The sequence below is a fragment of the Arachis ipaensis genome, chromosome B1 (genome assembly GCF_059453495.1).
Source record: "Arachis ipaensis isolate K30076 ecotype BB chromosome B1, ASM5945349v1, whole genome shotgun sequence".
Classification (NCBI taxonomy): Eukaryota; Viridiplantae; Streptophyta; class Magnoliopsida; order Fabales; family Fabaceae; genus Arachis; species Arachis ipaensis.
The window spans coordinates 84,176,086-84,248,174 of record NC_142436.1 but is presented as its reverse complement, the minus strand read 5'-3'; positions in this window follow the sequence as shown (position 1 = coordinate 84,248,174).

The following is a 72,089-nucleotide window of genomic DNA, read 5'->3' as shown; positions in this document are numbered from 1 at the left end:
TTTGCTAAATTTTCCGAACCATCGTGATCCTCCCTATCAGTGTTCCTCCTTGAGGATGCATCGAAGCCGAAGAGATTTGAGCTCATGACCGTCCAACTTAAGGACGTTAAAGAAAAGTGCTAGGTGGGAGACACCCCACCATGGTATGATCTACCTTTGTGTATAGTTTCTTGCTAATAGCTCTTTTGAATATTTGTGACTTTTATGATTGCTTGATTTGTGAGTTTGTTCATAATAGGGTTAATTTTGCTCGATTTTTGTGCTAAATTGCTCATGAGGAGTCCATTGATAATGGTTTGATTGAATTAAGATGTTGAAGAAATGTTTAAGGTTGAGTGTTACATGAGGTTTTTGATGTTTCTGACCCCTTTAGCATGAATTACTACCAAATTGTGCTATAATTGCCCCTCCTCGTGTGTAGGGGAAAAAAAGAAAGGGCATCCACGTGCAAGCGTGCCATATGCATACGCGTGGACGCGTTTTTGCAGCACCTAGTACTAAAACCCGAGAGTTGTGCCCCCTGTGTGCGCATTTTGTGCCTGGGGCACAACCGTGACCCACGCGTGAGCGTGTGTGACGCCTATGCATCCCTCTGTGAATTCGCACACCCACGCATAAGCATGGGTGACGCGTACGCGTTGGCTGCGAATTTTGGACACTCTGGTACAAAAACCAGAGAGTTATGCCCCTTTATGCAAAAACTGTGCCAGGCGACCCACGTGTAAGCGTGGCCGACGCTTACTCGTCGTTCGCCAATTTTGCAATCCACACGTAAGCGTGATAGACGCGTACGCGTCGATTGTGCTGCACGACACTTCTGGTACAAAAACCAGAGAGTTATGCCTGCTTTGTGCCCACTTTGTGCCCAAGGCACAACTCGACCCATGCGTGCGCATCTCCTGACGCGTACACGTCCCCTCTCTTTCCTGTAAACCACGCGTACGCGTGGGAGACGCTTACGCGTCCCCTCTCTTTTCTATCCCTCTACGCGTATGCGTGGAGTGCGCACACGCGTCGCATCCCGGACGCAGGTACTGAATAATGCGCGCCCTGTTATGTTTTTATTCCAATTTCCATCCTCCAATCTTATTCTTCCGTCCTTTCTCTTTTTCTTTCTCCTCCCATCACCCTCCCCAATCACCACCACCGCCACCGGCGACCATCACTGCCGACGGTCCCACACTTTCTCTCTCCCCTCTTTTCTATCTCCTCTCTTTTCCTTTTCTCCATCTCAAGTTTCTACTCCTACTCCCTCTTCTCTTTTATCTTCTTTTATATTTTTTCTCCTACTAGTGCATTTGATTGATCTCTAGATTTCCTTTTTTCCTTTCCTCTTAGTTGTATTTTTTCTTAATTGTTTCTTGCTTATTTGCCTTCTTTCATTTCTTATTTCCCATGGGTGTTGAACTTGGAACTTTCTCTTGCTTTGATGGGTCAATTTGACATCTCTTGATTCCTTTATGACTATGTGGTGTTGTGTTGTTGTTTGGTATTTCATTTGAGGTTTTACATGTTTGAATTTCTCTTATTTTCTCACTATTTTAATAGTGCACACCAAGTGTTTGATGGAATGTACCTACAACATTTTAGTTCAATTTTGACTTTATGCTCTTAACTTGGTTCTTCTTCTTCTTACACTTGCCTCTCTATGTGCATTGAGCTTATTTTGCTTCATCTTCACCATTCTTATACCTTACCCATGACTTGCTTCATCATTATTATAGATGCTTGAGTTTATCCTTCTCATCCCTTATTACATGCTTTACTCACTCTTGCATCCCATGCTAAGTGTTATGCCCCATGATGTTATAATTGTCTTGTTCACATGTTGCAGCTGTCGTGTCCTCAAGATGCAATATTCCCTTTGGGCATTATCTTTCACTTGCATGTTATTCTCCTAGTGTTGATTATTTGGGCTTTCATATTTCCTCTTTCCCTTCCTTTTTCAGAATGGCCACCCGAAAAGGTAAGGAGAAGGCGTTGAGGAAACCGGCCACGAAAAGGGCACCCCCAAAATCAATCTCAAAGGCGCGCCCTACATTAGGGCTGAACCCCTTTCCAAGAAAGCAAAGACAATTGTTCATATTGATGAACACGAGAGGGGCAATCCGGCAAGGGACACCACAAGGTTTCCTAACCGCTTCTGTGAGCTCATGTTCCCTAACATAGTTTAGAGGAACTATCACTCTGAGCATCTACTCACTCCGCCGGACCACATTGCTCCGTATGTACTACCCTGCATTGAGTAGCGAGGATGGGGGTTTCTATTGCGAAGACCACAAGAGACCAACCTCTCGTGGGTGGTAGAGTTTTACTCCAATTTCCACTCTCCGTCTCTTTAGTCAGTTTACGTGCGCCGAAGGCAAGTCTAAGTTTCAGAGGAGGCTATTCAATGAGTGCTCAATGTCTTACTTGTACCGGAAGAAATGGATGGTTACCAAAAGGAGCTACGTCAACGGGAGGAATTTGGTTTTGATTGGGACTCGATCCTTCGAGTCATTGCCGAACCCGAGAATCATTGGACCCAGGGGAGACTAAGGATGCGGCCCAAGTGCCTTGATGCATGGTGCACGAAATTGCGACATCAACAATGGCACCAAAGACTTGGTGCTCTCAAACGTGAATCACACTTTGTCACAACTTTGCACAACTAACCAGCAAGTGCACAGCTATTGATTCTCCTAGTTTAGTATAGTTGATTCTTGAACACAGCTACTTTATGAGTCTTGGCCGTGGCCCTAAGCACTTTGTTTTCCAGTATTACCACCAGATACATAAATGCCACAGACACATAACTGGGTGAACCTTTTCAGATTGTGACTCAGCTTTGCTAAAGTCCCCAATTAGAGGTGTCCAGGGTTCTTAAGCACACTCTTCTTTTTTTGATTTGGACCTTGACCTTAACCGCTCAGTCTCAAGTTTTCACTTGACACCTTCACGCCACATGCACATGGTTAGGGACAGCTTGGTTTAGCCGCTTAGGCCAGGATTTTATTCCTTTAGGCCCTCCTATCCACTGATGCTTAAAGCCTTGGATCCTTTTTATTACCCTTGCCTTTTAGTTTTAAGGGCTATTGGCTTTTTTCTCTTGCCTTTTGGTTTAAAGAGCTTTTGGCTTTTTCTGCTTGCTTTTTCTTTTTCTCTCTTTTTTTTCGCCATTTTTCTTTTCTTTTCTTTTTCGCAAGCTTTTGTATTCACTGCTTTTTCTTGCTTCAAGAATCATTTTTATGATTTTTCAGATCTTCAAATAACATTTCTCCTTTTTCCTTATTCTTCAAGAGCCAAAATATTTAGCATTCGTAAACCACAATATCAAAAGATATATGCACTGTTCAAGCATTCATTCAGAAAACAAAAAGTATTATCACCACATCAAAATAATTAAACTAGTTTCAAGGATGAATTCGAAACCATGTACTTCTTGTTCTTTTGTTTTTAGAACATTTTTTCATTTAAGAGAGGTGATGGATTCATAGGACATTCATAACTTTAAGGCATAGACACTTAGACACTAGTGATCATATAGTAAAGACACAAACATAAATAAAACATAAAGCTCAAAAAATTGAAAAACAGTAAAATAAATAGACAAGGAGATTAAGGAATGAGTCCACCTTAGTAAAGGTGGCGTCTTCCTCTTCTTGAAGAACCAATAGTGCTTTTGAGCTCCTCTATGTCTCTTCCTTGTCTTTGTTGCTCCCCCCTCATAGCTCTTTGATCTTCTCTAATCTCATGGAGAATGATGGAGTGCTCTTGATATTCCACCTTTAGTTGTCCCATGTTGGAACTTAATTCTCCTAGGGAGGTGTTGATTTGCTCCCAATAGTTTTGTAGAGGAAAGTGCATTCCTTGAGGCATCTCAGGGATTTCATCGAGGGGAACTTCCTCATGCTCTTGTTGAGGTCCATGATATCTTGTTTTCTCCATCCTTTTCTTAATGATGGGTTTGTCCTCTTCAATGAGGATGTCTCCCTCTATGTCAATTCCAGCTGAATTGCAGAGGTGGCAGATGAGGTGAGGAAAGGCTAACCTTGCCAAAGTAGAGGACTTGTCAGCCACCTTGTAGAGTTCTTGAGGTATAATCTTATGAACTTCCACTTCCTCCCCAATCATGATACTATGGATCATGATGGCCCGGTCTACAGTAACTTCAGACCGGTTGCTAGTAGGAATGATTGAGCGTTGAATAAACTCTAACCATCCTCTAACTACAGGCTTAAGGTCCAATCTTCTTAATTGAACCGGCTTGCCTCTTGAGTCAACCTTCCATTGAGCTCTTTCTACACATATGTCCATGAAGACTTGGTCTAACCTTTGATCAAAGTTGATCCTTCTAGTGTAGGGGCGTGCGTTTTCTTCCATCATTGGCAAGTTGAACGCCAGCCTAACATTTTTCGGACTGAAATCTAAGTATTTCCCCCAAACCATGGTGAGCCAATGCTTTGGATTCGGGTTCACACTTTGATCATGGTTCCTAGTGATCCATGCATTTGCATAGAACTCTTGAGCCATTAAGATCCCGACTTGTTGAATGGGGTTGGTGAGAACTTCCCAACCTCTTCTTTGGATCTCAAGTCGGATCTCTGGATACTCATTCTTTTTGAGCTTGAAAGGAACCTCAGGGATCACTTTCTTCTTGGCCATAACTTCATAGAAGTGGTCTTAATGGACCTTTGAGATGAATCTCTCCATTTCTCATGACTCAGAGGTGGAAGCAATTGCCTTCCCTTTCCTCTTTCTTGAGGATTCTCTGGCCTTAGGTGCCATTGATGGTTATGGAAAAACAAAAAGAAATGCTTTTTACCACACCAAACTTAAAATGTTTGCTCGTCCCTGAGCAAAAGAAGAAAGAAAGAAGGAAAAAAAGAGAAAGAATGGAGGAGAGGGAGAGAGGTGTGTATTCGGCCAAGGGTAAGAAGAAAGGGATGTGTTGTATGAAAATGAAGAAGGAATGAGGGGTTTATATAAGGGTGGGGGAAGGTTTAGGGTTCGGCCATTAGGGTTGGGTTTGGGAGGGAAAAGAATTTGAATTTTAGAGGTAGGTGGGATTTATGGGGAAGAGAAGATGGATGTGAATGGTGAGGGGTGATGGAAAAGAGTGATTGAGGTGATTGGTGAAGGGTATTTGGGGAAAAGGGTTATGAAAAGGTGTGAAGAGGAGAGAAGAAAAGGTAGGGATCCTGTGGGGTCCACAGATCCTGAGGGGATCCTGTGGGGTCAAGGACTTAACATCTCTGCTCCAATTAGGCGTGTAAAACTGATGACAAGTCATCTTAGCCTATTTTAACTAGTCTTTTTCTTTTGTTTTCATTAGAATTATGCACTTTCTTGAGCTACAAGCAAGCTAATTGAGTAGATTTTCATGTTTCCCTTGATTGAATCAACCATATATGAATTCATGCCATTTCATGAGGTTTTATGCTATATTTGTTGCATATTATGAAAGAATGAATATCTCATGATTTTGAGCATAGCTTTGATGAGTTTGGTTGATTAATTATAGGTGAAGAAAGCTTGGAGAAGGGTTGAAGCAAGAAGGAATAGCTAGGAGTAAAGAGAAGACAATGGAATAAGTGAAATTGAACCAGGAAGCAAGAAGCTGGACCTAAAGTTAGCATCAAACTTTTGCACAAACTTTTGGTTGAAAAGTTAGCCCCAACGTTAGCCCCCTAACTTGGAGGCTAACGTTGGAACTTGAAAATTCTCCCCTGTGCACCAAAAGTTTGCGCCAACGTTAGCCCCCTAACTTTGAGGCTAACGTTGGCACATGAATTTCTCCCCTGGGCACCAACGTTTGCGCCAACGTTAGACCCCTAACTTGGAGGCTAACGTTGGCGCATGAAAATTCAAGGAAGAGGAGCAAAAGTTTGCGCCAACGTTAGCCCCCAAATTGGTGGCTAACGTTGGCGCCACTAGCACACAAGGCAAGGCCAACGTTAGGGTCAAAGTTAGACCCCTAACGTTGGCACCAACGTTCATACCAGCAAGTTTTGTGGGCTGCTATGAAAAGTTGGAGCCAAAGTTAGACCCCTAACTTTAGCTCCAACTTTTGGTCCAACTTTTGCTAACCTCAAAACCGGTTCAATTGGTTCACTTTGGTTCTTCTCCAAACTTCAAGAGCAATCAACCAAGGCCTCTTTCAACCCAATTCCACCGAGAGCAAAGGCCCAACTCAAGGCTTGAAGATCATTTGAAGAAAGTGTATAAATAGGATAGAATTCAAGTTCTTCGGAGAGCTTTCCTTTTGGAATTTTCATAATAGATTTCGGAGAGCTTTTGTTATTGAGTGAACTTTAATTTCTTTGTCTTGGGGAAGGAGAATTCACTTCTCTTCCTCTTAGTTTTATTGCTTTCAAATTCAATTACACTTGTCTTAGATCTTGGATTGGAGAATTGAAGAAATTCTGTTTCAATCTCAATCTTGGATCTCTCTATTTCTTTACTGCTAATTGAATTTTATTTCCGGTTAATTGCTCTTCATCTATTTTCCTTGCAATTTACAATTTCCTTGCAATTGTTCTTGTTGGATCTAGGAAGGCATTGAGATCTAGACTTGGTTTTCTAGTCTCTGGGTCCTGAGATCTGAATTTCCCATTTCACTTCTCTGTTTACTGCTTTCTATGTTCATTTACTTTTCTGCTTCATATCCGGTTCAATCCCAATTCCCTTTCCCTCTTCTGTTTAATGCAATTCAACTTTTCCTTGTTTAATTACTGCAAATCCACGTCCCAATCCCCTTTACATTCCGAGTCATTTACATTTCTTGCACTTTAAGATTTTGCAATTTATATTTCTTGCACTCTAAGTTTTTGCCATTTAATTTCTTGTCCTTTACGTTTCAGCAATTTATTTCTTATTCTCTTTACTTCAATGCAATTTAATTCTGCAAGTCACAAAACCATCAACCAAATCTTGATTCGCTTGACTAAATCAACCACTAAGCTAAAATTGCTCAATCCTTCAATCCCTGTGGGATCGACCTCACTCCCGTGAGTTTTTATTACTTGATACGACCCGGTACACTTGCCGGTTAGATTTGTGTGTTTTGGGAGAAATTTATTTTTCCTCCAAAATACTCATCAAGTTTTTGGCGCCGTTTCCGGGGATTGAATAGATTGACAATGATTAAGTGAGGTGGTGATCTAGATCAAGCGCTTTTTCTTTAATTTTTGACTAACCCACTAACTGTTTGAAGTTTTGCCTGAGCTAATAGAAACCTCATTCTAGCAATAGAGTGAAATTTCCTTGGTTTATCTTGCTGAATATGATTCTCATAGCTTGATAAATAAATGAGAGAAGTGATTTTCGTTCATTAATCTCTCAAGTTTACCAACTGTTTGACACATGGTGTCAACTAATCCTCTAACTACATTCTGGCATGAGAATATCCAATTTTCATTTGGATTGTTTGTGATTGTGCAGGTCATGGAGGAAAGGAATCCTACAGCAAGAGGAGAAAAACTGAGGCATTATGATTTCCAGCCTCCATAATCAAAGAGCAAGATGTCAAGCTAGTGACAATAAAAGAGCGCTTGTTGGGAGGCAACCCAACCTGAGGTAGTTTTCTTTCCATAGTTATTTTAATAAAAAGGTTAAGTAGTTTTATCTATAATGCAAGAAGCTAAGTTTGGTGTTGCACACCAAAACAATCTAAAGGAGAATGCAGGATTCTAAGTTTGGTGTTTCACCAAAATCCCATTATAAAACACATTCTCACTCTCTGCATAGTGCTGGCTTCAAGCATGTTGGATGAACTAGTTAACTATTCTGCTGTTTCCTAGTTTTCAGTTTTATTGCTTTTGAAAAAGAAGAAGAAAAGAAAAAAAAAGTTATTACACATGGTTAATTTGATGCATGAACCCCATTGGCAAGGTACTAAGTTTGGTGTTCTCACACCAAAGTAAGTTCAAAAGCCCATAAATAAATCAGCCAGACTAACCATTGTTTCTAAGTGCTTGGGGAACAAGCAACTTTCAATATCATTGCAGAATATCATACAAGCCTTTGGAGAGATTGAGCATCATTAACCAAAGAAGCAAAAGATGAACATAAAGGACAGCAATGATGATGATGAGAAGAAGGAAAGCAAGTGAACTCCAACAGGTTGTATTGTTAAGTGATTGTTTTACATCAAATATTGCTGTGATTGAAAGTTGGATTGTATCCTGATCTACCCTGCCTGTCTGCATAGCATAGTTTTTTTTATTTACCCCTGCCTGCCTGCATAGCATAGTCTTTCTTTATAATTCAATAAGCAAGGTGTCTGATCATTCACAACATTCTTATCTTCAAAACTTGTTTGCACTCAATTTCCAAGAAATGCATCACATGAAAGTTCTTTGAGAAGAAAGATTGAGGAATTAAACAATTTTGAGGCAAGCAAAAGATTAGGAGAAGTGGTGGTTCTAGTTGTATGATTTTGTATTGATGCTGCATGCTTGTGAAAACTTGCATGGGAGCTGATAGGCAGGACATGAAGTTCAAAGAAATATTGTGGAGATTCTCAAAAATCTATTGATCCAAGAAGCAGCAAACAAAACAAAAGAAAGAAAAGAAAATACAAAAACAAAAGGAATATGGCCCAAGGCTCTGAGCATCAATTACTAGGCAGAAAAAGAAAGAAAGAAACAAAAACTCAAAGAGTTGTTATCCTAGTAAATGCTTGTGGTTGAGATGTGTCAAGGAAAGAGGCTTGAGCAAGTAAATCCTTAGGGGTGCTTCAACACCTAATACCTTAAAACCAACTGGTTTAGGAGTATTGATTGAAAGCTTATCTAAAGAGCCGCTTTGAGACATGATACTTAGAGTCGAGGCCAAAGCACAGAAACTATAAGCTGCTTCAAGGTGATTACATATAAAGAGATCTCCATGATACCATTTGGATGAAAATCCTAAGACCTACGACTCCCAATATGTAAGGACTAGTGAGCACTGAAGCCCTTGCATGAGCATATGATTTAGAGTTCACCCCATTGATACTTGATCACTTCACTCACTGTACTTTACAAGTGTTTCTCAATCCATCTTAATTGAAAGAATCTCTGAGCATAATTCATTTCTTGCTTGAGGACAAGCAAGCTTTAAGTTTGGTATTGTGATGACAAGTCATCTTAGCCTATTTTAACTAGTCTTTTTCTTTTGTTTTCATTAGAATTATGCACTTTCTTGAGCTACAAGCAAGCTAATTGAGTAGATTTTCATGTTTCCCTTGATTGAATCAACCATATATGAATTCATGCCATTTCATGAGGTTTTATGCTATATTTGTTGCATATTATGAAAGAATGAATATCTCATGATTTTGAGCATAGCTTTGATGAGTTTGGTTAATTAATTATAGGTGAAGAAAGCTTGGAGAAGGGTTGAAGCAAGAAGGAATAGCTAGGAGTAAAGAGAAGACAATGGAATAAGTGAAATTGAACCAGGAAGCAAGAAGCTGGACCTAAAGTTAGCATCAAACTTTTGGTTGAAAAGTTAGCCCCAACGTTAGCCCCCTAACTTGGAGGCTAACGTTGGAACTTGAAAATTCTCCCCTGTGCACCAAAAGTTTGCGCCAATGTTAGCCCCCTAACTTTGAGGCTAACGTTGGCACATGAATTTCTCCCCTGGGCACCAACGTTTGCGCCAACGTTAGACCCCTAACTTGGAGGCTAACGTTGGCGCATGAAAATTCAAGGAAGAGGAGCAAAAGTTTGCGCCAACGTTAGCCCCCTAACTTGGTGGCTAACGTTGGCGCCACTAGCACACAAGGCAAGGCCAACGTTAGGGTCAAAGTTAGACCCCTAACGTTGGCACCAACGTTCATACCAGCAAGTTTTGTGGGCTGCTATGAAAAGTTGGAGCCAAAGTTAGACCCCTAACTTTAGCTCCAACTTTTGGTCCAACTTTTGCTAACCTCAAAACCGGTTCAATTGGTTCACTTTGGTTCTTCTCCAAACTTCAAGAGCAATCAACCAAGGCCTCTTTCAACCCAATTCCACCAAGAGCAAAGGCCCAACTCAAGGCTTGAAGATCATTTGAAGAAAGTGTATAAATAGGATAGAATTCAAGTTCTTCGGAGAGCTTTCCTTTTGGAATTTTCATAATAGTTTTCGGAGAGCTTTTGTTATTGAGTGAACTTTAATTTCTTTGTCTTGGGGAAGGAGAATTCACTTCTCTTCCTCTTAGTTTTATTGCTTTCAAATTCAATTACACTTGTCTTAGATCTTGGATTGGAGAATTGAAGAAGTTCTGTTTCAATCTCAATCTTGGATCTCTCTGTTTCTTTACTGCTAATTGAATTTTATTTCCAGTTAATTGCTCTTCATCTATTTTCCTTGCAATTTACAATTTCCTTGCAATTGTTCTTGTTGGATCTAGGAAGGCATTGAGATCTAGACTTGGTTTTCTAGTCTCTGGGTCCTGAGATCTGAATTTCCCATTTCACTTCTCTGTTTACTGCTTTCTATGTTCATTTACTTTTCTGCTTCATATCCGGTTCAAACCCAATTCCCTTTCCCTCTTCTGTTTAATGCAATTCAACTTTTCCTTGTTTAATTACTGCAAATCCACGTCCCAATCCCCTTTACATTCCGAGTCATTTACATTTCTTGCACTTTAAGATTCCGCAATTTATATTTCTTGCACTCTAAGTTTCTGCCATTTAATTTCTTGTCCTTTACGTTTCAGCAATTTATTTCTTATTCTCTTTACTTCAATGCAATTTAATTCTGCAAGTCACAAAACCATCAACCAAATCTTGATTCGCTTGACTAAATCAACCACTAAGCTAAAATTGCTCAATCCTTCAATCCCTGTGGGATCGACCTCACTCCCGTGAGTTTTTATTACTTGATACGACCCGGTACACTTGCCGGTTAGATTTGTGTGTTTTGGGAGAAATTTATTTTTCCTCCAAAATACTCATCAAAAACATCCTTGCTGTGCAATCCTGGCGTTTAACGCCAGACTGCTGCTTGTTTCTGGCGTTAAACGCCCAAATGTAGCCTTTTTCTGGCGTTTAACGCCAGGCAAATGCTTGTTTCTGGCGTTAAACGCCAGTTTGGTGCTTGTTTCTGGCGTTAAACGCCAAACAGATGCTTGTTTCTGGCGTTTACGCCAGACTACTCTTCCTCCAGGGTGTGCTAATTTTAATTCTATTTTTCATTCTGTTTTTGATTTTTTAGTAGTTTTTGTGACTTCACATGATTATCAACTTAAAGAAAACATAAAATAACAATCGAAAATAAATAAATATAATTAGATAACATTGGGTTGCCTCCCAACAAGCACTTCTTTAATGTCAATAGCTTGACAGTGAGCTCTCATGGAGCCTCACAGATGTGCAGAGCATTGTTGGGACCTCCCAACACTAAACTTAGAGTTTGAATATGGGGGTTCAACACCAAACTTAGAGTTTGGTTGTGGCCTCCCAACACCAAACTTAGAGTTTGACTGTGGGGGCTTTGGTTGACTCTACAGTGAGAGAAGCTTTTCATGCTTCCTCTCCATGGTTACAGAAGGAGATCCTTGAGTTTTAACCACAAGGTTGTCCTTATTCAGTTGAAGGACCAACTCTCCTCTGTCAACATCAATCATAGCTCTTGCTGTGGCTAGGAAGGGTCTTCCAAGGATGATGGATTCATCCTCATCCTTCCCAGTGTCTAGGATTATGAAATCAGCAGGGATGTAAAGGACTTTAACCTTTACTAGCACATCCTCTACTAGTCCATAAGCCTCTATTCTTGAGTTGTCTGCCATCTCTAGTGAGATTATGGCAGCTTGCACCTCAAAGATCCCAAGTTTCTCCATTACAGAGAGTGACATTAAGTTTATTCCTGACCCCAGGTCACACAGAGCCTTCTCAAAGGTCATGGTGCCTATGGTATAGGGTATTAAGAATTTACCAGGATCATGTTTCTTTTGAGGTAGAGTTTGCTGATCCAAGGCATTTAGTTCCTTGATGAGCAATGGAGGTTCATCCTCCCAAGTCTCATTGTCAAATAATTTGGCATTCAGCTTCATGATTGCTCCTAAATATTGAGCAACTTGCTCTTCAGCAATGTCTTCATCTTCTTCAGAAGATGAATAGTCATCAGAGCTCATGAATGGTAAAAGGAGGTTTAATAGAATCTCTATGGTCTTTGGATGAGCCTCAGATTTCTTTGGTTCCTCAAAGGGAAACTCCTTATAGGTTAATGGACGTCCCAGGAGGTCTTCCTCACTAGGATTCACATCCTTCTCCTCCTCTCTTGGTTTGGCCACACCAAGTAAGGTTATGGCCTTGCACTCTCTTTTTTGATTATCTTCTGTATTGCTTGGGAGAGTACTAGGAGGAGTTTTAGTGACTCTTTTACTCAGCTGGCCCACTTGTGCCTCTAAATTTCTAATAGAGGACCTTGTTTCATTCATGAAACTCAGTGTGGCCTTAGATAGATCAGAGACTATATTTGCTAAGCTAGATGGATTCTGCTCAGAATTCTCTGTCTGTTGCTGAGTGAATAATGGAAAAGGCTTGCTATTGCTAAACCTGTTTCTTCCACCATTATTAAAGCCTTGTTGAGGCTTTTATTGATCCTTCCATGAGAAATTTGGATGATTTCTCCATGAGGGATTATAGGTGTTTCCATAGGGTTCACCCATGTAATTCACCTCTGCTATTGCAGGGTTCTCAGGATCATAAGCTTCTTCTTCAGAAGAGGCCTCTTTAGTACCACTGGATGATTCCTTCAATCCATTCAGACTCTGAGAGATCATATTGACTTGCTGAGTCAATATTTTATTCTGAGCCAATATGGCATTCAGAGTATCAACTTCAAAAACTCCCTTCCTTTGAGACATCCCATTATTCACAGGATTCCTTTTAGAAGTGTACATTAACTGGTTATTTGCAACCATGTCAATGAGTTCTTGAGCTTCTGCAGGCATTTTCTTTAGGTGAATGGATCCACCTGCAGAATGGTCCAATGACATCTTAGATAATTCAGACAGACCATCATAGAATATATCCAGGATGGTCCATTCTGAAAGCATGTCAGAAGGACACTTTTTGGTCAGTTCCTTGTATCTCTCCCAAGATTCATAGAGGATTGACCTTCCTTCTGGTTGAAGGTTTGAACATCCACTCTAAGCTTGCTAAGCTTTTGAGGAGGAAATAACTTGGCTAAGAAAGCCGTGACCAGCTTATCCCAAGAGTTCAGGCTATCCTTAGGTTGAGAGTCCAACCATACTCTAGCTCTATCTCTTACAGCAAACGGGAAAAGCATAAGCCTGTAGACCTCGGGATCAACCCCATTGGTCTTAACAGTATCACATATATGCAAGAATTTAGTTAAGAACTGAAAAGGATCTTCTGATGGAAGTCCATGGAACTTGCAGTTCTGTTGCATCAGAGAAACTAATTGAGATTTTAGCTCAAAGTTGTTTGCTCCAATGGCAGGTATTGAGATGCTTCTTGCATGTAAATTGGAATTTGGTGCAGTGAAGTCACCAAGCATCTTCCTTGCATTGTTATTATTTTCGGCCATGTCTCCTTCTTTTTCGAAAATTTCTGTCAGATTTTCTCCAGAGAGTTATGCTTTAGCTTCCCTTAGCTTCCTCTTCAGAGTCCTTTCAGGTTCAGGATCATCTTCAACAAGAATGTTCTTATCCTTGTTTCTGCTCATATGAAAAAGAAGAGAATAGAAAATATGGAATCCTCTATGTCACAGTATAGAGATTCCTTATGTAAGTATAAGAAGAGAATAATGGAGGAAGGAAAAGATAAGAATCCAAACACAAGGGAGAAGAATGAGGTCGAATTCTTGGGTGAAAGAAGGGTGTTAGTAGATGAATAAATAAACAGAAGGGGATGAGAGATGAGAGAATTCAAAAATTAAATAAATTAAAATAAAAGTATTTTTGTTTTTAAATTGAATTGAAAATAAAAATTCGAAAATTTAAAAAGAAAAATTAAATTAAATAAATTAAAATTTAAAACAAATAGTTAATTAAAAAGAAATTTTGAAAAAGAGGGAAGGTGATTTTTGAAAATTAGAGAGAGAGTTAGTTAGGTAGTTTTGAAAAAGATATGATTGAAACAAAAAGATAGGATTAGTTGGAAAGGATTTGAAATTTAATTTTGAAAAGATAAGAAGTTAGAAAATATTTTGAAATTAATTTTGAAAAAGATATGATTGAAACTTAATTTGAAAAAGATTTGAAAAAGAAATTTAAAAAGATTTGATTTTTGAAATCAAAGTTGATTACTTGACTAACAAAAAAAATAAAAAGATATGCTTCTAGAGTTTAAAGATTGAACCTTTCTTACTAGACAAGTAACAAACTTAAAATTTTTTGAGTCAATCACATTAATTGTCAGCATTAATTTCGAAAATATGAAACAAAAATAAGAAAAAGATTTTTGAAAATCATTTTGAAATCTTCGAAAATCATAAAAGAAAAATGAGAAAGATTTGAATTTTTTTGAAAAGATTTGAAAAAGATAGAATTTTTAAATTGAAAATTTGATTTGACTCATAAGAAACAACTAAATTTTAAAAAGTTTTGAAAAAGTCAACTCAAATTTTCGAAAATTTATGAGAGAAAGAGGGAAAGATATTTTTTTTATTTTTGAATTCTTAATAATGAAAGAGAAAAACACAAAATTGACACAAAACATAGAAATTATGAATCAAAACAACTAATGCATGCAAGAACACTTTGAATGTTAAGATGAACACTAAGAACACTTTGAAGATCATGATGAACATCAAGAACTTATTTTGAAAAATTTTCAAGAAAAGAAAACATGCAAGACACCAAACTTAGAAATTCTTAAACTTTAGACACTAACAAATTGAAAATGCATATGAAAAACAAGAAAAGATACAAAACAAGAAAAATTAAAGATCAAACATAGAAAATTATCAAGAACAACTTGAAGATCATGAAGAACACATGCATGAATTTTCGAAAATTTTAAGAAAAATTAAAAAGATGCAATTGACACCAAACTTAAAAATTGACACAAGACTCAAACAAGAAACACAAATTATTTTTGATTTTATGATTTTATAAATTTTTTTTTGGATTTTTGAAAATTTATTTTTAGAAAAACGAAAACAAAGAAAAAATTTTTTGAAAAATTTTTGAAAACAAAATAAAAGTTGAAACAAGAAGAAAATTACCTAATCTGAGCAACAAGATGAACCGTCAGTTGTCCAAACTCGAACAATTCCCGGCAACGGCGCCAAAAACTTGGTGCACGAAATTGCGATCATCAACAATGGCGCCAAAGACTTGGTGCTCTCAAACGTGAATCACACTTTGTCACAACCTCGCATAAATAACTAGCAAGTGCACTGGGTCGTCCAAGTAATAAACCTTACGTGAGTAAGGGTCGATCCCACGGAGATTGTCGGCTTGAAGCAAGCTATGGTCACCTTGCAAATCTCAGTCAGGCAGATTCAAATGGTTATGGTGAATTGATAATAAAAATATGAATAAAATATAAACTACGATAGAGATACTTATGTAATTCATTGGTGAGAATTTCAGATAAGCGTATAGAGATGCTTTCGTTCCTCCTGAACCTCTGCTTTCCTGCTGTCTTCATCCAATCATTCCTACTCCCTTCCATGGCAAGCTGTATGTTGGGCATCACCGTTGTCAATGGCTACATCCTGACCTCTCTGTGAAAATGGTCCAATGCGCTGTCACTGCATGGCTAATCATCTTTCGGTTCTCGATCATACTGGAATAGGATTTACTATCCTTTTGCGTCTGTCACTACGCCCAGTGATGAGCGGATATTTTATACGCTTTTTGGGGATAATTTCATATAGTTTAGAGTATGTTTTAGTTAGTTTTTAGTCTATTTCTAGTAGTTTTTAGGAAAAATTCATATTTCTGGACTTTACTATGAGTTGTGTGTTTTTCTGTAATTTCAGGTATTTTTCTGGCTGAAATTGAAGGAGCTGAGCAAAAATCTGATTCAGGCTGAAAAAGGACTGCTAATGCTGTTGGATTTTGACCTCCCTGCACTCAAATTGGATTTTCTGGAGCTACAGAACTCGAAATGGCATGCTTCCAATTGCATTGGAAAGTAGACATCCAGGGCTTTCCAGCAATATATAATAGTCCATACTTTGCACAAGGATAGACGACGTAAACTGGCGTTCAACGCCAGTTCTCTGCCCAATTCTGGCGTCCAGCGCCAGAAAAGGATCAAAAACTGGAGTTGAACGCCCAAACTGGCATAAAAACTGGCGTTCAACTCCACAAATGGCCTCTGCACGTGACTCACTCAAATCTCAGCCCCAGCACACACCAAGTGGGCCCCAGAAGTGGACCTCTGCATCATCCATCATAGTCCACTCATATTTTGTAACCCTAGGCTACTAGTTTAGTATTTAAACAACTTTTAGAGACTTATTTTGTATCTCATGACATTTCAGATCTAAACTTTGTATTCTCTGACGGCATGAGTCTCTAAACCCCATTGTTGGGGGTGAGGAGCTCTGCTGTGTCTCAATGAATTAATGCAAGTATTTCTGTTTTCCATTCAAACACGCTTGTTCCTATCTAAGATGTTCATTCGCGCTTAACTGTGATGAAGGTGATGACCCATGACATTCATCACCTTCCTTAAACCATGAACGTGTGCCTGACAACCACCTCCGTTCTATATCCGACTGAATGAGTATCTCTTAGATTCCTTAGTCAGAATCTCCTTGGTATAAGCTAGAACTGATGGCGGCATTCATGAGAATCCGGAAAGTCTAAACCTTGTCTGTGGTATTCCAAGTAGGATTCAATGATTGAATGACTGTGATGAGCTTCAAACTCCTGAAGGCTGGGCGTTAGTGACAGACGCAAAAGGATAGTAAATCCTATTCCAACCGAATCGAGAACCAACCGGTGATTAGCCATGCTATGACAGAGCACGTGAGCGTAGTTTTCACTGGAAGGATGGAAGGTAGCCATTGACAACGGTGATCCACCAACACACAGCTTGCCATAGGGGGACGTGCGTGCGTGAACAAGAAGACAGAGGAAAGCAGAGATTCAGAAGACAAAGCATCTCCAAAACTCCAACATATTCTCCATTACTGCACAACAAGTAACTTTTAATTTATGCTCTACTGGTTACTCACAATTCAATTGATAAACATAATTGACTTCCTGACTAAGATTTACAAGATAACCATAGATTGCTTCAAACCAACAATCTCCGTGGGATTCGACCCTTACTCACGTAAGGTATTACTTGGACGACCCAGTGCACTTGCTGGTTAGTGGTACGAGTTGTGAAAAGTGTGATTCACAATTTCGTGCACCAAGTTTTTGGCGCCGTTGCCGGGGATTGTTCGTGTTTGAACAACTGACGGATTATTTTGTTGCTTAGATTAGGAAAAATCTTTCTTTTTTTTGGTTTAGAGTCTTTTATTATTTATCCCTTGTTAAAATACTTTAAACTTATAGCTCAGTTATTTAGAACGTGGTGTTTATGTTCATGATAATTGGCTATCATATTTTTTAAAACCTTTTTCAAAAATAATTTTTCTATTAAATCCTGTGCCAAACTTTAAGTTTGGTGTTTTCAAAAATAATCTTTCTTAAAATTTTTCAAGGTCCCATAACTCATTTGGCTAGAGCGTTAATCTGTGTTCTTGGTAATTGGGTTAGAATCTTTTATACTCTTTTCAAAACCTTCTTTTTCAAAAATATTTTTTCTATTAAATCTTGTGCCAAACTTTAAGTTTGGTGTTTTCTTGTTGATTTCCCTTTGATTTTCGAAAATTTTGGTTTGATTTTCTAAAAATTTTAAGTTTGGTGTTCTTCCTTCATGTTCTTGTGTTCTTGTGAGTCTTCAAAGGGTTCTTGAGTTTCCTTGTGTCTTGATCTTAAAATTTTTAAGTTTGGTGTTCCTTGGTGTTTTCCCTCCAAAATTTTCAAAAACAAGGAGCATTAGATCTAAAAATTTTAAATCTTGTACTATCTTATTGTTTTTCTCTCTCCTCACTAAATTCAAAAATATCTTTTCAAAATATCTCTTCTAACTTCCTAACTTCTTATCTTTTCAAAATTTGTTTCAACTAACTAACTAACTTTTTGTTTGTTTCTTAACTTTTTCAAAACTACCTAACTAACTCTCTCTCTCTCTAATTTTCGAAAATATCTTCCCTCTTTTTCAAAAATTTCCTTTTTTTTTAACTAATTATTTTTAATTTTTTTTACGAAAAAAAAAATTTATTCTTTCAAAATTCAAATTCTTTTTAGTTATTTTATTTTATTTAAGTATTTACTTCTTATAAAATAAAATAAATAAAAAGATAAATCAGTCCAAGTTATATCCATATATCCATCATGGACATGAGTGGAGATGGACAGTCCAGGAGGACTTTGGGGTCATATTCTAACCCCTCTACTGCTTCGTATGGGAGTAGCATATGCATACCCTCCATTGGAGTTAGTAGCTTTGAGTTGAATCCTCAGCTCATTATCATGGTGCAGCAAAGTTGCCAGTATTCCGGTCTTCCACAGGAAGAACCTACAGAGTTTCTGGCACAATTTTTACAAATTGCTGACACAGTACATGATAAGGAAATAGATCAGGATGTCTACAGACTATTACTGTTTCCATTTGCTGTAAAAGATCAAGCTAAGAGGTGGTTAAATAACCAACCTAAGGCCAGCATAAGAACATGGAAACAGCTGACAGAAAAATTCCTGAATCAATATTTCCCTCCAAAAAGGATGACACAGCTAAGGCTGGACATCCAAGGCTTTAAACAAGGAGATAATGAATCTCTTTATGATGCCTGGGAGAGATACAGAGAGATGCTACGAAAATGCCCCTCTGAAATGTTTTCAGAGTGGGTTCAGTTAGACATCTTCTACTATGGGCTTGCAGAAGGAGCTCAGATGTCTTTAGATTACTCAGCTGGTGGATCTATCCATATGAGAAAGACAATTGAAGAAGCTCAAGAGCTCATTGATACAGTTGCCAGGAATCAGCATCTGTATCTAAGCAGCAACCCTTCCATGAATGAAGAGGTTAAAACAGTAACTGCTGAATTCAGTACTGTAAAACAAGCTGCTGAATTCAATCAGCAATTAGATTTTCTAACAAAGCAGCTAGCTGAATTCAAAGACAGGTTACAGGAGACAAGGATAGCTAATATACATATGGAGGAACAGTTTAAGCAAACAAAGCAGCAGCTATCAAAGCAAATAGCAGAAGAATGCCAAGCAGTTCAATTAAGAAGTGGGAAAACATTAAATACCCCACCTCAAGGCATCAAAAATTCAAGAAATGAGCAACCCACCAAAGATTCCCCTGAGGACAGTAAGAGCCCAGGGAAAAATAATTCTGGCACTAAAACGCCAGAAAATGGGTGGAAGGCTGGCGCTGAACGCCCAGACCATGCCCAAAACTGGCGTTCAGCGCCAGAAACAAGGCAGGATTGGCGTTGAACGCCAGAAATGGGCAAGAATCTGGCGTTGAACGCCCAAAGGGGGCATAATCCAGCGTTGAACGCCCAAAATGGGCACATTTCTGGCGTTCAGGCGCCAGGAACAGACAGTGAGTTGGCGTCTAACGTCACTCCAGCTTCTGGCTCTGGTACTCAATTGCCAGTGAGGGATCAGACACACACAAGTGCTGATAACAACCCCTCTAAAAAGGCTTCTTTAACCACTAAGGTTGAGGAATATAAAGCCAAGATACCTTATCCTCAAAAACTTCGGAAAGAGGAGCAGGATAAGCAATTTGCTCGCTTTGCAGATTATCTAAGGACTCTTGAAATAAAGATTCCTTTTGCAGAGGCACTTGAGCAAATACCTTCTTATGCCAAGTTCATGAAAGAGATCTTGAGTCATAAAAAGGAGTGGAGAGAAACAAAAAGAGTTCTCCTCACTGAAGAATGCAGTGCAGTCATTCTGAAAAGCTTTCCTGAAAAGCTTAAAGACCCTGGGAGTTTTCTGGTACCATGCATATTAGAAGGTGATTGCACCAAGACAGCTTTATGCGATCTTGGGGCAAGCATCAACCTAATACCTGCATCCACTATCAGGAAGCTTGGCTTAACTGAAGAAGTTAAACCAACCCGGATATGTCTCCAACTTCCTGATGGTTCCACTAAATACCCATCAGGCGTGATTGAGGACATGATTGTCAGAGTTGGGCCATTCGCCTTTCCCACTGACTTTGTTGTGCTGGAAATGGAGGAGCACAAGAGTGCCACTCTCATTCTAGGAAGACCCTTCCTAGCAACTGGACGATCCCTCATTGACGTCCAACAGGGGGAAATAACCCTGAGAGTCAACGATGACGAGTTCAAGTTGAACGCTGTCAAAGCCATGCAGCATCTAGACACATCAACAGACTGCATGAAAGTTGACCTCATTGACTCTTTGGTAGAAGAGATCAACATGGCTGAGAGTCTCGAATCAGAGTTGGAAGACATCTTTAAAGATGTTCAGCCTGATTTGGAGGATTCAGGGGACATGAAAGAGCCTCTGAACTTTCTTCTGAAAGAGGAAAAACCTCCTAAACCAGAGCTCAAGCCACTGCCACCATCCTTGAAATATGCATTTCTAGGAGAAGGTGACACCTTTCCAGTGATCATAAGCTCTGCTTTAAATTCACAGGAAGAGGAAGCACTTATTCAAGTGCTAAGGACACACAAGACAGCTCTTGGGTGGTCCATAGGTGACCTTAAGGGCATAAGCCCAGCTAGATGCATGCACAAAATCCTACTGGAGGATAATGCCAAACCAGTGGTTCAACCACAGAGGCGGCTAAATCCAGCCATGAAGGAAGTGGTGCAGAAAGAGGTCACCAAATTACTAGAGGCTGGGATTATTTATCCCATTTCTGATAGCCCCTGGGTGAGCCCTGTTCAAGTCGTCCCAAAAAAGGGAGGCATGACAGTGATTCATAATGAAAAAAATGAACTGGTTCCTACAAGAACAGTTACAGGGTGGCGCATGTGTATTGACTACAGAAGGCTCAATACAGCCACCAGAAAGGATCATTTTCCTTTACCATTCATAGACCAGATGCTAGAGAGACTAGCAGGTCATGATTATTACTGCTTTTTGGATGGCTACTCAGGCTATAACCAGATTGCAGTAGATCCCCAGGATCAAGAGAAAACAGCATTCACATGTCCATCCGGAGTGTTTGCTTATAGAAGGATGCCCTTTGGGCTATGCAATGCACCTGCAACCTTCCAGAGATGCATGCTCTCTATTTTCTCTGATATGGTGGAAAAATTTCTGGAAGTCTTCATGGATGACTTCTCAGTATATGGAGACTCATTCAGCTCCTGTCTTGATCACCTAAAACTTGTTTTGAAAAGATGCCAAGAAACCAACCTAGTTTTAAACTGGGAAAAGTGTCACTTCATGGTGACTGAAGGAATTGTTCTTGGGCATAAAATCTCAAACAAGGGAATAGAGGTGGATCAAGCAAAAATAGAGGTAATTGAAAAATTACCACCACCTGCCAATGTTAAGGCAATCAGAAGCTTTCTAGGGCATGCAGGATTCTATAGGAGGTTTATAAAGGATTTTTCAAAAATCACAAAACCTCTAAGCAATCTGCTAGCTGCTGACATGCCATTTGTGTTTGACACAGCATGCCTGCAGGCGTTTGAAACGCTGAAAGCTAAGCTGGTCACAGCACCAGTCATTTCTGCACCAGACTGGACATTGCTATTTGAGTTAATGTGTGATGCCAGTGATCATGCCATTGGTGCAGTATTGGGACAGAGGCATGACAAGCTTCTGCATGTCATTTATTATGCCAGTCGCGTTCTAAATGATGCCCAGAAAAATTACACAACCACAGAAAAAGAACTACTTGCAGTGGTTTACGCCATTGACAAGTTCAGATCATACTTAGTAGGATCAAAAGTGATTATGTATACTGACCATGCTGCTCTTAAATATCTACTCACAAAGCAGGATTCAAAACCCAGGCTCATCAGATGGGTATTGCTTCTGCAAGAGTTTGATATAGAAATAAGAGACAGAAAAGGGACAGAGAACCAAGTGGCTGATCATCTGTCCCGGATAGAGCCAGTGGAAGGGACGTCCCTCCCCTTCCTTGAGATCTCTGAGACGTTCCCTGATGAGCATCTATTTGCCATTCAGGAAGCACCATGGTTTGCCGATATTGCAAACTATAAAGCTGCAAGGTTCATACCCAAGGAGTACAATAGAATACAAAAAAAGAAACTAATTACTGATGCAAAGTACTACTTGTGGGATGAGCCCTATCTCTTTAAGAGATGTGCAGACGGAATTATCCGTAGGTGTGTCCCCAGAGAGGAAGCACAGAGAATCCTATGGCATTGCCATGGATCTAAATATGGAGGCCATTTCGGAGGTGAGCGAACAGCCACCAAGGTCCTCCAATGTGGCTTCTATTGGCCCACACTCTATAAAGATTCCCGAGAGTTTGTACGTAATTGTGACAGTTGCCAAAGAGCTGGTAATCTGCCTCATGGTTACGCCATGCCTCAACAAGGAATCTTGGAAATAGAGTTGTTTGACGTATGGGGAATTGACTTCATGGGACCTTTCCCACCATCATACTCAAACACTTATATTCTGGTGGCAGTTGACTATGTATCAAAATGGGTTGAGGCTATTGCCACACCCACCAATGATACTAAAACAGTGCTGAAGTTCCTCCAGAAACATATCTTTAGCAGGTTTGGTGTCCCTAGAGTGTTAATCAGTGATGGGGGCACTCACTTCTGCAATAAACAGCTTTACTCTGCCATGGTTCGGTATGGAATTCGCCACAAAGTGGCCACACCATATCATCCACAAACCAATGGGCAAGCTGAAGTCTCTAACAGAGAATTAAAGAGAATCCTGGAACGGATAGTAAATACCCGTAGAAAGGATTGGGCAAGGAGCTTGGATGATGCTCTGTGGGCTTACAGAACAGCATTCAAGACCCCTATAGGGACCTCTCCATACCAACTCGTATATGGTAAGGCATGCCACTTGCCCGTGGAACTGGAACATAAGGCCTACTGGGCAACCAGATTCCTAAACTTTGATGCCAAATTAGCAGGAGAAAAAAGATTGCTCCAGCTAAATGAGCTAGAGGAGTTCAGATTCACAGCTTTCGAAAATGCCAAGCTATATAAAGAAAAATCAAAAAAGTGGCATGACAGAAAGCTGTCATCTAGAATCTTTGAACCAGGACAGAAGGTTCTGTTGTTCAACTCTAGACTCAGGCTATTCCCCGGGAAACTGAAATCCCGGTGGAGGGGACCATACGTGATTACAAGTGTATCACCATATGGTTATGTGGAGCTTCAAGATATTGATTCTGATAAGAAGTTCATTGTCAATGGACAGAGAATCAAGCATTATCTTGAAGGCAACACTGAGCAAGAATGCTCAAGGCTGAAGCTAGATTAAAAGCTCAGCAAAGTCCAGCTAAGGACAGTAAAGAAGCGCTTGTTGGGAGGCAACCCAATTTTTATTTATTCTCATGATTTTTCATGTTTTATTAGGTTCATGATCATGTGGAGTCACAAAATAAATATTAAAAATTGAAAACGGAATCAAAAACAGCAGAAGAAAAATCACACCCTGGAGGAAGCACCTGTCTGGCGTTCAACGCCAGAACAGAGCATGGTTCTGGCGCTCAACGCCAGAAATGGCTAGTAAATGGGCGTTGAACGCCCAAAATGGGCACCAACCTGGCGCTGAACGCCCAGAGTTGTGTGCAATTCCCTCTTCTTTTGCTCGAGGGCGAGCAACATTCTAAGTTTGGTGTGGTAAAACAATTATGTAAAGGATCTATAGCTCAGTGGTAGAACATGTGGCTGCAAATCAAGAGATACCTCAGGGGATGCACTTCCCTCCACATAATTAGTGGAAGCAACTGAGGATAGAAATACCAAAAATCACTAGGAATCAAGCCACAAAGGCAAGGAAGAGACATAAAAGAGCTCAAGAACATCATTGGTGCCTCAAGAAGGAAATGTCATCATCACTAAGGTGGACTCATTCCTTGTTCTTGCTTTCTCTGTTTTTCGTTTTCTCTATGATAAGTGCTTATCTATGTCTGTGTCTTCATTACATGATCATTAGTAGTAATTAGTGTCTAGTTTGATTTTATCCCCAATTAAGTTATAGTCTATTTTTCTCATCATCAGCAAACATGAATAAAATAGTAGATCTTTTGAATAAGAGGCAATAAAATTTCGAGTTTAATAAGAGAAATTCTAATTAGTTAAATGTGGTGGCAATGCTTTCTGTCTTCTGAATGAATGCTTGAACAGTGCATATGTCTTTTGAATTTGTTGTTTAAGACTGTTAAATATGTTGGCTCTTGAAAGAATAGTGAACATGAGACATGTTATTGATAATCTGAAAATCATAAAAATGATTCTTGAAGCAAGAAAAAGCAGCAAAGAACAAAGCTTGCAGAAAAAAAAAAAAAAAGAGAGAAGCAAGCAGAAAAAGCCAAAAGCTCTTAAAACCAAAAGGCAAGGGCAAATAAAAAGGATCCCAAGGCTTTGAGCATCAGTGGATAGGAGGGCCTAAAGGACTAAAATCCCGGTCTAAGCGGCTAAACCAAGCTGTCCCTAACCATGTGCTTGTGGCGTGCAGGTGTCAAGTGAAAACTTGAGACTGAGCGGTTAAAGTCAAGGTCCAAAGCAAAAAGAAGAGTGTGCTTAAGAACTCTGGACACCTCTAATTGGGGACTTTAGCAAAGCTGAGTCACAATCTGAAAAGGTTCACCCAGTTATGTGTCTGTGGCATTTATGTATCCGGTAGTAATACTGGAAAACAAAGTGCTTAGGGCCACGGCCAAGACTCATAAAGAAGCTGTGATCAAGAATCATCACACTGAACTAAGAGAATCAATAACACTATCTGAATTCTGAGTTCCTATAGATGCCAATCACTCTGAGCTTCAATGGATAAAGTGAGATGCCAAAACTGTTCAGAAGCAAAAAGCTACTAGTCCCGCTCATCTAATTAGAATCTGAGCTTCAATCAAAAACTCTGAGATATTATTGCTTCTCAACCTATTAGTCTTCTATTTTATTTGTCTAGCTGCTTGAGGACAAGCAACAGTTTAAGTTTGGTGTTGTGATGAGCGGATATTTTATACGCTTTTTGGGGATAATTTCATATAGTTTAGAGTATGTTTTAGTTAGTTTTTAGTCTATTTCTAGTAGTTTTTAGGAAAAATTCATATTTCTGGACTTTACTATGAGTTGTGTGTTTTTCTGTAATTTCAGGTATTTTTCTGGCTGAAATTGAAGGAGCTGAGCAAAAATCTGATTCAGGCTGAAAAAGGACTGCTAATGCTGTTGGATTTTGACCTCCCTGCACTCAAATTGGATTTTCTGGAGCTACAGAACTTGAAATGGCATGCTTCCAATTGCATTGGAAAGTAGACATCCAGGGCTTTCCAGCAATATATAATAGTTCATACTTTGCACAAGGATAGACGACGTAAACTGGCGTTCAACGCCAGTTCTCTGCCCAATTCTGGCGTCCAGCGCCAGAAAAGGATCAAAAACTGGAGTTGAACGCCCAAACTGGCATAAAAACTGGTGTTCAACTCCACAAATGGCCTCTGCACGTGACTCACTCAAATCTCAGCCCCAGCACACACCAAGTGGGCCCCAGAAGTGGACCTCTGCATCATCCATCATAGTCCACTCATATTTTGTAACCCTAGGCTACTAGTTTAGTATTTAAACAACTTTTAGAGACTTATTTTGTATCTCATGACATTTCAGATCTAAACTTTGTATTCTCTGACAGCATGAGTCTCTAAACCCCATTGTTGGGGGTGAGGAGCTCTGCTGTGTCTCAATGAATTAATGCAAGTATTTCTGTTTTCCATTCAAACACGCTTGTTCCTATCTAAGATGTTCATTCGCGCTTAACTGTGATGAAGGTGATGACCCGTGACATTCATCACCTTCCTCAAACCATGAACGTGTGCCTGACAACCACCTTCGTTCTATATCCGACTGAATGAGTATCTCTTAGATTCCTTAGTCAGAATCTCCGTGGTATAAGCTAGAACTGATGGCGGCATTCATGAGAATCCGGAAAGTCTAAACCTTGTCTGTGGTATTCCAAGTAGGATTCAATGATTGAATGACTGTGACGAGCTTCAAACTCCTGAAGGCTGGGCGTTAGTGACAGACGCAAAAGGATAGTAAATCCTATTCCAACCGGATCGAGAACCAACCGGTGATTAGCCGTGCTGTGACAGAGCACGTGAGCGTAGTTTTCACTGGAAGGATGGAAGGTAGCCATTGACAACGGTGATCCACCAACACACAGCTTGCCATAGGGGGACGTGCGTGCGTGAACAAGAAGACAGAGGAAAGCAGAGATTCAGAAGACAAAGCATCTCCAAAATTCCAACATATTCTCCATTACTGCACAACAAGTAACTTTTAATTTATGCTCTACTGGTTACTCACAATTCAATTGATAAACATAATTGACTTCCTGACTAAGATTTACAAGATAACCATAGATTGCTTCAAACCAACAATCTCCGTGGGATTCGACCCTTACTCACGTAAGGTATTACTTGGACGACCCAGTGCACTTGCTGGTTAGTGGTACGAGTTGTGAAAAGTGTGATTCACAATTTCGTGCACCACCCAGCACTCGCGAGTTTGAAGCTCGTCACAGCCATCCCTTCCCAGATCCTACTCGGAATACCACAAACAAGGTTTAGACTTTTCGGATATCGGAAATGGCCATCCATGGGTTCTAACTTATACCACGAAGATTCTAATATCTCGGACTTGGTCCCCTGTATTAGATATCTAAGAGATACTCATTCTGTCTCGTCTTCATGTAGAATGGAAGTGGTCGTCAGGCACGCGTTCATAGGTGAGAATAGTGATGAGCGTCACATAATCATCACATTCATCATGTTCTTGGGTGCGAATGAATATCTTAGAATAGGAATAAGCTTGAATTGAATAGAAAAACAGTAGTACTTTGCATTAATACTCAAGGAACAGTAGAGCTCCACACCTTAATCTATGGTGTGTAGAAACTCTACCGTTGAAAATACATAAGAACAAGGTCTAGGCATAGCCGAGAGGCCAGCCCCCTAAACATGATCAAAGGATCAAAAGATAATCCAAAGATTTAAATACAATTGTAAAAAGTTCTATTTATACTAAACTAGTTACTAGGGTTTACAGAAATAAGTAAATGATGCAAAAATCCACTTTCGGGGCCCACTTGGTGTGTGCTTGGGCTGGGCATTGAAGCTTTCACGTGTAGAGGCTTCTCATGGAGTTGAACGCCAGTTTGTAACCTGTTTCTGGCGTTTAACTCCACTTTGCAACCTGTTTCTGGCGTTTAACTCCAGAATGCAACATGGAACTGGCGTTGAACGCCAGTTTGCGTCATCTAAACTCAGAAAAAGTATGGACTATTATATATTTCTGGAAAGCCCTGGATGTCTACTTTCCAACGCAATTGAGAGCGTGCCATTTGGAGTTCTGTAGCTCCAGAAAATCCACTGAGTGCAGGGAGGTCAGAATCCAACAGCATCTGCAGTCCTTCCTCAACCTCTGAATCTGATTTTTGCTCAAGTCCCTCAATTTCAGCCAGAAAATACCTGAAATCACAGAAAAACACATAAACTCATAGTAAAGTCCAGAAATGTGATTTTTATTTAAAAAATAATAAAAATATACTAAAAACTAACTAAATCATACTGAAAACCATGTAAAAACAATGCCAAAAAGCGTATAAATTATCCACTCATCAATGCACGTGCGCTTATAGTGGAGGCCCGAGCATGGGCCCATATATTATCTCACTATGTGCTTTCTAGCACCCACAAGTCGTCCATCACGGCGGATCTATCCCTCCTTGTTTGGTGCGTACTCATGGAGAGGTCGGTCAACATTCTTCTCCTCATCCAGCAAGCGATGGGTCGAGTCCAGGCCAAGGGTAATCTACCATTTCTCACCTTGGTATCCGATTTGGTCGCCGCCTCTGGTGTTCCTTGCGACGCTAAGGACATGAAGGCTACAATTCCGGCAAAGGGCGATACCGTCCCAAGCAGGAAATATCTTCAGCCTCCCATGGACAGCACGGGCCTTGATATCGCCCCTCCTTCCACCACTCCTACTACTTCATCCGCACCACCCAAGTCAATCCATCAGTTGCTTGTAGAGCTCCATGAGAAGATGGATCTGATGACAAGACATCTTAGCCTAGTTTTACTAGTCTTTTTCTTTGTTTTTATTAGGTTTTATGCACTTTCTTGCATTGTAAGTAAGTAATTTGGAATGGAATTGCATGGTTTCTTTGAATCAATCAACCACCATTTAATTGATACTAAATCATGAGGTTTAAGCTAAATTTAATTGATTTTTAGATGATTTATAAACCATGTGAATTTGGTGATACTTTGATAGGTTGTTTTGATTACTTGTAGGTGAAGAAAAGAAGAAAACAAGAAAGCGTGGCCCAAGGAAGAGAAGAGAGTTGCATAGGAAACAAGGACGCATGGCACATGGAAGGAGGAAGCACAGCGCTCTCTTCAAGAGCGGAGCACTCTCTAAGGGAGCATAACAATGAACCAAGGAAGCAAGGCTTGGATGCTACGCTCCCTTTGAGAGCGGAGCACAATTTTGAACCAAGAGAGAAAGGGGAGAAGAATGACGCTCCGCTCTTGTCAAGAGCATTATCGGACTTCAATCAAAAATAAATTCAAGGAAGAAGTTTGCTAGTGAAGGCTACAAGGCTCGAACTCATGAGCAAGGGGGAGTGGGGGAGCGCTACTCACAAAGGAAATAAGCCAAAAATTAGCCAAAGGCATCCCCCAAGTTTCGAACCCAAGACACTCCCACTCAATGCATGCGCCACATTTGTTTCCTTCACAAAGAAAAAGAGCCAGCATGCCTCCCCAAGGTTTCGAACTTGGAACCTCACCCAAGCAAAAGGAGTGCTACGCTCTTGCTGAGAGGAGAGCGCTACTCTCCTTAGTCCTTGCACGAGCTTGACACGGCCAGGAGGAATTGGAGCGTGCAAGACACACCAAGGTAGCATGATGCTGCGCTCTCCACAAGAGCGGAGCGCTATCCTGATTGCTACCCAACCTTGGCACGCAACAAAGAGCTCCAAGATAAGGCAATGCTCCGCTCCTCACAAGAGCAGAGCACTCCACTGGGAGCCACACTCTTGGGCTAAAATTGGATCAAAATTCAATTTAAAATTTAATTCTTCACCAAATTTAAAAAGCCCACTCCAAATTCTAAAATCCAAAAATAGAAAGTGTACAAATAGAAGCTAGTTTGATTTAGTGAGAACGTTTTGCTTCTTTGAGAATTTTCATTTTGTAATTTTTAGAGTTTTTACTTTGAATTTGGATCTTGGAGAATTGGGAAGGAGAATTGATCTCTCTTCTTCCTTGTTCTTGCTTGAGTACTCTTTACTTCTTGTCTTGGATCTTGGGTGAAGAATTGAAGAAATTCTGTTTCAATCTCACCTTGAGATCTCTTGTTTTATCTTTCTGCATAATTCTAATAACTGTGATTTGAATGCAAATTCTGTTTACTGCTTTCACTCTTCTACTTCTTCTGCAATTTACTTTTCCATTTTCTTTTGTAATTGTTCTTGTTGGATCAAAGAAGGATTTGAGATCTAGACTTATTTTCTAGTCTCTTCCACTCCTGAGATCTTCAATTTCTCTTTTAACTTCTGCAATTAACTACATTTAATTTCTATTTTAATTCTTCAAGCATTTTTACTTTTCTGTTTGAGATCTACTTCAATTTAATTCATCTTTTGCTCTTCTGTTTGTTGCAATTCACTTGGGATTGTTTAATTTCTGCAATCCTATCTCTCTGAACCCTTTTACAATTCAAGCAATCTATATTCCTTGCACTTTAAGATTCAGTCATTTACATTTCTTGCAATCTAAGCTTCTGCAATTTAATTTACTTGTTCTTTAAGATTCAGCACTTTTACTTTCTGTTCTCTTTAATTTACTGCAATTCTTCCCTCTCCCTTTACATTTCATGTAATTTAGCTTCTGTCAATTACAAACCACTCAAACCAACACTTGATTTGCTTGACTAGATCAACCACCAAACTAAAATTGCTCAATCCTTCAATCCCTGTGGGATCGACCTCACTCATGTGAGTTATTATTACTTGATGCGACCCGGTGCACTTGCCGGTTAGATTTGTGTGCTTGGAATTCATTTTCCAAAAATACACCATCAGGATCGATCTGAATGGCTAAACAAACGCCGATTTGCTTACAAGAAGAAGCTTTGGAGTTGTGTCAACCCACCTATGGAAGAGCCAATAATTTCCACATTCGATTCAGACGGCAGTGAAGCAAGCACTCAAGGCACGGATGATGGAAGCGACGACCCGAACCCACCTTTGCATATCACCATTGGCACAGAGGACCATGCAAACTCTTAAGTGTGGGGAGATCGGTTACCGACTTCCGTAGGTACCCTTTTCTTTTTAACATCCATGATTTTGATCTTTCTTCCTTTAGTTAGAATAGATTGCATGGTTAGTTTTTGTATTTGAACACCTTTTGCATGTTAGGACTACTTGGTTAGGGTCATAACTTCTTTTCCAAGAAATCATTATTAGGGCACCCTACCAATTTGAAAATGTTTGTGTTAATCTTGCCTGAGGAATGTATTTTAGAACTTGGTTTTTGAGCTAAGAACACAAGCTTGTGAGACTTGAGCCTAATTGCGTGGTTACATCTTATAACCACTTATTTCATTCTTGTGCGCATTGTTCTCTTTCTATGATTGTGATCCTTGATTTGTTCGTTTTTTATGTCCATTATTCCATATAGACATGCATTTCATATGATTGAGGCCATCATTTCATTTAGCTCACATACCCAAATAGCCTACCATTCATCAACCATTGTTAGCTAACTTTGAGCCTATGATGAACTCCTTTTTTCTAATATTAGCACATTACAAGCCTTTAAGTGAAAAATAATAATTGTCCTTATTTGGATCTTTGATTAGCTTAGGCTAGTGTGTGTATGTCATTCAAGTGTGGAAAAACTTGGGACATTGGTTGAGGTAAATGGGTGTTTAGAATTTTCATTGAAGATCTTGGGAATTGGGTACATATTTATGTATTAAATACAAAGCCATGGGAATTGATGTTCTTATGTATGTTTGAAGTTCAAAAAGAAAGAAAAGAAGAAAAAAATATATGTACAAAAAAAAGACGAATGAAAAGAAAAAAGAAAAAGAAAGAAAAAAGGGGGGGGGGGACAAAATGCCCCAAAGTAAGGTTCAATAATAATCAATGCACATGGGAAATGATAAAGAAAAGAAATTGCATGAATGCGTGAAGAATAAAAGAATGGGTAGTTAGGTTTATATTAGATTTCTATAGGTTGTTATATAGATTAGGTGGGAAGCTTATGTTAATCAAGGATTCAAATTTTGAGCTCACTTAGCCATATATAACCTTACCTTGACCCTAACCCCATTACAACCTGTGAAAAGACCTCGTGATGGGTGTATGCATGCATTGGATAATTGTTGATTGTTAGATGACAAACAAATCGGGAAAAGAATGATTAGAAGAGAATTGAGTGGTCAACCCTAAACATTAGAGTGAATAGAGTGCAAACACTTCCGGTGAGGGTTTGACGCTCAATTCCTTGTTCCCGGCTTTCGCGAGCTTTCTTCTTGCAAGTTATGCATACTCCACTTTGATGTTTGAATTGGTAGAGTCACAGATTGTTGTGTCATTTTGGCCCTATGTGCTCATATATATTCTTAGAAGTTGATTTACCTTTGACCAAGTAGGTAGATACATTTGCATTAGTTGCATCCATATAGATAATTTGCATTCAATAAATTCCCTTTCTCCTATGATTCTTTGGTCTTTCAATCCCTTTAAGCATGAGGACATGCTTGGTTTAAGTGTGGGGAGATTTGATGAGCCCCAATCTTAGGGTATATTTTGTGTAAAATTTAGAGGGTTTTATCAACATTCTATCATACTTATCCATATAAAATGCATGGTTTTTGTCTCTTTACTACCATTCGAAAACATGCTTTTTAGGCCCTAAATGAGCTATATTTTTATCTCTCTCTACTACCATTCGATGTCGTGATCTATTTGTTGAGTGATTTTAGAGTTATAAGGGCAGGAATGATCTAGAAGAGAGAGGAAGAAAGCATCCATAAGTGGAAGGAGCATGGAAAATGGAGCTTTGGAGTATTGGCATCGACGTGCACGCGTAGCCAACGCGCACGCGTGGAGGCTGAATTCTGGAATTGGCGTGCAAGCATGGACGCATACGCGTGGCTGGGTGTAATCTTCATCGACGTGTACGCACGCATGACTCGTACGCGTATGCGTGACCCACGCACGTGACCTCTTTAATGAAAACGTACCTAGCGATTTCAGAGGATTTCTGGCCCAATTCTAAGTGGAATTCTGGCGGGAAAAGATTAAAAGAACCAAAGATTGAAGGAGGACACATCTTTTAGACACTTTTCTAGTTAGTTACTTTTGGTAGTTACATTTTTAGAAAGAGAAACTCCAACTTCTCTCTAGGGTTTTTTGGCTTTCTCAATCCCAATTATACTTGGATACTTTGGTGAGATCTAGATTTGATTCAAGTTTACATTGCTCTAGATTGTAGATACTCTTCTTCTATTCTCAATTTAGTGTTTTTGATGCTCTTGTATTGTAGATCTTGGATCTAGACCTTGTTACTTTTATTTCCATTAATGCATTGAGGAATTTCTTTTTCATTGTTGCTAATTGTTTGCTTGTTGTTAATGGTTTGTAATAGATAGCTTTAATTCAATTCCTTTCTCCAATTTCATGATGTCTTCCATTATTGCTCACCAAATGCTTGATAAAATGTCAACTTTAGCTATGGAGTAGTTATTCACTCTTGGCTTAGGGGATGGGTAATTGGAAACACTTGAATTATTAAGGTCTTTTGTTGATTGACAATTGGAAATTGCTAATTGATTTGAATGACACTAACTCTAGTCTCTCCCTAGGATTAGACTAGGACTTGTGGACTCAGATTGATTATCTTCACTTGCCTTTCCTTCATAGTTAAAGGTTAACTAAGTGGAGAAACAACCAATTGATGTCACAATTGATGGAGATAATGATGATAGGACTTCTAATTCTCAACCATAGCCAAGGCTTTTATATTGGTTGATTGTCATTCTCTCTTGCTTGATTTCAAATTCTTGTGTCCCTTAGTTTCATTATCAATTGTTCGTTACTTTTATGCAAGCTAGTTTACACTTCTCGTATTCAACCTCAAACACCAATAGATTCCTAACCAATGATGTGCATCCTAAGGCAACTCCTAGGGAGAACGACTCGAGACTAATACTCTCGGTTATTGATTTAAATTGTGGACACACACTTTCTTTGTTTGATGCGTTATAGTTTGTTAGTTTAGAGCTATACTCACGACATAATTCCATTGGACAATTCTATACCGACAAAATAGCTCATCAGTGACGTTAAAGAAGCGCTCCATGGGAGGCAGCCCATGCTTTAGTTAATTGCTTTTACTACTTTGATTTGAATAATCACTGGTTTACTAATATGAATTCAAAGCTCTCAGAGACAGATTGAGCATTTGCATATAACAACTTGAAGTATATGATCCATCCCTAAGTTTGGTGTGCCTAAAGGCACCCTAAGATGGTTTTCAAAACATGATGATCATATAGCCATCTTGGAACATATACTACAACACTTTCTTGAAGTATATGGCCAAACATTGAGCTGGTGTCACATATATACCATGTAGAGAGTCAATTGTCTTAAGTCTTGAATTTCACAAAGTACAACCATGCTTTGCAATTTTGATTTCATGATTCAAAATCAGAAAAATGAAGTGTTTCTTATGACGGTTTAATCAAAGGTGACAGGAATGTTGTTAAGCTTCTAAAAACATCACTTGGTGGAAAACAAATTTTTAGTGAAGACTTATTTAGTATGATTCACAAAATCTATGAGATTTGCACTTTAGAAAGTGAATTAATCTTTTGAACTACATTGCCAAACACTAAGTTTGGTGTCCACCAAGGGTGCACACATGCTTAACAAATTCACGGCTAGCATTGCTTTATAAGAAACACTTAACCAAATTTTCAATTTTTCAAATTTTACTTACCACCTTCATTACTTTTGCCGCCAAGTTTAGTGTAGAGTTTTGATATTTTTGTCTTGTTATGATGAATAGGTACATGGAAAAGGAGATTAACGGATAGGACACATAAAGGAAGTGGCACGGCTACCTTCATGCTAAAAAGGAGGTCACATGTCCTTGAAAAAGCTTCTTGGGAAGAAAAATTCTGCACATTGGGTGGATAGGAGTGTCCCCTTTAATAACCGAACCTACCCACGCCCCCCCCCCCCATTGAAGAGGCAATTTTTGTCCTTACTCCAGAGTACATGCAAGCCATCCATTTCCACCACCACAAGTGCATCCTCACCCTTCATTTCTCACTAACCCTTGCTATAAGAAGGACTCCTATGATGACCGAGCTTCACACCCTTAATTCACATAATTCACTTCTTGTAACTTCTCCTTAAATGCAAGTCATACACATGCTCTGTTCTTAGTCATACCACCTCTTACTCTATTAAGCCATATACTTTGCTCACTTCCCAAATAAACTCTAATTCCACATAGTAAGACTAGACGTGCCTTTTCACCATTCTTTTACTATTACTCGGCCAATTACTAAGATAACCATAGAATCTTCACCAAGCCACAAGAGAAGGAAAGAGAAAGAGCCTGCTGTTGAAGAAGAAAGTACTGAATATGATTAATAGAAGTTCAAATCATCATTTCATAAAATAAAATATATATGGATGAGCTCCAAGGGGATATTGCAAGAAATCCATTTCTAGCTGCCTGAAGGAGAATGCCCAGAGATAAGAGAGAAAATAAGAAAAAGGAAATGGGAGGCCCTCACTACTCCGATCACCAGAATCAATGCCAGCATTATAAGGGAGTTTTATGCTAAGACCACGAGGCTGAATACAACTATTCCCACTACCTACAAGAGCTATGTAAGGGGTGTGGAGGTTAACTTCAGCCCGAAGAGCATCATGAAGGTCTTAGGCCTGAGGGCAGCACACTTTAATGAGCCTGGTTACTATGAGAGGATAAATGGCATTCTGAATCATGATGAAATTGCTAGTGACATTTGTGTAGTCAATACTGACTAGGTAAGGGACTCTGTTGGAAGGCCAAAGCATATAAAGAGAGGGGGATCTCAGCCCAGAGGCAAAAGGGTGGTATGAGTTGGTGAGGAGATCAATGTTAGGCACTTCGAACACCTCAGAAGTTAATGTCAAAAGAGCCACCATATTGCACTGCATTATGGTAGGAGGAGAGGTAAAAATCCACGAGCTCATTACCAATGATATCCAAAAGATCTATGAAAAAAGTTCTGCTGAAGCTTGGCTCCACTACCCAAGCACCATCATTCGCTTATGCATAAAGGCTAGGGTGCCATTAGAGGATGCAAATCCTATTTGGCTGAACCTGACCATGCCAATGACCATGGAAAGAATGATGAATGTCACAATTACCCAGCCAAGAAGAAGACCATAGAGGAGACAAAGGAGGGAAGAACCACAAAGAGAGGAGCCACAACGAGAAGAACAACAAGAAGAAGAGCAACAAAAAGAACAACCGGCTCAAACCTCAACATATGCCTCAATGGATATGAGTGAAATGTAAGAAGCTATTGAAAGGTTATCCCAATAGCATATAAGAGCTCAAGAAAAGCAAGAAGAGTTTTACTCATAATACATAAAAGATCAAGAAAGACAGGAGGAGCTCCAGCTGAGGATGATCGACCAGCAAAAAGATTTCCAAGCAAGATTTTTGGATGCACAAAGAGAGCAATCTGCCTAGTTTCAAGAATCTTTCAACCAGCTGTCCCAATAAAAAGATGAGCAACAAGGTTACATCTTGAACCTGTTCAACTGGAAGAATATATACCATACAGTTGGAGAAGCCAGGCATAGGAATAGGATGGAGTATGACATAGATACTCAAGCACAGCTTGACTTTCTAGTGGGCAGCCTACCTTTTCTGAATCAAAAAATCCCTCCATTTGAAAAGCTCAATCGACCAATCGAGGCACAAGTGGAAAGATGCAAGAGAAATGAAGAAAGGATGCAACAAAAGTTGAAGGATGCTGGACTGTGGGATGAGGAGTTGTTTGGAACTGAAAAGAAAATAGAAGAAAGAAGGAGCAAAAAGAAACAAGACCCCAAGAAGAAAGGAGAATCGAGCGAAGGAAAGCAACCAAAGGAATTAAAGGTGGTGTTGCTCTTTGTTCATCAATAAGAAAGAACATGTCTCTATGTTTAGTTTACTTTAAGTTGAAATCATTTAAATTCTGTTTGTTTGTTTTCTTTAAATTTCAAATAAGTGTTTTAGTCTAAGTATCTGGGTTAATTTCACCTGCTTGAATGTATGCTTGCCTTACTTGTTTTAATTAAATAAAAGAGAATTGTTTGAACAGAAGTGAATTAGTTCCATTTGGTAAGGAATAAAATAAAGATTGAGTGGTGCTTTGTATGTCTGATTATGTAGCTAGCTCACAAATAACTAATAAAAGGGTAGAGTGTCCCTATTTAGTGTGAACTTGGCCGCTGTCTATGCATCTTAGCAAATAAAAATCCTTGGAAGAAAGAAAACAAATAAAAAGAAAGAAAAAAAAAAGCCAAAAGTGGCAACAAAAATGGAAGAAACAAAGAACAAGGCTAAACATCAATAGCTTAGACCTTAAGACATATGCCTATGGTATCTTTGTACTAGGATCTGCATGGATGATTAGGTACTATGGAGTGCCTTAACACTTGGTAACTTGGGTTAACTAACCCGGGATTATCAATCGAAAGTCCATTATCAAGAGCAACCTAGTTACAAGGCACTTAGTAACCCAAAGAGGTGTTGGGCACCAATGTCTTAAGAAGAATTGTGAGCCAAGTGTCTGTGGTGAATATGTGTTGAGTGAGAATAAGCTAAAAAGCTGCTACAACACATGACACTAAGCTACAAGTGAAAAATAAGTTCTAAAACAAAGAAATCAAAAACCAAGGATGAATAATAAGAGGTCATAGCAGTATGTTGGTTGATGCTTAAAGGGACACTTCTCACCTAAGAGTCAATAAAAGCGAGCTGCAACATTCTCTACATAAAACACCATGAATCAATTTCAATCACTTGCTAATATGGATATGTACTACCTTGTGTTTCATTCAGTCTTCTCATAATTCAGTGCTTACTTGGGGACAAGCAAGATTTAAGTTTGGTGTTGTGATGCCAAGGCATCTGAGGCTAGTTTCACTAGCCTTTTTCTTTTGTTTTTAGTAGATTTTATACACTTTCTTATGCTATAAGTAAGCATTTGGATTAAAAGTTCATGTGCACCTTGATTCATTCAAACATGGTTAATTTGTGCATTTTCATGACATTTTGGCTATAATTACTTGTGTGCTAAGAATGATGCAATTTCTCATGACTTTAGCAAAGCTTTGATGCATATATGTGTTGATGATAGGTGAAGAGAAGCATGGAAATTCAAGGAATAATGGCCATGGAATGAAGAAAAGGAAGCAACGTTAGCGGCCAAGTTGGCTTACCAACGTTGCCTCAAATGTGGGGAGAAGGACTACAACATCTAAACTTGCTGGTGCCAACGTTGGACGGAGCGTTGGATCACCAACGTTACCTCCAATGTCTTCAAGGGTGCTCAATTCTGGACTTGTGAAAATCACCTTGTGTGCGTACGCACGGCATAGTGTGAGTACGTAAACCAAGCATGTCCTCATGCTTAAAAATAAAAAGACCAAAGATCATGGTAAGAAAGGGTTTATGAAATGCAAATTTCCTAAATAAATGCATGCAACTAATGTAGAATCATCTATCTACTTTGTCAAGGGTAAATCTATCCTCCAAGAACACATTTGAGCATACGGGGTGAAAATGATATGTAGTTCATAAATCCTACCAAATTGAACATTACTATGAAGTGCATATAACTTGCTAGATGAACTCTTGTGAAAGCCGGGAACAAGGAGTTGAGCATCGAACCCTCACCGGAAGTGTATCCGCTCTATTTGCTCGAGTGTATAGGGTTCGTCACTCAATCCTCTTCTAATCATACTTTCCAAGATTTGTCTTTTATCTAACAATCAACAATTACTTAATGCATGCTTACAAGTATCATGAGAACTTATTCATGGGTTGTAATGGGGTAGGGTAAAGGTAAGGATGTATATGGTCAAGTGAGTTTAAAATTTGAGTCCTTGATTAACCTAAGATCCCGCTAGACACACAGAATAACCTATACAACTATAATACAATACCTAGCTACCCATGGGTTTTACTTTTCGCATACTCATGCATTCTTTTCAATTCACATCCCATATGCATTGTTATTACTACTTTGTCTTGGGGCATTTTTGTCCCCTTTCATTGCTTTCTCTTTTTTTTTCATATCTTTGTTTCTTCTATATATATTTTTTTTCTATTTCTTTTTCTTACATTCTCATATATACACATATAAATTTTTTTCTTTTTGGTCTCCTTTTTCTTGGGGTCTCATATACAAAAGTTTCAATGAATATGGTTCAATCATTCAAAGCATTAGTATGTTCCCAAATCCTAGACTTTTCAATTATAACTACAATACACCTCTTTACATCTACCCAAATTCCCAAGTACACCCTCCCATTTGAATGATACACACCTTCACTTACCTAAGCTAATCAAGGATCCAAATTTAGGGACATTCATTGTTTTTTGCCTGGGGTGTTGATGTGCTCTTTTTAAGAACAAATAGGGTTTATCATAGGCTCAAAATTGGTTAGCATTGGTTGATAAAAGGGTTAAGGCCGTTTGGGAAAAGTGACTATTGAAATGATGGCCTCAATCATGTTAATGCATTCATACACAAAGTAATAGACATATAGAATCAGACAAAGCAAGGATTACAATCATAGAGAGAGAATAATACACACAAGAATGGGAATTAATGGTTAGAAGATATAACCACACAATAGGCTCAAAACTTACATGCTTGTGTTCTTAGCTCAATCACTATGTTCCAAAATACATTCTTGAAGCAAGTTTATCGCAAAAAAAAAATTTTCAAAATTGGTAGGGTACCCTAAAACACAATTTCTTAGGGAAGAAGTCATTATTTTGACCAAGCAACTCTATAGAGACTAACTATCATGCAAGGAGTATTTACAAGCAAGACTAACTACACATGCAATGTACTAACTATTAAGCAAAAGATAAATCCATGGGTATTGAAAGGAAGAGATTATACCCATGGAGATCGGTCGGACGACCTCCCCACACTTAGAATTTAGCACGGTCCTCCGTGCTACCAACAATGCGCAAAGGACAGTCGGGACCGGAACCTTCACTATCCCCCTCATCAGAGCTCCTATCACTTGGATTTGAGGTGGATGTGAATATTTCGGGTTCCTCCATGTTAGGGGTAATACAACGCAGAAGCTTCTTGATGTAAGTGTATCGGCATTGGTTGCGCCGCTCATATCTATCAATCTTCCAGTGTAGATCTTCTATCCTTTGATGGGTGGATCTTTGCCGTGGTGGTGACGATGAGGTCGAAGGATTAGTAGATAGGAGGGCTATGTCAAGGCTTGGGTTGTTCATAGGAAGATGTAAGTATTTTCTGCTTGGGACCACATCGCCCTTAAATTATAGCCTTCGTGTCCATGTCTTCCCAAGGAACACCCGCAGCAGCAACTAAATCAGATACCAATGCTAGAAATGGCAAATTGCCCCAGTCGCTTGCCTGACAAGAAGCGGAATGTTCACCGGTCTCTCCGTCAGAACACACCAAACAAGCAAGGCGAGATCCACCGTGAAGGACGACTTGTGGGTGCTAGGTAGCACATAGTGGGATAGGATCTGGGCCCAAGCTCTAGCTTCTACAGTGAGGAAACGTCCGTCAATGCACTTGGGCCTCATCCTGAGTCGACCATGGGTCCAAAATGTCTCTGGCTCAGCAATGACTCGGAGGATCGTGTCCTAATCAAATCCAAATTTTTCTCGCTGACGTAAGACTTCTTGGTAGCCATCCATATCACTTGGTACCTGTAAGACATTAAGCACTTGCAAGCCTCTTCTAAAACTGAAACTTGCTTCCGGTGCACGTATATCGATTGAAGAGGGGGAAGATGGTAGTTAGTGTAGAATTCTACCACCCATGAGAGGTTGACCTCTTGTGGTTTTCTTAGAAGAAACTCCCATCCTCGTCGTTCAATGCGGGGTAAAATACAAGGAACAACCTTGTCCGGCGGAGCGACTAGATTCTCGGCACGATAGTTCCTCTCAACCATGGCGGGGAACACAAGTTCACAGAAGCGGTTGGGGAATCTTGAAGAATCCTTTGCCGGTTTGCTCTTCTCGTTTTCATCAATAGGAGCGGGTCCCTTCGCCTTCTTAGAGAGGGGTTTGACTCCCAATGAAGAGTACGCCTTAGAGTTTGGCCTTTGGGGTGCCCTCTTTGCGGTTGGTTTCCTTGAAGCTTTCTCCTTGCCTTTCTTAGTGGCCATCCTGAAAAAGGAAGGGAAAAAGGAAAGCATTAAACCCAAAGAATCATTTCAACAAAAACATGCAAGTGAAAGGTAGTGCCCAAAAGAAGTAGTATAACAAAGTGATCATATAGGTATGGGTCACAACACTTCTCATGGGATGCAAGAGGGAGTAAAGCATGCAATATGGCATGAGAAGAATAATCTCAAGCATCCATAACAAAGAGAAAGTCATGTTCAATGCGTATCTAATTGGCAAGCATACACTCTAAGCAAGCAAAGTGGATTCAATGCACTTAGAAAAAAGCAAGTGAGTGAGGAGAAAGCACCAAATTGAGAGTAAATGATTAAAATAAACCAAAATGGCATTCGTGCATTTTCTCGAACACTTGGTGTGCAATTATCAAGCAATGAGCAATAATGAGATATTCAACCAATTAGAAGCCCAAAATGAAATATCAATCATCACACAACATCACTTACTGACAAAGACAATGGAAGACAACAAGAAGATCTATTAAAGCAAATTAAAACTCAAATTCAACATCCATGGAGAAGCAAGAAAAAGGAAAAGTAAACAAACAAAAAATAAGTAGTATAATCATACAACTAAAAGAGAAAATAAGTAAATCAACAAGAAAAAATCTAACTAGAAGAAGAGATTATGTAAAAAAAAGTAATAGATGAGATATGGAAGGAGTAGAACCTTGAAAAGTGTAGAAGAACAAGGTAGAATTTTCTTTTTGTGAAAATGAGAAAGAAAAAGAGAAGATGTAGTGCCACCGGAGGTAGTGGTGGTCGCCGGTGAGTAGCCGAAGACGGTGGTGGTGGATTGTGGAAGAAAAAGAAGAGAAGAGAGGTGATGGAGAAAGAAGAAGAAAGAAATAAGAAAGAAGGTGGGAGAGGGATAGAAGTAGGGCGCGCAGCTTTAAAACTGGTTCGCATGACCGGCGCGCGCGCACACAGTGCGCTGGCGCGTCGGTGAGGGTTGAGCAAGGGACGCGTACGCGTCCAGGGTGTGCACGCGTGAAGTAAGTTGGGCTCTTGGCACAGAGTTGGCACAACTTTTGCACAACTCTCGGGTGATTTGTACCAGAGTGGCATGTGGCACAGGCGAGGCGGATGCGCACAGTACGCGGACGCGTGCCTGAGTAAATTGGCGACCGGCGCGGACGCGCCAAGTATGCTTACGCATCAGTGCGGGCACAAAAGAGGCACACACATGGCACAACTCTCAGGTTTTTGTACCAGGGAGTCCATATTGCACCATCGGTGCGCACGCACTGATGGTGCACGCGCGCACAGTGCGCTTGCGCGTCGATGGTCAAGTTGCAGGGGCGCGCAAGTGGCATGCACGCTGGCGCGTGGGTGCATGGCATGGAGTGGACACAAGGTGGGCATGACTCTCGGATTTTTGGCCCAGAGTAAGAAATAAACCACCGGCGCACATGCGCACAGTGCACTCGCGCGTGGATGCCCCTTTTTCCTTGCTTTTCTCTTTTTTTTTTAACACAACATAGAGAGGGCTATTCTAACACATACTTGGCAGGTGTTTAAGCTAGTGGTCAAGAGAACACTCACAAATTCATGCACTATTTAAAACATAGCATTCTCTTCAGTTCACAAATCATCCATACCAAAATGATGAAATCTATATGAACATCCTAGTTATCCAACAAGATCAACAAAACTAGCATACCTATGCAATCAGTCGCTCAAGCTTCTCCTCCTTTAGGTGCATCCGTTAACAGGAACACCTCTAGCTCTTTGGGGAGCTTGTAGCCACGGTACTTCTTCACTCTATGTCTGTTCACCTTGAAAGTTGCTTCACTTTTAGGATCAAACAATTCTACCACTCCATAGGGCTTTATCTCTTTTACCTTGAAAGGTCCTTCCCATCTAGAACGGAGCTTGCCAGGCATGAATTTAAGCCTCGAGTTGTAGAGGAGAACCTCATCACTTTTTTGAAAGTCCTTCTTCTGGATGTGATGGTCATGGAATGCCTTAGTCTTTTCTTTGTAGATCCAAGCATTCTCATATGCTTCGTTCCTCAAACACTCGAGCTCCTCTAGCTATAACTTCCTGGCAACACCCGCCTTGGTTAAATCCATGCTGCACTGCTTTACCGCCCAATAGGCTTTGTGCTCAATCTCCACCGGGAGGTGGCACGCCTTACCAAAGACGATCCGGAAGGGACTCATCCCAAACGGAGTCTTGTAGGCCGTTCTATACGCCCATAGTGCATCTCCTAATCGGAGACTCCAATCATTCCTTTGTGGATTGACCACTTTCTCCAAGATTCTCTTAATCTCCCGGTTGGACACTTCCGCTTGTCCATTGGTCTGTGGGTGATAAGCAATGGCAACCTTATGCAATATCCTGTAGCGCTTGAGCAGTGCCTCTACTTTCCTGTTAGAAGAGTGGGATCCTTGGTCTCTCACGATTGCTCGTGGCGACCTATAACGGCATACAATGTTATTTCTAATAAAAGAAATGACAGTATTGGCATCGTCAAGGCGGGTAGGTATTGCTTCTACCCACTTTGACATGTATTCAACCGCTAACAGAATATACAGATACCCACTTGAGTTGAAAAACGGTCCCATAAAGTCAATGCCCCACACATCAAATATCTCACAGAACAACATAGGTTGCTGAGGCATATCATCCCTTTGGGACGTGTTTCCCAACTTCTGACACTGATGGCAAGACACAGAGAACCGGTTAGCATCTTTGAATAAGGTTGGCCACCAGAATCCACAATCCAACACCTTTTTAGCTGTCTTTTGTGGGCCAAAGCGGCCACCACATTCAAACAAATGGCAAGCTTCAAGAATGGGTTGGATTTCAGATTCTGGGACACATCTTCGAATTACTTGATCCACTCCCCTCTTCCACAAGTGAGGGTCATCCCAAATATAGTATTTGGAATCATTCCTCAACTTATCCTTTTGGTGTTTAGAAAAGTTATGAGGGAAGAGTTTTGCAACCAAGTAGTTCGCCATTGGGGCAAACCAAGGAAAGCTATCCAACACAGCATGCAAACTCTCCAATGGGAATGAGTCATCGATCAGAAATGGGTCAAATTTTAAAATCTCAAGGTGGTTTAAATGATCCGCAACTAAGTTTTGAGACCCACTCTGGTCCCTAATCTCAATGTCAAATTCTTGCAAAAGCAAGATCCAACGTATGAGTTTAGGTTTTGACTCATTCTTTGTCAATAAGTACTTTAAAGCTGCATGGTCCGTGTATACCACTATCCTGGACCCTTGCAAATAAGATCTGAATTTATCTAAAGCATGAACAATAGCTAGGAGTTCGTTTTCCATAGTGGTATAGTTGGATTGTGCTGCATCCAATGTTTTAGAAGAGTAAGCAATGACATAAGGGAGTTTACCATCGCGCTGTGCAAGCGCAGCACCTATAGCATGGTTTGACGCATCGCACATTATCTCAAATGGTAGCGTCCAGTTGGGGCCTCGCACAATCAGTTCTGTGGTAAGAACTCTCCTTAGCTCTTCAAACGCTTTCACGCAGGCACTGTCAAACTCAAAGTCTACATCTTTTTGGAGTAGGTGCGACAATGGCAAAGCAATCTTGCTAAAATCTTTTACAGATGAGGGGTGAGGTAAAGTGGTGATAACATCGACCTTGGCCGGGTCTACAGAAATGCCTTCATGAGATACTACATGTCCTAACATTATACCTTGTCTTACCATAAAGTGACATTTTTCAAAATTCAAGACAAGGTTAGTGTCAACACATCTAGCTAAGACCTTGGCCAAGTTTTCTAAGCAACAATCAAATGAAGTTCTATAAACACTGAAGTCATCCATAAAGACTTCCAGACAATTCTCTATCAAATCGGAAAAGACACTCGTCATACACTGCTGAAAAGTGGCAGGTGCATTACATAATCCAAATGGCATCCTTTTGTAGGAAAAGGTGCCAAAAGGACAAGTGAATGTGTCTTTTCCTGATCCTCAGGAGCAATGTGAATCTGGAAGTAACCAGTGAATCCATCAAAAAAGCAATAATGGGATTTACCCGCCAAACGGTCCAACATCTGATCGATAAAGGGCAAAGGGTAGTGGTCCTTCCTTATAGCGGCATTCAATCTTCTATAATCGATGCACACTCGCCACACATTTTATACTCTCTTGGTGACCACTTCACCATCATCCTTTTTAACCGCAGTGATGCCCAATTTCTTGGGAACAACCTGGACCGGGCCCACCCACTCACTGTCAGAAATTGGGTATATGATACTCGCATCAAGTAGCCTAGTGACCTCCTTCTTTACCACATCGAGGATAGTTGGGTTGAGCCCCCTTTGCGGTTGCCTAACCAGCCGAGCTCCCTCTTGGAGAAATATACGATGCATGTACTTGCGATGATCAATCCCCACAATATCGGCTAGGCTCCAACCAATTGCCTTCTTGTACTTTCTTAGAACATCTAGGAGCTTCCCTTCTTCTTCACTAGAAAGCTCACTAGCAATAATGACCGGAAACTTTTGGTTGTCCTCTAAGAAAGCATACTTCAAATGAGATGGAAGAGGTTTCAATTTACTCTTTGCCTCAAGCTGAGGTTCCTTTTCATCAAGCACACGGAGTTCATTCTCAACAACTTTCTCTTGTTCATCCTCTTGGTCATCCGTCTCTTCAACAATGGGGTAGCATAACTTGTTGTAGTCTTCTTTTCGTACTTCCACTACCACTTCATCAATTACATCACATTGGAGAATGGAATGCTCTTCGGGAGGATGTTTCATGGCTTCTTCCAAATTGAACTTGATAGTCTTGTCTTCAACCTCAAAGGAATATGTGCCGGTGAAGGCATCTAACTTGAATTTAGAGGTCTTAAGAAAGGGTCTACCAAGTAGAACGGAGGATGAGCTTCTATTTTCTATTGGAGGCATTTTAAGGATGTAAAAGTCAACCGGAAAGACTAAGTCCTTGATCGCCACAAGTACATCTTCTGCTATTCCCATCACCGTGATCACACTTTTATCGGCTAAGGCAAACTTCACCGTCAACTTCTTTAATGGAGCTAAATTCAACCGCACAAAGATAGAAAGCGGCATGATGCTTACGCAAGCTCCTAAGTCACACATACAATCATGAAAAGTGCGCCCACCAGTACAACAAGACACCAAACAAGGTCCAGGGTCACCACATTTCTTTGGAATATGTTCCATCAAGGAAGAAATCGAACTACCCAAGGATAATGTCTCCAACTCTCCTATCCTATCCTTGTGTGTACACAAGTTTTTCAAAAATTTTGCACACTTCAGAATTTGTTGGATAGCATCAAGAAGTGGTATGGTTACCTCAACCTTCTTGAACACTCGAAGCATGTTCAAATCAAATTCCGGCGTTTTCTTTGCTTTCTTCACCATGGAAGGGAATGGAATAGGAATGGACTCATCCACTATAGCTTTCCTCTTGGGTTCCTTAAGGCTTACTCCTTCTTCCTCATGCCTTTTGTCCACCTCCTCTTCTTCATGTGGAGCTTCAACAATAACTTCTTCCTTATAAATGTCTTCCATGACCCTAGGAGGTATCTCCTCCAATGTAGTCCTCGACCGTAGAGTGATGGTGTTGAGACCACCCTTAGGGTTTGGTTGGGGTTGGGATGGAAGGTTAGAAGAGCTTGAGGGTTGGTTGGTGTTGTTGTTGGAGGGGGGCATGGTCATCTTTGAAAGCATGTTGGTGAGATTGGCCAATTGAGCGCCCAAGGCATCAAATTGAGCCTTGTTGCTCTCGTCCCCTTTCTCTATTGCGGCTCTAATCTCATCAACTTGATTGGTGGAAGATGAAGATGTTTGGTTGGATTGTTGTCTATGGTGTGGTGCTTGGTATTTGGTGTAGTTGTTTTGGTTTTGGTTGGGGTGATTTTGGTTGGCTTGGTGGTTGGTGTTGTTATGGTGGTATTGAGATGAAGATTGGTTGTTGTTGTAATGAGAAGAAGAATTGTTCCATCTTTGGTTTTGATTGCTCCCTTGTGCATTATCCCTCCACCCTTGATATGGATTACTACCATGAGGGTAGTTGTTTTGGCCTTGAGGAGGATAGGGTGGACGGTTGTTGTAATTCACATTGGCCACTACAAGGGCATGTTCCTCTTGAATTTGATGGCATTGATCGGTGTAATGTGTGGTGCTAGAGCACAAACCATAAATCCTAAGAGGGCCTTCAAGTTGAGCGCGGAGGTGTACTGCTGTAGTTCCTCTGGAATTTTCAGAGATCTCTCCAGGTACAGGTTCCTGGAGGTGGCAAACACCGGATACTTCAGCTCACAGTATCTGTTTGCAAATTTTACCGGATCTGTGGCAGTGAGGAGCTGGTCAGCCTTCTCCTGCGGGGTAAAGTGCTTTTCCCGCCAGGAGTCATCATGCATAATGTCCAGGATGGACATAGAGGATTCGCCTCTTTTCCTTTTGCCAGTGGTGGCTTTGCCTTTTCCTTTTCGTTGAGGGTCAGAAATCCTGAAAAGCAGAAATTCCAGGATATAATTGAAGAACAAAAGCAGGAAAACAAGTAGGCAAATAGAATAAAAACAATATAGGCACATAGTGGCAAAAGAGCAGTAGAATAATGAAATGAGTTAAATAAATGTATATTTTGGATTGTTTCAGAGTTAAAAATCTGAGATGAGAAATCACAATCCAAAATATATTATAAGTAGAGTTCATGTTAATTAGGAGAAACAATAATCATGCCATGAGTTAAAAAGTTAATGTAATTAGATAAAAACCGAAAAGAGAAGTTTGAAAGTTAAAATGGTTAGGAGTGAAAAACAAATTTTTAAAGGAAAAAGTAGGGAGTTAGTGAAAAGAAAGGTAAAGTAAGTGGCATGAGAATTGATTCCTAGGTAACAATAAATTCTCAATTTTAAAGAATAATCAACTCATATTCAAGCATGGATATCAGGTTATTGATGATTCATATAGATATAGAAATAGCAAAAATCGAAATCGAATCATCAGAAGTGCAATTTATGAACCAGGAAATTGAAAGGAAAGAGAATGCTGGCGCGTGCATTCATGAATTGGTTTAATTGTAGCTAAGTAGTGCAAAATTGAAAATTGCCAAAACCACTTCCTGAATGTAAAAATGAAACAATTTGCAGAAAATTGGGCAGCATTCTGGCTAAAATTGGATGTTCCCGGAAAATAAACAGTAAGAAAAATAGTTCAAATGAATTTAAATAAATCTGCAAATAGACACAAATAACAAGAACATGAAAGAACAGTGTAACAGCAGCAAGAAACAGTAGAGAATAGTATATGAATAGTAGGAACATCAAAGCCAGATCAAAAGTGCAGAATAAGTAAAACAAGCAACAAGTATGTCGTAATTAACAGGCCTAAATCCACTAACCACATCCTAGCTACCTAACCACCTAGAATCCACTACAAATATGCATCTCTAACTAGCCTAATTTTGAACATAAACTGAAAAATATGCAACAAACTACGAATGAAAGAAAAGTGGCGATCGGCGGAACCTGGTATGCGTATGAACAAATTTATGGAACAGAGAGATGATAGGGTGGTGGTTGGTGGTGGTGCTGACGCGGCAGTGATGGGTGGTTGGCGCGGCGGTGGGCGGCTGTTCGGTGGCAGGGGGTTAGGGGTTGGGGTTAATGTTGTAGAGGGGGGTAAGGAGGAAGGGGGTGAGGGTGGTGATGTTGGGGTGGTGGTCGATGGTGGGAGGCGGTGGTCGGAGGTGGTCCGCGGTGGGGGGCACGGGGGCGCGGTGGCGGAACAGGTTGAGTTGAAGGGTTGGGTTTGGGTTGGTTGAGGGGTTGTGATGGTGGGAGGGTTGTGGGTTGGAGGGGGTTGGAATGGGAGGCGGCACTGGTGGCGTGGTGGTGTTTGGGTGGGGAGCAGAGAGGGAGCAGAGGGGGGTTGGGGGGAAGAGAATGGTGACAGGGGGAATAGGGTTTCGCGTGGTTGGGATTAGTGATTTTGAATCCACGCGAACGCGTGGGGCACGCGATCACGTGGCTAGGGTGAAATGGGATTGACGCAGTCGCGTGATTGACGCGATCGCGCGGGTTGTGTACAAGATAGATGACGCGGACGCGCGAGGCATGCGACTGCGTTGCTGTAAATTGTGCTAAAAGCACAATTCCAACGTCGTTTCAGCGCAACTCTCTGTCTCCATTAGGGTGCCATGCTATCCATGCGACGCGAACGCGTCGCTCACGCTTTCGCGTGGGATGAGTGTTTTGCAAGTGACGCGTTCGTGTTAGGGACGCGAACGCGTAGGCCGTTTTGTGCAAAACGCACACTAGCCACACAATTCCATCCCAGAATTCTAGGCGTTGGATTTTTACGCCGATTTCCAGATCACGCGTTCGTGTGAGTGACGCGGACGCGTGGGAGGTATTTTTTGCAACTGACACGAACGCGTTAGCGATGCGGTCGCGTGGAACAATCTGTGCCAAAGGCACAACTCCAGCCACGCTTTCGCGTGACTTTCTGTTCACTTTCCTTTTCTTCCTAATGCACTTGTGACGTGGATGCGTCAGCGACGCTTACGCGTCGCATGCATTTTTTTTTTGTTTGCAATGATGCAGTATGCAATGCTGATGCAAATGCTATGAATAATATCCAGGTTCAATGAAAATAAAACAATATAAAAATGAAAAAAATGAAATGGAACTGAAACAGGAACGATTATACCATGGTGGGTTGTCTCCCACTTAGCACTTTTAGTTAAAGTCCTTAAGTTGGACATTTGATGAGCTTCCTGTTATGGTGGCTTTTGTTTAAATTCATCTAGAAATCTCCACCAATGTTTGGAATGCCAATAGCCTCCGGGGTCCCAAACTAGGCATGTAAAGCTTCTGAGCAGCTTCAAACAGATTCTCAGGCACCCGGCGTGACGAATGTCAGAATATTTTCCAGGATCCCAAATTTTGTTTTTAAATCCGCCTCTGTTTTTATCTATATTCTTCGATCTGGGCGGTTTAGAAATTATATTCTCACCAAGATGACCAAACGTCTTCTGAGACCCATTCAATTGAAGTTGATACCAATCCCTGCATTTCAAATCGAAGCGCGGAACCTTATTGAACCTTGTACATGATGAGCGGATAATTTATACGCTTTTTGGCATTGTTTTTAGTATGTTTTTAGTATATTTTAGTTAGTTTTTATTAGTTTTTAAATAAAAATCACATTTTTGGTCTTTACTATGAGTTTGTGTGTTTTTCTGTGATTTCAGATATTTTCTGGCTGAAATTGAGGGACCTGAGCAAAATCTGATTCAGACGCTCAAAAAGAACTGCAGATGCTGTTGGATTTTGACCTCCCTGCACTCGAAGTGGATTTTCTGGAGCTACAAAAGCCCAATTGGCGTGCTCTGAATTGAGTTAGAAAGTAAACATCCTGGGCTTTCCAGCAATATATAATAGTTCATACTTTGCCCAAGATTTGATGGCCAAAACTAGCGTTCCAAGTCAGCTTAAGAATTTTGGCGTCAAAACGCCAGAACTGGCACAAAAGCTGGAGTTAAACGCCCAAACTGGCACAAAAGCTGGCGTTTAACTCCAAGAAAAGTCTCTACACATGGAAGCTTCAATGATCAGCCCAATCACACACCAAGTGGTCTCAGAAGAAGATTTCTGCATTAATTACTTATTTCTGTAAACTCTAGGCTACTAGTTCTCTATAAATAGGGCCTTTTACTATTGTATTTTCATCTTTGATAAGTCTTATGCTATCTTAGACCATGGAGGCTAGCCTCACAGCCATGCCTAGACCTTGTTCTTATATTTTTTCAACGGTGGAGTTTCTACACACCATAGATTAAGGTGTGGAGCTCTGCTGTTCTTCATGAATTAATGCAAAGTACTATTGTTTTTCTATTCAACTCAAGTCTATTTCTTCTCCAAGATATTCATTTGCACCCAAGAACATGATGAATGTGATGATTATGTGACACTCATCACCATTCTCACCTATGAACGCATGCCTGACAACCACTTCCGTTCTACATGCAACCAAGCTTGAATGTGTATCTCTTGGGTTTCTAATCTAAGATTAGAACCTTCGTGGTATAGGCTAGAATTGTTGGCAGCCATTCCTGAGATCCGGAATGTCTAAACCTTGTCTGTGGTATTCTGAGTAGGATCTGGGAAGGGATGACTATGACGAGCTTCAAACTCGCGAGTGTTGGGCGTGTGACAGACGAAAAAGGATCAATGGATCCTATTCCAATATGATCGAGAACCGACAGATGATTAACCGTGCAGTGACAGCGTGCATAGAACATTTTCACTGAGAGGATGGGAAGTAGCCATTGACAACGGTGATGCCCAACATAAAGCTTGCCATGGAAAGGAGTATGAATGATTGGAAGAAGGCAATAAGAAAGCAGAGGTTCAGGAGGAACAAAGCATCTTCATACGCTTATCTGAAATTCCTACCAATGAATTACATAAGTATCTCTATCTCTATCTTTATTTTATGTTTTATTTATCTTTAATTATCAATCCTCTATAACCATTTGAATCTGCCTGACTGAGATTTACAAGATGACCATAGCTTGCTTCAAGCCGACAGTCTCCATGGGATCGACCCTTACTCATGTAAGGTATTACTTGGACGACCCAGTGCACTTGCTGGTTAGTTGTGCGGAATTGTGACAAAGTGTGATTCACGTTTGAGAGCTCCAAGTCTTTGGCGCCATTGTTGATGATCATAATTTCGTGCACCAAGTTTTTGGCGCCGTTGCCGGGGATTGTTCGAGTTTGGACAACTGACGGTTCATCTTGTTGCTTAGATTAGGTACTTTTCTTTTTATTTTTCAGAATTTTTAGGAATGAATTCTAGAGTTTCAAGGTGATGTTCTTATCATCACAAAAGTTGATTGATTCTCATCAATTTAGCTGCTGAATGTAATATCCTGCTGAAGCTTGGCTAGCCATGTCTAATCTTTTTAGACTAAAGCTTTAGACTAACATTGCATGATTCCTGGAATTCATATTAAAATTTTTGAATCTATTATACTCTTTTCCATATGATTTTCGAAAAATCACAAAAAATTTATAAAATCACGAAAATAAAAAATATTTTATGTATCTTAGTATCAATTTTTAACTATGGTGTCTTGCATGCATTATTTATTTGATCTTAGTTGCATTCTTTATTGTTTCTCATCATTAAAAATTCAAAAATATGTTCAAAATGGTGTCTTTTCATGTCAATAATAGAGAGAATTGAAGATTCAGAACATTCAGCAGAGGAATTAAACAGAAAAAGCTGGGCGTTCAAAACGCCCAGTGAAGAAGGAAAACTGGCATTTAAACGCCAGCCAGGGTACCTGGCTGGGCGTTTAACGCCCAAAAAGGTAGCATTTTGGGCGTTAAATGCCAGAATGGATACCATTCTGGGCGTTTAACGCCAGGATGACACTAGAGGGAAGATTTTGTTTTTAATTCAAATTTTTTTTCCAAATTTTCATAATTTTTCAAAATCAATTCTTTTTCAAATCATATATTTTCAATCATATCTTTTCAAAATCAATTTCTTTTCAATTTTTTTTATTTATTACTATTTTCGAAAATCCTTGCTACAATTAGTGATTTAATTCTAAATTTTCAAGTTGTTACTTGCCTATTAAGAAATGATCAAATTTTAAATTCTAGAATCATATCTTCTAATTTCTTGTTAGTCAAGTAATCAACTTTAATTTTGAAACTTTCTCTTTTTAATTTGATTTTTAATCATATCTTCTCAATCATATCTTTTCAATCACATCTTTTTCAAAATTAATTTTCAATCATATCTTTTTAATTTCTAATTTCAAAATCTTTTTCAAAATCACTTAATTTCTTTCCCAATTTTAGTTTTCGAAAATCATCAATCAAAATTTCAAAATTTCTTTTAATTATTTCAAAATCTTTTACTTTAATTTCGAAAATTCTTCCCCTCTACTCACATCCTTCTATTTAAGGACTAACACTCCTCCACTATCAACAATTCGAACTATATACCTCTTGATAAGTTTGAATTCTTCTCTTTCTACATTCTCCTTCTATTCTTCTTTTCCTCTGACACTTCAAGGAATCTCTATACTGTAACATAGAGGATTCCATACTTTCTTGTTCTCTTCTCTTTCATATGAGCAGGAGCAAGGACAAAAGCATTCTTGTTGAGGCTGATCCTGAACCTGAAAGGACCTTGAAGCGAAAGCTAAGAGAAGCTAAAGTACAACTCTCTGTAGAGGACCTAACAGAGCTTTTCAATCAAGAAGAAGCCATGGCAGCCGAAAACAACAACAATGCCAACAATGCAAGGAAGGTGCTTGGTGACTTTACTGCACCTTCTCCCGACTTCTATGGGAGAAGCATCTCAATCCCTGCCATTGGAGGAAACAACTTTGAGCTTAAGCCTCAATTAGTTTCTCTAATGCAACAGAATTGCAAGTTTCATGGACTTCCATTGGAAGATCCTCATCAGTTCTTAGCTGAATTCTTGCAAATCTGCGATACTGTCAAGACCAATGGGGTTGATCTTGAGGTCTACAGACTTATGCTCTTCCCTTTTGCTGAAAGAGACAGAGCTAGGACATGGTTGGACTCACAACCTAAAGAAAGCCTGAACTCTTGGGAAAAGCTAGTTAATGTCTTCTTGGCAAAGTTCTTTCCACCTCAAAAATTGAGTAAGCTTAGAGTGGAAGTCCAAACCTTCAGGCAGAAGGAAGGTGAATCCCTCTATGAAGCTTGGGAAAGATACAAGCAATTGATCAGAAGGTGTCTTTCTGACATGCTTTCAGAATGGAGCATCATAGGTATCTTCTATGATGTTCTGTCTGAACTGTCCAAGATGTCAATGGACAGCTCTGTTGGAGGATCTCTTCATCTGAAGAAGACGCCTGCAGAAGCTCAGGAACTCATTGAAATAGTTGCAAATAACCAATTCATTTATACTTCTGAAAGGAACCCTGTGAATAATGGGACAAGTCAGAAGGAAGGAGTTCTTGAGATTGATACTCTGAATGCCATATTGGCTCAGAACAAAATATTGACTCAGCAAGTCAAAATGATTTCTCAGAGTTTGTCTGAAATGCAAGCAGCAACAGGCAGTACCAAAGAAGCTTCATCTAAAGAAGAAGCTTATGATCCTGAGAACCCAGCAATGGAAGAGGTGAATTACATGGGAGAACCCTAAGGAAACACCTATAATCCTTCATGGAGAAATCATCCAAATCTCTCATGGAAGGATCAACAGAGACCTCAACAAGGTTTCAACAACAGTAATGGTGGAAGAAACAGGTTTAGCAATAGTAAGCCTTTTCCATCATCTTCTCAGCAACAGACAGAGGATTCTAAGCAGAGTCACTCTAACTTAGCAACTATAGTCTCTGATCTAATTAAAACCACTCAAAGTTTCATGACTGAAACAAGGTCCTCCATTAGAAATTTGGAGGCACAAGTGGGTCAGCTGAGTAAGAAGATTACTGAACTCCCTCCTAGTATTCCCCCAAGCAATATAGAAGAGAATCCAAAGAGAGAGTGCAAGGCCATAAACACGTCTCACATGGCCGAACTTGGAGAGGAGGAAGAGGCAGTGATCTCCACTGAGGAAGACCTCAATGGATGTCCACTGGCCTCCATGAAATTACCTGATGAGAAATCATGGGAATCTGAGGCTCACACAGAGACCATAGAGATTCCATTGAATTTACTCCTGCCATTCATGAGCTCTGATGAGTATTCTTCCTCTGAAGAGGATGAAGATATTACCGAAGAGCAACTTGCTAAGTACCTTGGAGCAATCATGAAGCTAAACACCAAGTTATTTCGTAATGAGATTTAGGAGAATGAACCTCCATTGCTCACTAAAGAACTGGATGACTTGACTAGGCAGAAATTACCTCTGAAGAGACAAGATCCTGGAAAGTTCTCAATACCTTGTACCATAGGCACCATGACCTTTGAGAAGGGTCTGTGTGTCCTAGGGTCAAGCATAAACCTCATGCCTCTCTCTGTAATAGAGAAGCTAGGGATCATTGAGGTACAAGCTGCAAGAATCTCACTGGAGATGGCAGACAATTCAAAGAAACAGGCTTATGGACTTGTAGAGGATGTCTTAATAAAGGTTGAAGGCCACTACATCCCTGCTGATTTCATAATCCTAGAGACTGGGAAGTGTATGGATGAATCCATCATCCTTGGCAAGCCCTTCCTAGACACAGCAAAAGCTGTAATTGATGTTGACAGAGGAGAATTGATCATTCAAGTGAATGAAGACTCCCTTGTGTTTAAAGCTCAAGGATATCCCTCTGTAACCATGGAGAGGAAGCATGAAGAGCTTCTCTCAATACAGAGACAAACAGAGCCCCCACAATCAAACTCTAAGTATGGTGTTGGGAGGCCACAACCAAACTTTAAGTTTGGTGTTGAACCCCCACATTCAAACTCTAAAGTTTGGTGTTGGGAGGTTCCAACATTGCTCTAAACATCTGTGAGGCTCCACGAGAGCCCACTGTCAAGCTATTGACATTAAAAAAGCACTTGTTGGGAGGCAACCCAATCTTTAATTATCTATGTTAAATTTCTATTTTCTTTTGTTATTTTATGTTTTTTGTAGGTTGATGATCATGTGAAGTCAAAAAAAAAACAATTGAAGAAGAAAAAACAGAAGGAAAAATAGTATTAAAAATAGAACACCCTGGAGGAGAAACTTACTGGCGTTTAAACGCTAGTAAGGGTAGCAGAATAGGCGTTAAACGCCCAGTCTGGTACCCTTCTGGGTGTTTAATGCCAGAAATGGGCACCAGACTGGCGTTTAACGCCAGGAATGGGCAAGAAGCTGGCGTTAAACGCCAGAAATAGGTAGCAGCCTGGCGTTTAATGCCAAGATTGGCAGAAAGGGGCATTTTTGCACGCCACTTGGTGCAGGGATGAGATATCCTTGACACCTCATGATCTGTGGACCCCACAGGATCCCCACCAACCCCACCTCTCTCTCTCTTCTTCACCTATTCACCAATCACCTCAATACCTCTTCCCCAAAAACCCCTCACCTATCAAATCCCACCATTCTCTTCACCACTCACATCCATCCTTCATAAAACCTCACCTACCTCACCATTCAAATTCAAAGCACTTTCCCACCCAAACCCACCCATAATGGCCGAACTATACCCCCCTCTCCACTCCTATATAAACCCATATTCACTCCTTCATTTTCACACAATATACACACTACTTCTCCCCCTTGGCCGAAACACTAAGCCCATCCATCTCCTCTATTTCTTTTTCTTCTACTCTCTTCTTTCTTCTTTTTCTTGAGGACGAGCAAACCTTCTAAGTTTGGTGTGGTAAAAGCGTTACTTTTTGTTTTTCCATAACCATTTATGGCACCTAAGGCCGGAGAAACCTCTAGAAAGAGGAAAGGGAAGGCAAAAGCTTCCACCTCCGAGTCATGGGAGATGGAGAGATTCATCTCAAGGGTGCACCAAGATCACTTCTATGAAGTTGTGGCCAAGAAGAAGGTGATCCCCGAGGTCCCTTTCAAGCTCAAAAAGGGTGAATATCCGGAGATCCGACATGAGATTCGAAGAAGAGGTTAGAAAATTCTCACCAACCACATTCAACAAGTCGGGATCTTAATGGTTCAAGAGTTCTATACCAATGCATGGATCACCAAGAACCATGATCAAAGTGTGAACCCGAACCCAAAGAATTGGCTTACAATGGTTCGGGGGAAATGCTTAGATTTTAGTCCGAAGAATGTAAGGTTGGCATTCAACTTGCCCATGATGCAAGGAGATGCACACCCCTACACTAGAAGGGTCAACTCTGATCAAAGGTTGGACCAAGTCCTCATAGACATCTGTGAAGAGGGCACTCAATGAAAGGTAGATTCAAGAGGAAAGCTGGTTCAACTAAGAAGGCATGACCTCAAGCCCGTGGCTAGGGGATGGTTGGAGTTCATCCAACGCTCAATCATTCCCACTAGCAACCGGTCTGAAGTTACTATAGACCGGGCTATCATGATCCATAGCATCATGATTAGGGAGGAAGTAGAAGTTCATGAAGTTATATCCCAAGAACTCTACAAGGTGACGGACAAGTCCTCTACTTTGGCAAGGTTAGCCTTCCCTTATCTCATTTGTCACCTCTGCAATTCAGCTGGAATTGACATAGAGGAAGACATCCTCATTGATGAGGATAAGCCCATCACTAAGAAAAGGATAGAGCAAACAAAAGATCCTACTCATGGACATGAGGAAATTCCTCACCATGAAATCCCTGAGATGCCTCAAGGGATGCATTTTCCTCCACAAAAATATTGGGAGCAACTCAACACCTCCCTAGGAGAATAAAGTTCCAACATGGGATAACTAAGGGTGGAGCACCAAGAGCATTCCATCCTCTTCCATGAAATTAGAGAAGACCAAAGAGTCATGAGAGAGGAGCAACAAAGGCAAGGAAGAGACATTGAGGAGCTCAAGCACTCCATAAGATCTTTAAGAGGAAGAACTAGCCGCCATCACTAAGGTGGACCCGTTCTTTAATTTCCTTGTTCTTTATTTCTCTGTTTTTCAAAAATTATGCTTTATTTTTATGTATGTTTGTGTCTTTATTACATGATCATTAGTGTCTTAGTGTCTATGCCTTGAAGCTATAAAAATGAATCCATCACCTTTCTTAAATGAAAAATGTTTTTAATTGAAAAAGAAAAAGAAGTGCATGAATTTCAAATTTTAAAACAGTTTAGTTATTTTGATGTGGTGGCAATACTATTATTTTTCTGAATGAATGCTTGAACAGTACATATTTTTTGAATTTGTTGATTCATGAATGTTAAAATTGTTGGCTCTTGAAAGAATGATGGAAAAGGAGAAATGTTATTTGATAATCTGAAAAATCATAAAATTGATTCTTGAAGCAAGAAAAGGCAGTGAAAAGCTTGCAGAAAAAATATATATATGCGAAAAAAAAAGAGAGAAAGAAAGAAAAAGAAAAAGCAAGCAGAAAAAGCCAATAGCCCTTTAAACCAAAAGGCAAGGGTAAAATAAAAAGGATCCAAGGCTTTGAGCATCAGTGGATAAGAGGGCCCACAGGAATAAATTCCTGGCCTAAGCGGCTAAACCAAGTTGTCCCTAACCATGTGCTTGTGGCGTGAAGGTGTCAAGTGAAAACTTGAGACTGAGCGGTTAAAGTCGTGGTCCAAAAGCAAAAAGAGTGTGCTTAAGAGCTCTGGACACCTCTAATTGGGGACTCTAGCAAAGCTGAGTCACAATCTGAAAAGGTTCACCCAGTTATGTGTCTGTGGCATTTATGTATCCGGTGGTAATACTGGAAAACAAAATGCTTTGGGTCACGGCCAAGACTCATAAAGTAGCTGTGTTCAAGAATCAACATACTTAACTAGGAGAATCAATAACACTATCTGGTTTCTGAGTTCCTATAGAAGACAATCATTCTGAACTTCAAAGGATAAAGTGAGATGCCAAAACTGTTCAGAAGCAAAAAGCTAAAAGCCCCGCTCATCTAATTAATACTGATCTTCATAGATGTTTTTGGAATTCATTGTATATTCTCTTATTTTTATCGTATTTGATTTTCAGTTGCTTAGGGACAAGCAACAATTTAAGTTTGGTGTTGTGATGAGCGGATAATTTATACACTTTTTGGCATTGTTTTTAGTATGTTTTTAGTATATTTTAGTTAGTTTTTATTATGTTTTTATTAGTTTTTAAATAAAAATCACATTTTTGGACTTTACTATGAGTTTGTGTGTTTTTCTGTGATTTCAGGTATTTTTTGGCTGAAATTGAGGGACCTGAGCAAAATCTGATTCAGAGGCTGAAAAAGGACTGCAGAAGCTGTTGGATTCTGAACTTTCTGCACTCGAAGTGGATTTTCTGGAGCTACAGAAGCCCAATTGGCACGCTCTCAATTGCGTTGAAAAGTAGACATCCTGGGCTTTCCAGCATTATGTAATAGTCCATACTTTGCCCAAGATTTGATGGCCTAAACTGGCGTTCCAAGTCAGCTTAAGAATTCTGGCGTCAAAACGCCAGAACTGGCACAAAAGCTGGAGTTAAACGCCCAAACTGGCACAAAAGCTGGCGTTTAACTCCAAGAAAAGTCTCTACACATGGAAGCTTCAATGCTCAGCCCAAGCACACACCAAGTGGGCCCGGAAAAAGATTTCTGCATTAATTACTTATTTCTGTAAATCCTAGGCTACTAGTTCTCTATAAATAGGACCTTTTACTATTGTATCTTCATCTTTGATAAGTCTTATGCTATCTTAGACCATGGAGGCTGGCCTCACGGCCATGCCTAGACCTTGTTCTTATGTATTTTCAATGGTGGAGTTTCTGCACATCATAGATTAAGGTGTAGAGCTCTGTTGTTCTTCATGAATTAATGCAAAGTACTGTTGTTTTTCTATTCAACTCAAGTCTATTTCTTCTCCAAGATATTCATTCGCACCCAAGAACATGATGAATGTGATGATTATGTGACACTCATCACCATTCTCACCTATGAACGCGTACCTGACAACCACTTCCGTTCTACATGCAAACAAGCTTGAATGTGTATCTCTTGGGTTTCTAATCTAAGATTAGAACCTTTGTGGTATAGGCTAGAATTATTGGCGGCCATTCCTGAGATCCGGAACGTCTAAACCTTGTCTGTGGTATTCTGAGTAGGATCTGGGAAGGGATGACTGTGACGAGCTTCAAACTCGCGAGTGTTGGGCGTGTGACAGACGCAAAAGGATCAATGGATCCTATTCCAACATGATCGAGAACCGACAGATGATTAGCCATGCGGTGACAGCGTGCGTAGAACATTTTCACTGAGAGGACAGAAAGTAGCCATTGACAACGGTGATGCCCAACATAAAGCTTGCCATGGAAAGGAGTATGAATGATTGGAAGAAGGCAATAAGAAAGCAGAGGTTCAGGAGGAACAAAGCATCTTCATACGCTTATCTGAAATTCCTACTAATGAATTACATAAGTATCTCTATCTCTATCTTTATTTTATGTTTTATTTATCTTTAATTATCAATCCTCCATAATCATTTAAATCTGCCTGACTGAGATTTACAAGATGACCATAGCTTGCTTCAAGCCGACAGTCTCCGTGGGATCGACCCTTACTCACGTAAGGTATTACTTGGACGACCCAGTGCACTTGCTGGTTAGTTGTGCAGAATTGTGACAAAGTGTGATTCACGTTTGAGAGCTCCAAGTCTTTGGTGCCATTGTTGATGATCACAATTTCATGCACCATTACACCAGCTCTGAGTACGAGCCATTTCCCTCTTACTCTTAAAGTCGCAGAGAGCTCTAAGCTGGCCATCTGTTTCAAGCAAACCATATTCAAGTGAAAAATTAAAGATAAAGGTTAAGGATTGTACCCACTTGAAGCTTGTATTAGGTGGTAATGGCCTTGGGGTAGGTGTTTCCAGGGGTTCTGCAAGTTCTACTCCCTTGTAATCTTCTGTGAATTCCTCCACTTCTTTACAGGATTCTTCAACCGCAACTGCGTCCTGATCAAAGTCTTCGATATCTTCCTCATCACTCAAGTCATAAGTCGGAGGTCGAGAAAAATCTACCTCCGCATCATCTTCGTATTCACTTGGGGAAGATTCTTCAATCTCAGAGATTTCACTTGCGAATGCAAGTTCATTACTAGGAGAACTTGACTTGTGACTATCATCATCAAGGAAACTTGCGTCTTGGGTTATTCCGTCTAGTTCTTCATAAAATACCTGCTTTAGGAGTTATGCACTATCCTCCTTAGCATCAATTGTAACGTCCTTGACGGAATTTTCCACAACTCTGGATTCCCATGGAGGTTCAGCATCTCCTAAATCTTCAATCAGTACTTCTTCTTCTTGGATAAATTGAGCTTCCTCCAATTGTTCCAGAACAAATTTATGCTCCTTACTGTCCACTGGGGTTTCTAGTGCCTCCTTCTTGCTACGTTCGTCATTAGATTCTCCACATAAAGCTATTGGAGTTCCTTGAGTGTCTAAACGTCTGAAAGATAATTGATTTATTCCTTGCTCCAGCTGATGAAGGGTTGTATGAAGTTGATCTACTGTTTCCTTGAGGTGAGCTTGTGATTCTTGAGGTGATGGATATGGACATGGTACATAGGGAAGTGGTGGTGTTTGGGAGTAATTGGATTGGAATTGTGGTAAATAAGGATCATACGATGGTGAAAGGTGAAAAGGAGCTTGTGAGTGTGGTGGTTCGAAGTTAAGTTGAGAGGATGGTTTATAAGCACAGGGTGGGGCTTGTTGGTAACTACCAGGAGGTCCACCATATCTATCAGCTTGGTATGCATTGTAGAATGGCCTTTGTACATGATATCTTGGAAGGTGTTGTTGCCGAAAGAGTTGATCAGATCCTCTTGGCTCCATCCATCCTTGACTGTTTTGACCTTGATGCATGTTCCTGCTACAGCTTCCATCCCCTTCAACAATATTAGAACCAAACTCAAAGCGAGAGGGGTGAGAGTTCATAGTAAATAATAAAAATTAAAATAGAAATAAAAGCAAATAAATAAAATGAAATATTTATAATAACCAATTAATAAGGCACACGTTTGCAATTCCCCGGCAACGGCGCCATTTTGACGAGCGGAAGTTCTATCGATAAAGAAATATAAAAATATGATCGCGTTGTAAGTATAGCTTCTAAACCAACAGAAAATCCTTTCGTACAAACATTTTGGTTGTCACAAGTAACAAACCCCTTTAAAATTGATAACCGATGTATTTAAACCTTGGGTCGTCTTCTCAAGGAATTGCAGGGAGGTGTTCTTATTATTGGTTATGAGTCTTGTAAATTGGGGGTTTTGAAAGTAAGGAACAGGTAATTTAAATGACAAGTAAAATAAATTAACAATAATAAAATCTCTTGGCAAGGTATAAGAATGTGGAATTTCTGTCCTAGTTATCCTTATCAGATGTGATGAGAATTGGTTTTTAATCCCACTCAGTTAATTCAAGTGGACTAATTAGCTTGATCCTCAAGTCCTAATCAATCCCTGTGGGAAGACTAGCTTTAGAGCGATCCAAATCAATTAGTAATCTGCCAATTTCAATCACTGCTGAGTTTGACAACTCAACTGTTACCAATTACTTAACCAAAGCCAAAAGGAAGAAAATATCTAAATTAAATTAAAAGCATCCATATAAAGCAAAGCAAAGTCAAATCTGAAATATCTCAAAATATATTAAATAGAAAATCATAACATGAATGGTTCATAAGCCAATTTGGCAACATAAATCAGATACGAATAAAAAGCATTAGGATAAATAAAAATATAAAAGGAATATTGAACCTTGATAAAGAAGTTGAAATCCTAATTTCTTAGGAAATCTGAAAATACTTAACACACAAATCACGGCATCGAATGATAATAAAGGGTAATTAAAATTATTATTTTTTTAAGCATAGGAAACATGTTTTTCACATATACCACATAATAAGGAAGGGAAAGTAAAACCATGTAATTTACATGAATAAGTGAGTGAAGGATTGAATAAATCACTTAGATTGAGCACAAAATACATCATAAAATATGGGTTTATCATTGCCCTGACGCTAGGCGACGCAAACGTGTGCTCTACGCGGACGCGTCGCAATGACGAAAATCAGCGTGGTAGATTTCTTCTCCAGCGATTTCTGGGCTGTTTTCGACCCAGTCTGTGGCCAAAAAACACAGATTAGAGGCTACAAAGTGGGGGAATCCATTCATTCATGATCAAGCTTTAATATACACAACTTTTCATAATTTAGATATAGTTTTTAGAGAGAGAGGTTCTTTCCTCTCTCTTAGGATTTAGGATTAGGATTCCTTTTAAAGGATTTAGGATTTCTTATTATTTCAACTTATTATTTCAACATCCTCTTAGGTTCAATATTCCTTTTACTTTATATTTCTCTTTTACTTTCAGACACTTTAATACTTTTATTTAATTACTTATGTTGCCAAATTGGATTATGAACCATTCATGTTAGGATTTTCTCTATTTGATATGAATTGAGGTATTTCAGATTTATGATTCTTATTTAGCTTTTTACATTCTTGGCTTTAATTGATTAATTGGAGGCTCTTGAGTTATCAAACTTATCGTGATTGTTAATTGTTATTTTTGCTAATTGAATTGAATTCCACTAACTCTAGTCTTTCCTTAGGAGTTGGCTAGGACTTGGGGATCTAACTAATTAGTCCACTTGACTTTCCCTTGCTTTCGTAAAGGTTAACTAAGTGGGATTAAACTCAATTCTCATAAGGATAACTAGGATAGGACTTCCGAATTTTCATACCTTGCCAAGAGTTTTATTAGATATTAATTTATTAATTCCTGTAATTTATTTTTCTTGTTCAAACCTTTCAAAACCCAAAAACACTATTTTCCAGAACTAATAATAAGAATACCTCCCTACAATTCCTTGAGAAGACGACCCGAGGTTTGAATACTTCGGTTTATAAATTTTATTGGGTTTGTTACTTGTGACAACCAAAACGTTTGTAAGAAGGGATGATTGCTTGGTTTAGAAACTATACTTGCAACGGAAGTTTATTCTGAAATGGCGCCGTTGCTGGGGAATTGCTAACGTGTGCCTTATTATTGGTTATTGTAAATATTTGCTTTTTGCTTGTTTATTTTTTTATTTTTGTTTTTATTTTTTCTTTTTCGTAAATTAACAAGTTATTGGTTTTTATTTAGTTATTAAAAATTTTTTTCAAAAATTTGTTCTTGGTGTTCATCTTGATCTTCAAGTTGTTCTTCGTGTTCATCTTGACCTTCAAGTTGTTCTTAGTTGTTTTCTTCGTTTTGATCTAAAAATTTTAAGTTTGGTGTCATTTTATTGTTTTTCTCTTTCCTCATTTAATTCAAAAATATCATTTCTCTTTATTTTAATTGAATTTTCGAAATTTGCAAAAAAAAAAAATTCAGATTTTTATTTTAAAATTTTTATCTTATCTTATCTTAGTTTTAAGTTTCAAAATTCAAATCTTTTTCAAAAATCATATCTTTTTCAAAATCTTATCTTATCTTATTTCAAAAATCAAAATTCAAAATTCAATATTTAAATTTCAAATTTCAAATTTCAAATTTCAAATTTCAAAAATTTAAAATTCAAATTTCAAAATTTAATTTTCAAATTCAAAATTTAAATTTCAATAACCTTTTAATTTAAATTTGTTTTTATTTTCGTTTTTAATTTTTATTTGCTATTATGAGTTCTCACCCCCATCGCTTTAAGTTTGGTTCCAATGTTGTTGTAAGGAATAGAAACTGTAATAAAAATAGGCATCAAGGTTGGAAGAATCAAAGATGGGAGGAGCCACAAGGATTTGATCAACCCTCTTGGCAACAACCCCCTCCAATGCACTATAACCAATAACCATTCTGTGATGCATACTAAAATGATGACTATGGTGGACCTCCTTGTAGTTACCAACAAGTCCCGCCATATGCTTATGAACCATCTCCTCAACACAACTCTGGACCACCATACTCACAAGTCCCTTACCACCAAACACCACCATATGACCCTAACCTATATCTACCACACCAACCACCATATGAACCACACCAAGAACCACCACCTCAATATTCACCATCTCCATATCCTTATCAAGAAGAACCACCTTTCTATTATGAACCCTTTCTCCAAAATAATGAACCCTCATATCCACCCCAATCCCCAATGGATGACTTCCTTCGTGGTCTTCTTCAAGGACAAGCGAAGATGCAAAGGGACGTACTGGAACTCACTACTGCCTTAACCAAGTTAGTAAATATAATAGCTTCTCAACATCTGAGCACTCAAAGTACTCCCATGGCTACATGTGGAGAATCTAAAGAAGAGCATAGCATGAAGGAGACACTAGAAACTTCGGTGGACAATGAGGAACATGGCTTTGTATTGGAACAAGTGGAGGAAGCCATAATAGTTGCAGAGGAAGAAATGGTTGAAGATTTATGAGTTGCTGAACCTCCATGGGAATCGAGAACTGTACAGGATTCCGCCGAGAAGTTTGAATTTGATGTTGAAGAGGGTGTACAACCTCCAAGGCATATCATAGTTGAAGACTTGGAAGAGGTAAGTTAAGAGATGGAGATTAAAGAAGAAGAAGCACAGCCTCCCATGCCCTTGGTGAGCAATGAAGAAGAGATTGAATTGGAAGAAAGCTACCAAGAGGAAAAGGTTGATATTGAAGAAACTTGCAAAGAGGTGGAAGTTGTCAGAGAAGAGCACAAGGGAGTGGAGCTTGCAAATTCATTAGAAATACCTCCCCCTAAGTTGCCATCATCCTTCACAACATTCAAGTGGGTAAAATTCATATCCCTTAGCTTTCTAATTCCACTTGAATATGGGCTACTAGGGACGGATGGTCAACTTAGAGCTCTTTATGGCATTAAGAGTAAGAGGAAGATGGTTAGTGGTTGGAGTTGTCAAGCAAGGTTCAACATGGTTATGTGCTCAAAGTTTAAATGCAAGGGTTGGTGTAAAGCTCAACTGAATGGGTCTAGGAAGTTGTTTGGCCGCTTTAGCGAGAATTCAGATTGCTTGCCACCCGGATGGAATCATAATGATCAACAAGAAGACGGGTGCAAAAGCAAGATTTGGGACCCCGGAATTCATTCTGGCAATCAACACTCTTGCGGCCTTATCACTTGCTTTAACTTACTTGAAGGCTTTTTGCGCCTAGTTTGGGATCTCGGAGGCTACTGGAATTCCAAACATTGGTGGAGATTTTTGGATGAATTCAAGCACAAGCCACCATGACAAGGAGCTCACCAAGTGTCCAACTTTAGGACTTTAACTAAAAGTGCTAGGTGGGAGACAACCCACCATGGTATGATCGTTCCTTTCTCAATTTTAATTTTATTTCGTTTTGTTTGTTTTTAGTTTTATTCTATTTTATTGAACCTGGAATTATTCATAACATCCATATCAGCATTGCATTTTGCATTCTGCATTTTTTCATGCATTAAAAAAAATAGCACGCGACGCGATAGCGTCGCCGACCCGTCCGCGTCATATGTGCGTTGGAAGGAAAACAAGATTGAACAAAGAGTGACGCGAAAGCATGGCTGGAGGCGTGCCTTTGGCACAAATTGATCCACGCGACCGCGTCGCTAACGCGTCCAAGTCATGTGGGAAAAATGCCTCCCACGCGTCCGCGTCACCCACGCGAACGCGTGGCCCTGTAAAATCGACGTAAAACGGGTGTATGGCAGCAAGTTGTGATAGAGTGGGGCTAGACTCGTGCTGGACGCCCAAGCCCTCCCACGCGAACACATGACTCATGCGTCCGCGCCATTTTTCAAAACAAGGCCAACCACGCGATCGCGTCCCCCACGCGATCGCGTCCCCCACGCGACCGCGTCACCCAGATTTTTGGCAAAATGCATTTAAAACAGAGAGTTGCACGACCGCGAGGCTGCCCTCGCGCTAATGGCACAAATCACTCCATGCGAACGCATGACCCACGCGTCCGCGTCACTTCATTGAAGCGCTATCCGCGCGAACGCATAACCCACGCGCTCGCGTCGCCTGCGCCGCACAACTTATCCAGATCAACGCCAATTATCTTATCTTTTCTTTTCTAATCCTATTTTCTTCTAACTTTTCTTCTTTCTTCTTATCCTTTCTTACTTTCTTTTTCTTCATCTCTTTAACTTCTCATCCCTCTTCACTTCCATTCTATTTCATTTAATTTATTTGCATACTTTTATTCATTGCATTATTTTCATTGGTGTTAGAAATTTATTTGGGTCATTATTTTCTATATTTTTGTGGATTATTAAAAGAATTGTTTGACAATTATATATTTCCTTTTAAAGGGTTGCTTGCATGTTCAATTTAATACTTTCAATAGCTTATTTACCATGCTTGCTATGTGTTTGTGAAAAAAACCCGTATGGCATTGTGCACTATTTTTAGATTTCTTTTATTCTATTACTCTAAATGCTTGCTTTTCACAAAACCCTTTTTATATTATATTATTTAAATATAATTGTTATTACAAACATGTTGTTAGTTTGAAAGACTTGGTAATCTAACTTGGACATTGAATGCTTGATCTATACTACTCATGCCTTTGCCAGCATGCCAATAAACACCTTGCATTTAATTGTCATCATATGCACTTGCTATATTTCCATTGATGATTTTTCACATGTAGTCATGACCATGTGTTAACGTCATTCTTCCTTGCTGTGCATTGATTACCACCTTTCCCGCTCTCTTCCTTGCTCTAACCCTTAGCTTTAAAAGTTACTTTCTTTTTCCCTTTTCAGGATGGCTACCAAGAAGGATAAAGAGAAAGCTACTCCCAAACTATTGGCAAGGACAGGAACAAAAAGAGCCCCAGCTGAGGAACCACAAGCCCCATCCACTTGCACATCTTAGCATGCACCAAGGACGGTGCAATCTTTAAGTGTGGGGAGGTCGATACCGACTTCCAGGGGTTAGTTACCTTCTTTCAACACCAATACTCTATTTTCTTTGTTTGTTCATTGTTGTATTTGCATATTTGATTGCATATTTGTTTGATTTTATGCATTTAGTTACTACTTGTTGAAGTAATATTTTTTTTTCAAGAAATTTTTATAGTATTTCACTAACTTAAATTGAAATTTTTTTTTTAAATTTGTTTGAAGTTGTATTTGGAACATAGTTTAAAAAGCTAAGAACACACAACCTGTGAAATTTTGAGCTTAATTATATGGTTACATTATTTAACCATAAATATTTTATTCTTGTGTTTTTTCTTCTCTATAATTGCAATCTTTACTTTGTTCCACTCTATATGTCCATTATTCAGTGTATTTACATGCTTGCATATGATTGAGGCCATTACTTGTTTTCACTCACTTATCCCAAATAAGCCTACCCTTTTATGTCACCCTTGTTAGCCACTTTGAGCTTTTTAACCCCCCTCTATTCCATAACCACATTACTAGCCTTAAGCAGAAAAACAAAATAAAAACCCAAGTTGAATCCTTGGTTAGCTTAAGATAGATATTGTGTATAAATTAAGTATGGGGAATTTTATGGGAACATGGGATGCTAAAAAAAAAGGGGAATTAAATTGAATAAGTTATTTCATGGTTTGGGAAGCATGCTCATGTGAAATCAAAATAATTAAATTACCATGTGCATTGAAAAAAAAAAATTTAAGTAATTAAATAAGGGGATACAAAAATTTCCCCAATGCAAAATAAAAAGAATCAATGCACATGGGACAAAATTCAAAAATAAGTTTGATACATGAGCATGTAATAAAAAAGTGGGAACAATTTGGGTAGCTAGGTAAAGCATTTTAAATTATATAAAGTATGTATACGTTAGGTGAGATCTTAGACTAATCAAGGATTCATTTTGTTAGCTCACTTAGCCTTATATATATATATATATATATATATATATATATATATATATATATATCCTTACCTTTACCTCAACCCTATTACAACCCTGAAAAGACCTCATGATGTTTGCATTGGTATGCTAAATATTTGTTGACTGGTTAGATGAAGAACAAAGTTTAGAAAGAATGACTAGAGAAGAATAGAGTGATTGACCCTAGACACTTGAGAGTTAGAGTGATATACACTACCAGTAAGGGTTCAATGCTTGATTCTATATTCCCTGCTTTCATGAACTATCTTCTTACAAGTTTACTTGTCTTTTATTATGTAAATTGAATTAGTGGAATTTGATTCATATTTGTCTTGGAGGACTTATTTACTTTTAACCAAGTAGGTAGAAATATTTTGCATGTAGTTGCATTCACATAGAAAGGTTGCATTGCATACTCTCTATCATTCCTCTTCACTTCTTTATAGTTTCTCTTGAGCTTAGCATGAGGACATGCTAATGTTTAAGTGTGGGGAGGTTGATAAACCACTATTTTATGGTTTATCTTATGCTCAATTGAGTAGTTTTTATCAACTCTTTACCCACTTATTCATACTATTTGCATGGTTTTACCTTTTCCTTCCTGATTTTGTGCTATGATTGAAAACATGCTTATTTGATCTTATATTTGCTAATTATTAATCTTCTCTTATTACCATTCGATGCCTTGATATGTGCGTTAAGTTTTTTCAGAGATTACAGGGCAGGAATGGCTTGGAGGATGGAAAGGAAGCATGCAAAAGTGGAAGGAATACAAGAAGTTGAAGGAACTGCAAAGCTGTCAGCTTGACCCTCTCGCACTAAAACTGTCATAACTTGAGCTACAGAGGTCCAAACCACGCGGACGCTTCGCAGTGACAAAAATCAGCGTGGCAGATTTCTTCTCCAGCGATTTCTGGGCTGTTTTCGACCCAGTCTGCGGCTCAGAAAACACATATTAGAGGCTATAAAGTGGGGGAATCCATTCATTCATGATCAAGCTTTAATATACACAACTTTTCATAATTTAGATGTAGTTTTTAGAGAGAGAGGTTCTCTCCTCTCTCTTAGGATTTAGGATTAGAATTCCTCTTAAAGGATTTAGGATTTCTTATTATTTCAACTTATTATTTTAACTTCCTCTCAGGTTCAATATTCCTTTTACTTTATATTTCCCTTTTACTTTCAGACACTTTAATGCTTTTATTTAATTACTTATGTTGCTAAATTGGCTTATGAACCATTCATGTTAGGATTTTCTCTATTTGATATGAATTGAGGTATTTCAAATTTATGATTCTTATTTAGCTTTTTATATTCTTGGCTTTAATTGATTAACTGGAGGCTCTTGAGTTATCAAACTTATCGTGATTGTTAATTGTTATTTTTGCTAATTGAATTGAATTCCACTAACTCTAGTCTTTCCTTAGGAGTTGGCTAGGACTTGGGGATCTAACTAATTAGTCCACTTGACTTTCCCTTGCTTTCGTAAAGGTTAACAAAGTGGGATTAAACTCAATTCTCATAAGGATAACTAGGATAGGACTTCCGAATTTTCATACCTTGCCAAGAGTTTTATTAGATATTAATTTATTAATTCCTGGAATTTATTTTCCTTGTTCAAACCTTTCAAAACCCAAAAACACTGTTTTCCATAACTAATAATAAGAACACCTCCCTGCAATTCCTTGAGAAGACGACCCGAGGTTTGAATACTTCGGTTTATAAATTTTATTGGGTTTGTTACTTGTGACAACCAAAATGTTTGTAAGAAGGGATGATTGCTTGGTTTAGAAACTATACTTGCAACGGGAGTTTATTCTGAATTCTAAACCGTCAATCATTCGTTCTTCACGAGACAATCATGGAAGGCATAAACATTTGAAAAGGGGGGATCTCTCTCCTGAGGCAAAAGGATGGTTTGAGCTTATAAAGAGATCAATTATGGGCACTGTAAATACCTTAGAGGTCACCAAGAAAGGAGCTGTCATGTTGCACTGCATTAAGGTAGGAAGGGAGATAAAGGTTCATGAGATCATTGAAAAGGATATTCAAAGGATGTCAGAAAAGATTTCAAAGCCAGGGTACCCGAGCACCATCATGCGGCTATGCATGAAAGCCAGGGTACCACTAGAGGATGAAAGTCCAATTTGGTTGAACCCGGGCGAGCCAATGACTCTGGAAAGAATGATGAATGTTACAGTTGCCTAGCAATGGAGGATACCATAGAGGAGAAGAAGAGAGGAAGTGCAAGTGCAAGAACAACAAGAGGAGTAACAGGCAGAACAATAATTTCAGGAAACAGCTTCTAGTGCATTGGACTTAAGCCAGATTCAGAATACCATTGCAGAAATGTCTCAGCAATATTTGAAGGCTCAACATGAGCAATATATGAGAGTCCAGGAACAGCAGGGGAACTGGCAGCTGAGAATGATAGAGAGACAAAAAGACTTTCAAGCAAGACTACTGGATCAGCACAGAGAGCAATCAAATCAAATCCAGGAGTCTTTCAATAAAATATCTGAATGACAAGATCAGCTTGAGGAATATTTCCAAGATTTTAGGCAATGGAAGGATCTTTTCCATACAGCTGGGGAGGCCAGGAACAAGGACAGAGTGGAATATGATGTGAATGCTCAAGCAAGGCTAGGCTACATAACCCACAGCATGCCAATATTAAACAGAGGAATCAAGTCATATGATGAATGCACTGAACTACAGGAGGTACATCTAGCTAAAGCAAGAAGCAATCAGGAAAGAATGAAGCAATATTTAAAGGATACTGGACTGTGGGATGAGGAGAGATTTGGGACTGAAACACAGTTAAGAGAAAGAAGAAGCAAGAAGAATGAGGAGCTGAAGAAAAAGGGAAAGTCGAGCAAAGGAAAGCAACCAGAGGATTGAAAGGTGGTGTTGCTCCTTGTCTATCAAAAAAAAAGATCATCCTTTCATTTTCCTTTTTATGCAGTTTGAATTCTGTTGTTTACTTTCTTTAATTTCCAAAATAAATGTTCTAGTATAGGTGCTTGTTTTCATTTTCATCTACTTGAATGTTTTTCTTGTGCCCCTTTTGATTCAATAAGAGAAATGACTGAACTAGAAAGCAATTGTCCAATAGGGTAGAAATAGAAATAAGGATCAGTGGTGGAAATTGCTTGATTAGTTGGTAAGCTTAATAATAAAAGCTACAAGGTAGAATGTCTCTTTCTAGTGTAAACTTAGTTGCTATTATGAACCTTCAATAAATAAAGATTCTTGGACAAAAAGAAAAAGTAAGACGAAAAGAAAGAAAAGCCAAGAATTGGCAACAAACACATGAAAGGAACAAAGAATAAAAGCTAGACACCAATAGCTTAGACCTTAAGACACATGCCTGTGGTGTCTTTGTACTGGGATCTGCTTGGATGATTAGGTTCTAAGGAGTGTTTCAACAGTTGGTAACTTGGGTTAACTAACCCGGGATTATCAACCAAAAGTCCATTATCAAGAGCAACCTAGTTACAAGACATTTAGTAACCAAAAGAGGTGCTGGGCATCATTGCTTTTAAGAAGAATTGTAAGCCAAGTGTTTGTAGTGAAGACGTGTTGATTGAAAATTAAGCCAAAGACCTTATGCAACACTTGACACTGAGCTACAATTGAAAGAAATAAGTTTCTGAAGCAAAATGAAGAAAAGAAAAATCTAACAAGGATCAATAAGCAAGAGGTTCACATCAGTAACTCTAGTTAGCATTAAGAGAAGACATTTCACATTTGGAAGTTGATAATAGTTGAGTTGCACTCTGTCTGCATAAAACCCCATGATCCAAATTCAATCACCTGCTAATAAGGACACATATGCTTATCTTTATTCATTCCTGTCTCTCATGTTTTAGTGCTTGCTTGGGGATAAGCAAGTTTTAAGTTTGGTGTTGTGATGACAAGTCATCTTATGCTAGTTTGAATAGCATTTTTCACTAGTTTTTATTAGGTTTTCATACTTTCTTGAGCAACAAGTAAGCAGTTGGATTGAAAATTCATGCATCTCCTGAGTCAAGTAAACATAGTTGTTATTGTGCT